General features: G+C 34.1%; 5 protein-coding genes across 12 annotated transcripts; 2 read left to right on the forward strand and 3 right to left on the reverse strand.

Moving 5' to 3' along the window:
• Positions 1-8,624: 8,624 nt before the first annotated feature.
• Positions 8,625-23,469, forward strand: LOC108344417 (uncharacterized; the record flags this gene model as incomplete). Its single annotated transcript, XM_017582862.2, has 9 exons — positions 8,625-9,002; positions 10,381-10,427; positions 10,522-10,624; positions 10,838-10,924; positions 17,825-17,908; positions 20,446-20,499; positions 21,571-21,651; positions 22,602-22,647; positions 23,242-23,469. Coding segments are annotated over 9 exons (951 nt in total), but the record flags the coding sequence as incomplete, so codon positions are not given.
• Positions 23,470-24,281: 812 nt separating this feature from the next.
• Positions 24,282-28,827, reverse strand: LOC108344796 (uncharacterized). 2 transcript variants are annotated; one of them, XM_017583295.2, is made up of 5 exons: positions 28,227-28,825; positions 28,107-28,151; positions 27,719-28,015; positions 27,455-27,606; positions 24,282-24,537 (listed from the first exon to the last, which is right to left on the reverse strand). In XM_017583295.2, the coding sequence occupies exons 1-5, from the start codon at positions 28,456-28,458 to the stop codon at positions 24,343-24,345; spliced, it is 921 nt and encodes a 306-aa protein (XP_017438784.1). In that variant the 5' UTR covers positions 28,459-28,825; the 3' UTR covers positions 24,282-24,342. The 2 variants fall into 2 exon arrangements, with proteins under 2 accessions (XP_017438784.1, XP_017438785.1); XM_017583296.2 differs by having other exon boundaries at positions 24,453-24,592; positions 28,227-28,827.
• Positions 28,828-32,491: 3,664 nt separating this feature from the next.
• LOC108345691 (uncharacterized) lies at positions 32,492-52,943 on the reverse strand. Of its 4 annotated transcripts, XM_017584373.2 has the most exons (8): positions 51,886-52,942; positions 49,319-49,615; positions 44,625-44,750; positions 37,174-37,254; positions 33,402-33,461; positions 33,250-33,325; positions 33,044-33,100; positions 32,492-32,883 (listed from the first exon to the last, which is right to left on the reverse strand). In XM_017584373.2, exons 1-5 carry the CDS (start codon positions 52,745-52,747, stop codon positions 33,433-33,435), a joined length of 1,395 nt encoding a protein of 464 aa, XP_017439862.1. In that variant the 5' UTR covers positions 52,748-52,942; the 3' UTR covers positions 32,492-32,883; positions 33,044-33,100; positions 33,250-33,325; positions 33,402-33,432. The 4 variants fall into 4 exon arrangements, with proteins under 4 accessions (XP_017439862.1, XP_052723609.1, XP_052723608.1 ...); XM_052867649.1 differs by lacking the exon at positions 37,174-37,254; XM_052867648.1 differs by lacking the exons at positions 32,492-32,883; positions 33,044-33,100; positions 33,250-33,325; positions 33,402-33,461 and adding an exon at positions 36,529-36,687 and having other exon boundaries at positions 51,886-52,943.
• LOC108345692 (retrovirus-related Pol polyprotein from transposon RE1) lies at positions 37,822-43,963 on the forward strand. 4 transcript variants are annotated; one of them, XM_052867646.1, is made up of 3 exons: positions 37,822-40,454; positions 40,551-40,643; positions 40,808-40,946. In XM_052867646.1, exons 1-3 carry the CDS (start codon positions 39,428-39,430, stop codon positions 40,840-40,842), a joined length of 1,155 nt encoding a protein of 384 aa, XP_052723606.1. In that variant the 5' UTR covers positions 37,822-39,427; the 3' UTR covers positions 40,843-40,946. The 4 variants fall into 4 exon arrangements, with proteins under 4 accessions (XP_052723606.1, XP_052723607.1, XP_017439864.2 ...); XM_052867647.1 differs by lacking the exon at positions 40,551-40,643 and having other exon boundaries at positions 40,808-40,930; XM_017584375.2 differs by lacking the exon at positions 40,551-40,643 and having other exon boundaries at positions 37,835-40,490; positions 40,808-41,115.
• A 4,589-nt stretch (positions 52,944-57,532) lies between the features above and the next one.
• Positions 57,533-58,874, reverse strand: LOC108344735 (allene oxide cyclase, chloroplastic-like). Its single transcript, XM_017583212.2, has 3 exons — positions 58,516-58,874; positions 58,288-58,409; positions 57,533-58,198 (listed from the first exon to the last, which is right to left on the reverse strand). Exons 1-3 carry the CDS (start codon positions 58,754-58,756, stop codon positions 57,797-57,799), a joined length of 765 nt encoding a protein of 254 aa, XP_017438701.1. The 5' UTR covers positions 58,757-58,874; the 3' UTR covers positions 57,533-57,796.
• Between the last annotated feature and the right edge of the window lie 4,635 nt (positions 58,875-63,509).

Raw genomic sequence — 63,509 nt, forward strand, 5'->3', positions numbered from 1 at the left:
TTTTCTGCACCTAGAACTCCTCAACAAAATGGAGTTGTAGAAAGAAAGAATAGATCCTTAGAGGAACTTGCTAGAACTATGTTAAATGAATATAGTGTTCCTAAACAATTTTGGGCTGATGCTGTGAGTACTGCATGTTATGTATTGAATAGAATGCTTATTAGACCAATTTTGAAATGTACTCCTTATGAACTTTTTAAAGGTAGAAAACCAAATGTTTCACATTTAAGAATTTTTGGATGCAAATGTTTTGTCTTAAATAATGGAAAACAAAATTTAGGAAAATTTGATTCCAAATCCGATGAAGCTATTTTTCTAGGATATTCTCTAACTAGCAAAGCTTATAGAGTTTTTAATCGGAAAACACTTGACATAGAAGAATCTGTGCATGTTGTCTTTGATGAAATTGTGGACCTTGAGGTAAAACCTCTTGAGTCAGATGAATCAGATGCAGGTGAAAATGAAGACTTGCAAAAGACAACAAATGAAGAGAAAATGAATAATCCTCAAGATGATGAAGATCTAAACAAAATATGGCAACAACCTAGAGGATTATCATTGGACAACATCATTGGCGACATATCAAAAGGGGTAAACACTAGAAGAAATTTAGTAAATTTTTGTATGAATGTAGCTTTTATGTCGCAAATAGAACCTAAGAACATTAAGGAAGCTCTTCAAGATGAACAATGGTGTATAGCAATGCAAGAAGAACTCAACCAGTTTGAAAGAAATCAAGTTTGGGAATTGATTCCTAGAGAAGATACTCATCAAGTAATTGGAACAAAATGGGTATTCAGAAACAAACTGGATGAAGATGGAAACATCACCAAGAATAAAGCTAGGCTTGTGGCTCAAGGATATAGTCAAGAAGAAGGTATAGATTATGATGAGACATATGCTCCAGTTGCCAGGTTAGAGGCAATACGCCTACTTCTTGCTTATGCATCTATAATGAAATTTAAATTATTTCAAATGGATGTTAAAAGTGCATTTCTAAATGGCTTTATAAAAGAAGATGTGTATGTTGAACAACCACCCGGTTTTGAAGATTTTAAATTTCCAAATCACATCTATAAGTTAAAGAAAGCACTTTATGGTTTAAAACAAGCACCTAGATCTTGGTATGAAAGACTTAGCAATTTTCTTTTAGAAAATGATTTCAATAGAGGAAAAGTTGATTCCACTTTGTTTATTAAGAGAGTCGGAAAACATATTTTGATTATTCAAGTATATGTTGATGATATTATTTTTGGATCAACTAATAAATCTCTTTGTGAGGAATTTGCTAAGACTATGCAGGGTGAATTTGAAATGTCTATGATGGGAGAATTAACATTCTTCCTTGGTCTTCAAATTAAGCAAATGAAAGAAGGTACGTTCATTTCTCAAACTAAGTATTGTAGAGAAATTCTTAAGAAGTTTGAAATGGACAAAGCAAAGGAAGCATCTACTCCTATGGGAACCTCTTGCTATCTTGACAAAGATGAGTCAGGTAAAGAGGTAAATCAAACTAAATATAGATGTATGATAGGTTCTTTGCTATATCTCACTGCTAGTAGACCAGATATTATGCAAAGTGTTTGTGTGTGTGCTAGGTATCAATCTAGTCCTAGAGAATCTCACCTTACTGCAGTTAAAAGAATATTGAAATATCTTAAGGGAACTGCATCCTTTGGTTTATGGTATCCATCTGGAACGGAACCTAGTCTTGTAGGATTTTCAGATGCTGATTATGGAGGTTGTAAGATAGATAGAAAAAGCACTAGTGGAACATGTCATCTTCTAGGTAGTTCCTTAGTTTCTTGGCATTCTAAGAAACAAGCCTGTGTAGCCTTATCTACCACTGAGGCTGAATATATTGCTGCGGGAAATTGCTGTGCACAAATTTTATGGATGAAACAGCAATTAGAAGATTATGACATTCACTTAGATCATATACCACTTAAGTGTGATAATACAAGTGCAATAAACCTTACAAAGAATCCCATAATGCACTCTAGAACCAAGCACATTGAGATTAGGCATCACTTTCTTAGAGATCATGTGCAAAAAGGAGATTGTGAAATAGAATATATTGATACCCAACATCAATTAGCTGATATTTTTACCAAAGCATTGCCTAAAGATAGATTCTATGAGCTTAGAAGAGACTTAGGAATATTAAAAATATCTTAAAATTGGACAAAGGGACAAATTTGCTGATTTTCGGAAATCAGCGTCTGTTAATCGATTAACACGTCCTGTTAATCGATTAACGTTAATCGATTAACACACCCTGTTAATCGATTAACAACGGTTACCTGCAGTAAATTCTGCAGAATCTAGCCGTTATTAACGGCTATAAACGGTCATTTTCTTAATTTTGAACGTTGGGGGGTCCTTTGTTGGCCTATTTAAACCCATTCTATCCATCATTTTTACCCACTCACTTTACCCATCCTTCTCCAACTCAATTTCACTTCTTTTCTTCACTCAAATTCCATTCTGTTGCTGTCCAAACCTTCTTTCACACTCTCATGGCTGAACCATCCAGAAGAAGAAGAAGAAGAAGTTATGGATCGGAAAGCACACCTCTTGCACGTGGTCCAAACATTCATGGGTGGATTTCCGATGATGGAAAGCATGAAGAATATCTACAAATGTGGAAAGAACGTAAGATTCTTCGTCAAAAATTTGTAAATCTAAACTGGTTTACTACACAAGAATGTTGCTGGCCCATCCCATCCTCCACAAGAATATAGTCTAGAAAGTATATCTAGACAAATTGAAGAGATGGCTTCTATGCAACAAAGAAGGATGGATGATATGATGGCTTATCAAACTCTTCGCTATGATGAAATTAATAATCATCTTAAGGAGATTGATGACAAACTTGCAAAACTCTATGTTCCTGATAGTGATGATGAGTCTTAGGCAATTTATGTTTTCATGATTTTCTTAGTATGTGAACTTTATATTTCCTTGTATGCTTGTTTATTTGAATTCAATAAAAAGTATGTTGTTTTTCTTATTATTTCTATGCATATATGATTTTATTACGGGGGAGTATAATTTCTAATACCTTTAGGGGGAGAAATTATACATCACTTTTTAATTATGATCAAAAATGGGGAGAAATATTTAAAGCCTTCAATTTATTGCAAATATTTCTAAGTTCACTAATTATTGAATATTTCTAAGTTCACTAACAATTATTTCTTCCTTAAGTTATGTTTTAGAAATACAGATTATTACCACCAAAAGCTTTAAATCAAGAAGGTTTTGATCATCATCAAAAAGGGGGAGATTGTTAGCAAAATGATGAAGATGAAATTTTGATGATGCCCAAATCAAGTCAAGAACAACCATGAATCATGAAGAATGATCTTTGAAGACTTGTAACCTTTTGTAATAATTGTATGAACATAGGAAAATTAATAGTTTCATGTATGTATTCAAAAGTGATGTAAAAAAAATAAACCAGAAGCAAAAATAGTGCAGTGCTAATCGATTAACAAGAGGTGCTAATCGATTAGCGTTAATCGATTAACAGAGGGTGTTAATCGATTGTTCCAGAGAGCCATAAAGAAGCAAGACAGTGCAGTGTTAATCGATTAACAGAGGGTGTTAATCGATTAACGTTAATCGATTAACAAGGGCTGTTAATCGATTAACAAGGTGAACGTTTGAAAAACTAGTCGTTTTTAGAGCCGTTGAAGTATCCGTTGGGTTGTTAATCGATTAACCACTGTAGCTAATCGATTAACACAGTCAGAAAGTCTAAAAGCGAAAATGGAGGAGCCTTTGGATGAGTCTATAAATAGACTCTCATTTTCTCTCAAAAAAGACTCTTCCCTTGTGCTCAAATACTCTGAAACTCTTGAGAATTGTGTGCTCTTGCTCAGCTAAGGAAACTCTGTCTGTAGAGTTGGTGAAATACTGCTACGGTGATAGAGGAATAGCTGGTTCATTCTTAGTGCATCTAAGGAAGTGTTTGGAAGAGGAATTCATCCTTCGTGAAGTATTCGGAGGAAGTGTTTCATCCTTTGTGAAGATTCAAAGGAGGTGTTGTTTCATCTCTTGTGGCTTCAAGAGAGGTGTTTTCTAAACTTTTACAAATTGTATCTGTGTGATTGTAGTTTGTAATAGTTTTGTGATTAGTGAAGTGTTTATCTTGTTTTGAGATAAGCGACTGGACGTAGGATTGGTAAGATCCGAACCAGGATAAAATCATCTGTGCAAATTTCTCTCAACCTTACTCTACTTTATTGTCTTTATTATCTGCTAAGTAAGTCTAATTGAGTAGAAATTTTTAAGGAACACGTTTTTAGTAAGAACCAATTCACCCCCCCTCTTGGTTTGTTATTCCACGCTAACCATTCCGCTGCAGCCGCTCTGACACAAGTTACAATCCAGGTTATAGATTGGGTAACAACAAAACATATGAATTTATATCCAAAATCAAACAAAGTCTTTTCTCAAAAATAAAAGTAAACTTCAGTAACTTAAGAAGGGAAGATTAATGGTAATGGACCAAATTATGAAAACCCCTTAATAAACCATTTTGAAAACTTTAGGGAGATTCCTCTTCTAAACCATATGAAGGAGGAATAAAGTTTCTTCTCATGCAAACTTTTAATTTCTACTTTTAAATAATTCATAAGGAGTAATTTTCAAATTTGGCCTAATGAGATTCTATTTAACACATAATATGCAGTACTTAGGAAAGCAACTCAATCATACTTAGGAACATTGTATTCATTTAACATAGTTCCAACAAGTTCTTCTAAAGACCTATTTTTTCTTTCTACAACTCTATTTTTTTAGGAGTCCTAGGTGTAGAAGAATTGTTGTGGATGCAGGAGAGCCCAATAGGTCGGCCTATAAGCTCGACAAGTCGGCTTAAAAACTCTGCCAGAAAAAGAAGAACTCGGTTGGAGTAAGGAGAACTCAATCGGTAACAAATAAAGGTCGACATAAAACTTGGTCAATAAATACAAAGTTCAAAAATACAAAACCAAAAGAATGTACAAGAAAACCTATCCAACATTATTTTATTTGTATATTTAGAAACAAGAAAGCTAAAGTTAGTCCTAGCCATTGACCTATATGTTGTAAGCCCTTAGGGTGATTGTTATCGTTCCCTCTCTCTTGAAAGGATTTGTTCTTAGCTCAAAAAGGATGTCTTAGGACCCACAACTTTAAATGTTTATTATCTCCTGAATCAAATATTTGTCTATAGTAATCATAAAAAATAATTTAAATTAATTTTAGTACCATAAGACAATTATATCTAAAGAGAACAACACTAGAAGGCCTTCTTGTAGTTTGGATAACATTTTCATGAAAAATTAGAAAATCCATGTGTTGGTGTCCACTTTGAGTTAATTGTAACCTAGATAACGTTAACTCAAAGTGTGACTTTGAGAAATCTAATGAGGAGTTTAAAATAATGAAGGATGAAGGTGAAATTGAAACATTTTCAAAGGAAAAGTTCGGAACAAAGAATGAAGACTTAATAATAAATGGAGAAAAGTTCAAGAATTGAAAAACTCCCTTAATCACCTTTGTTTCAATTAATATTCAGGGAGTGGAAGATAGTTGTAGTAACATTCCTCCTTTAACAAGATTTTGTTTCCTCTCTTTCTCTTCTCTAATATACTTTTTTTTCTCACATTCTCTTCTCTTTTTTATTCATTATGTTTCTTTCCTCCTTCTCTTTCTTTCTTCTATCTTGCACCTCTTTCTTTTTACTCTAGTCTTCCTTTCTCTTTCTTTCATATTCAACTCTCTTAGCTCCTTTCTCTTTCTTTTATATTCAACTCTCTTACCTCCTTCCTCTTTTTCTTTCTTTTTAAACTCTCTTAATTGCTCATCCCTCCTTTCTTTTATTTCTCTTCTTCTTTCTACACTTAAGAACTTTTTCACTTTTTCTTCAAACTCATCTTTTCTACAAAAAAGCCCATACACATTTTTAATGAATGATTTTCCTCATTTAAAGAGTTCTCTCATCTCACATATTAGTTCTTGGTTTCTCTCAAATGAAGGAGAAACAAATTTTCTTCTCATGCATGGTCTTAAATCATACTAATCTCTAATTGGGGATTTTCTACCTTTCTCAACACTAGATTCCCTATGACTCCACCATTCACTTGCATGTCCTACAAACCTAGAAATGCATAAATTAAGTATATGATATTTACTAACAAAGAATGGATGAAGCTCGTCAGTTTTTCTCTCCCCATAGTTAAGTATGATAATGCACTTATGTCCTCACCAAAGGAATATCACTCTTAACCTTATCCTTGCCATAAGAGTAAAGAAAATATTCACGAAGTCGGTAAAGGATAAAGAAAACTTGCCCAAAGTTGGCAGCAAGATGGAAACATCAAAACTGAAGCCTACTCGAAGTCGACAAAGTGAAACTTGTCCGAAGTCATCAGTGTCAAAACAAAGCCTACCTAAAGAGGACAACACTAAGTAGAAATTGTCTAAAGTCGACAAAGGACTATTCTAAAGTAGTAACTTAATGAGCACAACTAAATGGCCAGGCCTCGAGGCCAATCTACTAAGGAGCTCCGCCAAATGGCCTACTTACTTAAAGAGCATGACCAAAGGACCAGGCCTTGAGGCCAATTTACTAAAGAGCTCGGTTGAATGACCTACTTCCTTAAAGAGAATGATAAAATGGTCAGGCGTTGAGGCCAATATACAAAAAGCTCGGTTGAATGAGTTATGTAGTTAAGAGTTCGGTCAAATGACCTATATAACTTAAAAGCTTGGCCACATGGTTAGGCCTCAAGGCTAATTTACTAAAGAGCTTGGTCGGATGGCCTATATACTTAAGAGCATGGCTGAATGGTTAGGCCTCGAGGCCAATTTACTAAAGAACTCGACCGAATGGCCTACGTATTTGTGAGCTTGGTCGAATGCCTTATATACTTAATAAAGATCACCCACGAGGCCAAATTATTTAAAAAGTTTAGCTAGATGAACCGTTTAAAGAGTCCGATTGGATTAGCCATTTAAAGAGCTCACCCTCAAAGCCAATCCACTTGCAAACTCGAACAAATGACCAAATGATGTAAGAACTTGGCCTCGAGGCCAATCCACTTGCAAACGTCGTCGAATAGCCAAATCAATTATGAGTTCGACCAATGTCCAATCCACACAAGTCAGCTCAAACTTGACTAAAGACCTGATATAACTTCATACACATACACCAAACCAAACTCTCCAATGTACATACCCAGTTCAAATAAGTTAAGGGACATATCCTATCAAAAGTCCGTTATTACAATCTCGATAGTTTTGTTATATTTAAAATAATCATTAAATGTGACTTTTAATAGTCTATCTCCACACATATATATTCCGAGATCCATGCTTATTCATTCGAAAGAGACAATGAAACTTATACTTACCATTTTATCCATACAAATATTATTCTCTTATTGATTTAAATGTTAAGGAATTTTTTTAGGTGAATTTCTCTTACTTCTCGATATTCGAGTACACACATCCAAATTCTTTCAATTCAATCACACGTTGCTATGTGTAAGAAAACTATTACCTAAATCTAATAAAAACGGCTCTAATTAACACACTGATAATGTTAGTTTGATAGCTATAATTTTAATAGTAGCTGATATTCTGTTACTTACTCCCTAACTAAGAATTAGGATATTGTCCTTCTTATTTAATCACATTAATCTACTACTTTTTGCCATTTATTTCCTTTTCTTATTTTTTTTAATAATACTCAGTTAAATAAGATAATATTATTTTTTGGAATTCTAAACATGGAAGAAAATCTGATAACTATTTTCGTGAAACTATTCTTCCTTTTCTATAAAAGAAATTATTTTAAACATTTTAGAGGACCTTGTAAGCGTTTCTAGATTTTGAAAATCTAGATTGAATAATTAAATTTAAGTTTACTAAGTTTGATTGCTTAAAATTATTATAAATATTTTTCTTCAAATTTTAAATTTTAAAAAATCAAAAATGTTATTCAAATCCAACAAGGTAAGAGTTGAATAAGTAAATTTCATTTATTATAGTTATTAAAAAAATTAAATTTTAAAAAATGTTAGAAATATTTTAAAAATATTTATAAATGCTTTTTTGTATTAAATTTTTACTTTAAAATTGTAGACTAGTTATTAAAAAGTTATTATAAATTCATTCTTAAAATATTACAAAATAATACAAATTCCTTTTTCAAATAGTTGGGGTTACCTAATTAAATTGAGCTTTACTACTTTTTTTTATCATTTAAAAACTGTTATAAATAAATTTTTTAAATATTAATAGGAATTGAATTAATAACTATAACTATTTATTATTAATTTGAAAATATGAAAATTCCAAAATTTGATTCTCATATTAACTATAGTTTAATTTAATAATATAAATTTGTTTATATATTATTCTATCCAGATTAAAAAACCAGTCTTTAAAAAATATCTCTATTTTTGCGCGGTTCAGAATATTTTTATTTTAGCACATATCCCGGATAAGCGAAAATCCTAAAATTATATTTATTTACTTATTGTAAAGGAAAAAAAAGTCACAAGGTTTTATCTGACCTTTTATATATATATATATATATATATATATATATATAATCTGAAAGATAACGAGGACACGTACCTCGAATTTTGGCGGTTGAGAAGCTTTTCTTTCATTTTTTACTTTCTTCTGTTTCTGCTGCTGCGAAACGAAGAAAGAGCGAAACACTTAAGCAAGCAAGAGTGCGTTGTGTGTTTGCGATGCCAGGTGGAGCCGCCGTCTGCTCTGGTCACCGTTTTCTGTGCCTTGTTGTTCCGCATTCAAGTCGTCCACGACTGAGCAACCCGACTCGCTTGCGGCCGGTTTCGGTTCAGCTCCGATCCATATTTGTGTCGAATGCCGATACCAAGCTCTTCGGTTCCAAACTGAGTCTCATTCCCAGAGCTGTTGATTCTTCTACGGCACAACCTTCCGTTGTTTCGGACGATGACTTCTCCGTTTCTAAGGTTGGTCTTTTCGTTCCTCGCTCGAACCCGGTTTTCTTTCTCTTATCTTAATCAGTGAACGGACCGAAGTAGACCGGTCTAGGTTTATGATGAGTTTGGAACAGCTTGTCTATTTACTGTTTATCTCCGCTAATTTTGTGATACAAGCCTATGCCCGGCAAATTGGACGAGTTTGTTCTACGTGTACATAAATAAAAAATGAATCTTTTTATAAGCCTAATTATGCAAGTTACATTTTTAAAAGTTTTACTTAAGATTTTTTTTCCTTGTTGAGTTATAAATTCACGGACAGACTAATTTCAAATTTTCTTTTTGTGAAAAAATAACTTATTCATAATTAAAATATTTAAGCAACTAGATCTTTTTTATTTATTGTTCATTATATAAATAACTTATTCAATTCTGTAAATGTTTAAAAGAACTTATATATAGAGGTAATGACATGTTCATAGACTATTTATTCCTCTTTACGACAAATTGACAAAATAACTTAAACTTATAACAAAAGAATTTAACCTTATTTCCTCATCACTTATAGAAATACTTCTGCGTAAGTGCTTACTTCAATGATAAGTACTTATTTAATAAGCACTTAATTAAGTTGTCTAATCAAATACACCCAAAATATGCCAAATTTAAGATTTTTTATCCTGTGACAAAAAAGTAATTACAAAAGTGTTTTGTTATTTTTACTTCCTTTCCTATTTTCAACGATTTATATGAATTAGGAAAGATGTATGGGAAAGTAATGAACAAAGTATAAATAGTGTGCCATAGTTGTAAGTATTTGTTAAAAACAAGAAAGAACAACAAAAAGGGATTTAATCAAGCCGATTAACATAAAGAATTTTCTCCCATTATGGATAAGGATTATGGGGTCCTCTAGTTACTCTACAAGTTGCTATTTGCTTTATCCAGCAATCTTCTCTTTTTGTCAGTTTAACTATACCAGATGCATAATAAATGAACTATACTTCATCTTGAGTGGGAATAAATACAATTAGTAGTACATAGTTCACGAGAGAAGTTCAGATCTCGGTATTTTTGGGCTTTACTTTTTACATGAGTACCTTTTGAAGCATTAACAGTAGTGTTTGGTTAGAGAATCAGAAAAAGAAGTATTGAGTTATTGGTGATGTATACTATTGTGTGAATTCAATGGATTTACACAAATTCCAAGTGTGATCTCCTCCTATCTGTCTAATGACAAATTATATATGGCAGTGAATTGGTTGTTTACTGTTGCTTGTTTTGGTCATGTCACTCACCTCAGGTTTCTCATTCACTGGTATATATGATTATTATTACCAGCAGCATAAAGTTTTATAACTAGTTGGGTAGGGTTATTTATTCTAAGGATACTGTTTAATTGTTGCAGGTTTCTTTTGGTGTGGTTGGTCTAGGTGTTGGACTCTCACTCTTGTCGTGAGTATTATTTTCTTTTTTCAACTTCTTCATTTATTTTATACAATACATTAAGTGTTTTTGTTTATTGTGCTGGCCTTTTTGTTACACGCAGCTATGGTTTTGGGGCATATTTTAATCTTTTCCCTGGATCTGAATGGTCAGCTATAATGTTAACATATGGCTTTCCTCTTGCAATTATTGGAATGGCGCTGAAGGTGAAGAAAGTTTTACCAATGTGAATAAATTTAGAACATGAATGTTCATAGTAATAAAGTTGTGCAAAAAGAGTCATGTTAGGAGTTCCCTTTCCTAACTTTCTTGTCATTACTTCATAGTTCTATTTGCATATTTGTGTTAGTGGATGCTCCCGTGATTTGCATACTCTTCATATTATTCATACTTTATCATTGGCCATCTCCCCTTTGCAGTATGCAGAACTCAAGCCAGTCCCATGCATCACATATTCAAATGCTCAAAGCTTGCAGGAAAAATGTGCAACTCCAATTCTTAAACAGGTGACATCATCCTATATTCATACCTACTACCCAACTTGTGAACCACATTTACGCAAGGACTGATTGAGGATCTTTAGGGTTAGAACCTTGAAGGAAATTTCAAAAAGTAATAAAAAAAAAATGGGATCAAAATTTTCAAAACATCAATATCTCATGATACAGAACTTCGATTGGGGTGTTTCCAAAACGACATGAAAGTTCAGGTTCTGAACTTCAAATTAGACTAAGAAACACTCAATTTGGACACTAGAACGGAAGTTATGCATAAGAGATAAAACTGGACAGAAACATGAAAGGAGGAAGGAAAGAATCACTCTTTCCAAAAAGGCAACACAAAAAGGATGTGACAGTCCTTTGATACAGCCAAAGATTCTTGAATCACTCAAGAATTTAGGAGAACCACTCTCACTAAGATAGAAGAGATAAAACCCTAATTTTTCTATATAAACTTCACTTGTATCTTTGATGAAAATGGTTAAGTTTGTAAGGGCTGGTGACTAAAATTCCCAATTGGACTCTTATTACAACTTGAAAATAAAACCAAACTAACGCCCATTAATTGATTAACTCAAAACATAATTTGGTCAGCCAACTTTACAAAGGATTGGGCCATTATTTAAACAAACTAATAACTTAAAAGGAAAAAACAACAGCCAAGTGGTTTTCAGTCTTCCTTAGCTGGGCCATGATACAATTAACCACCTTGGTCTTTTTTTCTTGAACCTTGGGCTTGTATTCCATTAATATGGACAACACTTGTTGAAGAGCTTCTTTTGTTTTTCTTGCTCTGGCCCTTGTCATAGGTCCTCCAAGTCCTTCAAGTGGATCCTTTCCCTTGCTCATGGTCACATCCCCATCATTCTCTCTCTTGAGAAGGATTTGTCATCAAATTTGATTCTCCATCTACTTCAAAAAGAGAAAGTCAGACACATTAAAGGTAGAACTAACATTATACTCACTGGGTAGATCAATTTTGTAGACATTGTCATTGATTCTTTTAAGAACTTGAAATGGACCATTTGAAGCTTTGATTTCCTTTGTTCCGGAAACTGTTCCTTTCTCATGTTCACCCAAACCAATCCCCAGGTTGGAAAACAACCTTTCTTCTACCTTTGTTAGCTTGCCTTGCATAGCTCTTATTTTTCTTTTCAATTTGAGCCTTCACTTGCTCATCCAACTTCTTCACATACTCAACTTTAGCCTGTGCTTCTTTATGCTTAAACATAGAAATGTTAGGCAAAGGCAGCAAATCAAGGGAAGTCAAAGGGTTAAATCCATACACAATCTCAAAAGGTGAAAAGTTAGTTGTGTTAGTATTGTGGAGCTTAATTTAGTCTCACATTGCTTAATACTGTGAGATGTTGTTCTCTCTTTAGCTATATAAGCAACCTTTGTAAAGCTTGAGACACACACCAAAATATAAATATACTTTCTAGTGTAGTCATGGACGTAGGCATTTGTACGGTGAACCAGGTTAAATTCTTGTTTCCTTTATTTTCTCTTTTCTCTTTTATTGTCTTGTTCCTAACAACTGGTATCAGGAGCCAATTTCTTAGTATGATCTGTGGTTGCAACTTTGTCTGATCTTCCACATTAGAAAATTTTTTGTTTTCTTTTTGTTTGGAATCTAGGTTTAGAGAAGTCGTGGGAGATTTTTTCAAAAGCAGCGGGAGCAATGGCAATGGAAGAAGGAAACTGACAACATTGCTACAACTACCTCCATCAATGATTACCAAGCATACATTACCATTAACTAAACATCTTGTATGAAAAATGTTCTCCCTTTGAAATGCATCCTTATCAATTATAATAATTAGTTTTAAATTATAATAATTAGTTTTTATTAGCTAGCTTTTGTATATCTGCTTTCCCTTTATTTAGGCTAACTGTTAGTGCTAAATTGGTGGAGTTTGTTCCCTTGACTCTTTCCAATTTACGTTATCAATTTGTATATTTATACTACTGTAACCCAATGATAAAATTAGTTCAAAACGTTTTTCCATATGGTATCAGACTAATACACGACCCTCTTCTTCCTTTTTTTTTCTTCTTCAACACAGGACGTTGCTCCTTCCTTTCTTTTTTCCTCCCATGGCCAACAACAACTCTTCATCTATTAGCAACCCTCATGAGCCATCAAAACCCTTCACTTGCATCACCCTCAGCAGTGTCACCAAGCTTCTTCCCTCCAATTACCTCACCTAGAAACTTCAAGTTGAAGCTCTCCTTGATGGCTATGATCTTCTCAAATATCCAGATGGATCCTTTCCTGCGCCGGCGACAACGGTCTCCACTACCATTGAATCTCCGGTGACAACTCCGAATCCTGCTTATCAAACCTGGCGTCGACATGACCGTCTTATATACGGTGCTCTCCTCGCCACTCTCTCCCCTGAAGTGGCATCCCTAGTGTCTCAAACAACGATATCACATGATCTCTGGACTCTTCTCCAGCGAACCTATGCCAAGGCATCCCGCAGCCACCTCAAGCAGTTAAAGGAGCGTATCCACACAGCGTCCAGAGGTACCCAATCCATCACCACCTACATGCATTCTCTGAAGCAAACTGCAGATCTCCTTACCTCACTTGGCCCTCCTGTCTCCGTTGAAGACATGACCGGCCATGTCTTGCGTGGCCTCGACGACGACTACAGAGCTGTCATTGACGGCGTCAATGCAAGGGATGCTGCAATTCTTTTTGATGACCTCCTCGAGAAGCTTCTCATTCAAGAACTCTCCCTTGTTGCTGCTCAACGGCAGGCCAGAGATAGAGTCCATCCACACATGAGCCGTTATGGGTTGTTTGACCCGTTTGCAAGGTTTTGAATTTGAAGCTTCTCAAGGAGGTCATCAAAAAGAATTGCAGTGTCCCTTGCATTGACGCCGTCAATGACAACTCTGTAGCCGTCGTCGAGGCCATGCAAGACATGGTCAGTCATGTCTTCAATGGAGACAGGAGAGCCAAGTGAGGCAAGGAGATCTGCAGTTTGCTTCAGAGAATGCATGTAGGTGGTGATGGATGGGTACCTTTGGACGCCGAGACGCTCCTTTAATTGCTTGAGGTGGCTGCGGGATGCCTTGGCCTAGGTGAGAAGAGTCCTGAGATCATGTGATGTCGTTGTTTGAGACACCAGGGGTGCCACTTCAGGGGAGAGAGTGGTGAGGAGAGCACTGTATATAAGACGGTCTTGTCGACGCCAGGTTTGATAAGTAGGATTCGGAGTTGTCACCGGAGGTTGAACGGTGGTGAAGACCGTCGTCGCCGGTTGCACCGGCGAACCCATCTGGATATTTGAGAAGATCATAGCCATCAAGGAGAGCTTCAACTTGAAGTTTCCAGGTGAGGTAATTGGAGGGAAGAAGCTTGGTGACATTGTAAGGGTGATGCAAGTGAAGGGTTTTGATGGCTCATGAGGGTTGCTAATAGATGAAGAGTTGTCGTTGGCCATGGGAGGCAAAAAGAAAGGAAGGAGCGGCGTCTTGTGTTGAAGAAGAAAAAGAAAAGGAAGAAGAGGATCGTGTATTAGTCTGATACCATATGTGAAAACGTTTTGAATTAATTTTATCAATTATAATAATTGATAATCCTTAGCCTTCACTTGACTTCCCAACATCCTCCTAATCATGTACAACTCTCCTTCATTAGCTTTCACTTCTTCATCACTATCCTCTTCCTCTCCACGACTATCATCAAATTGGCTTGTGTACTCCCCATTATCCTTAAGAAGAATGATCTTCTTGGTAAGACACTCATAGGCATAATGTCCTATTCCCAAACATTTCACTTCTCTAGTCCTCTTTGGTGGATGTTTAGGTTTCTTTTGAGGTGTTTTTCCTTGGTTAGATAGCGCTGTATTACTAGAGGAGGCAATACCATCTTTCTTTACTCTATCTCTCCAGTTTGAAGAATTAAAATTGGTAGAACTCTTTCTTATTTATACTTTTTTGTTTAATTTGTTCTACCTGTATGGCCTTATGCAAAAGATCCTCCATCTCCACAAACTTTTGCAACTCAACAACATCTCTAATATCATGATTTAATCCATTAAGGAAATGAGCCATAGTTACCTTAGGATCTTCTTCAATTTTGGCTTGGATGATAAGAATCTCCATCACCTTATAATATTCCTCCACTCCCTTGCTTCCTGAGATAATATCTGAAGTTTCAATTTTAAGTCCTTATGGAAGCTAGAAGGTACATACCGCTTCCTCATGACCCTTTTCATTTTAGCCCAAGTGTCACCATAGGTTCCTCATCTCTAATCCTCTCTCTCTACAACTTGCTCCAGTAAATTAAAGCATATTCAGAAAATTCAGTCGTTGCAAGCCTTACCTTTTGCTCCTCACTATAATTATTACAAGAAAATATATGCTCGATTTTGAGCTCTCACTCTAAGTAAGATTCATGATCACTCCTACCCTTGAAAGGTGGTACATTCAATTTTACTCCTTCTATTCTTCCCTCGTTCCTATTTGGCCTTCCTCCTCCTGGTGGAGTTTTATTCTCTAGTTGATCCAACCTATCATGGAACTCATCTTGTTGCTTCATCAACCTCTCCAAATGTTGATATAATGTACCAATTTGCATCTGAATATCATTCCTTTCTACCATGATTAACAAACAGATCAAGGTAACAAGAGCAAAATATATATATGTGGTGTTTGAAAATTTTCTCACCCACTTAAGTGTTTGCACTCAACAGATTGGCTTTTACTATGATGAAACTCTCTTGCCTTTTACCATCAAATTCTCTTTGGGTTCTTTGGAAATTCAAGAGATTATGGCCACAGCAAAGAACAATCCTCCAATACGTGCACGATAAAGCTAAGTCAACAAAGAAGAAGACAAGGTTAACACAAAAGACAAAAGAAATGATGTGAACCACATTTACAAAAGAACTGATTGAGGATCTTTAGGGTTAGAACTTTGAAGGAAATTTCAAAAATTAGTAAAGAAAAATGGGGATTAGAATTTTCAAAATGTCAATATCTCGAGCTACAAAATTTTGATTGGGGTGTTTCCAAAACGTTGTGAAAATTCACGTTCTGAACTTCAAATTAGGCTCAAGAACACTCAATTTGGACACATAGAATGAAAGTTATGGATAAGAGATAAAACTGGAAAGCAACATGAAAGGAGGAAGGAGGGAAAGAATCACTCTTTTCAAAAAGGCAACACATAAAGGATGTGAAAGTCCTTTGATACAATCAAAGATTCTTGAATCACTCAAGAACTTAGGAGAATCTAATAGAATTATGAAGGTTTATGTTGGAAAAAACATAGAAGTTAATAAGAGGTGGTTAGGGTAGTTAGGAGGAGTTTTAATTAGCAGTTAGGCGGTTTTATCTTTTACGGGGGGGCTTGTCTAGGAGGGGGTTGCTGAGTGTTTTGTCGCAGAACTGGGTCTATCTTGTGTAGAAGGGAATGTCTTCCCTTGGAAGTTGTTGATTGTTTTCTGTATTTTCAATTCAACAAAACGCTGCCTTACTTTGAGGAGTCATATCTATGTCCGTTTTTGCTTAATCTGATATAGAATTTAGGTTTCTTGTTACTAAGAAACCTAATAGAATCACTCTTACTAAGATAGAAGAGATAAAATCCTAATTTTTCTGCATAAACTTCACTTGTATCTTTGATGAAAATGGTTAAGTTTATAAGGGCTGATGACTAAAAAAATTGCTAATTGGATCCTTATTACAACTTGAAAATAAAACCAAACTAAAGCCCATTAATTGATTAATCCAAAACATAATTTGGTCAGCTAATTTTACGAAGGATTGGGCCATTATTTAAACAAACTAATAACTTAAAAGAAAAAATCAGCAACCAAGTGGTTTTTAGTCTTCCTTCACTTAACCACCTTGGTCTTTTTTCCTTGAACCTTGGGCTGTATTCCATTAATATGGACAACACTCGTTAAGAGCTTCCTTTGCTTTCTTTGTTTTGGCCCTTGTCAGAGGTCTTCCAAGTCCTTCAAGTGGATCCTTTCCCTTGCTCATGGTCACGTCCCATCAATCCTACATTCATACTTACTACCCAACTTGGTGTTAAATCCACAATGCCTAACACCTTTCTTTTAAACTAGTTATCTGAGAGAAATCAAGATTAGGCAATCAAAGGAAGCACATTATGTCTTGTCCAGGTTTTAGTAATTTATATCAAGGATTAAAATTGTCAATTATGGTATTTTTCTTTGTTCCATTTTGTAATTGCTCAGGTGAAATAGTCATTTTTTATGTAAAATTATAGGCACTATAATTAATTGGTTGACATGCACAAGTGAAGTGATTTATAACCATTAAGCTGGCATAAGTAAAGTGTGGATTAATTTGATGTTGCAAGATTTAAACCAAATTGTCCTATGGTTTTGGCCACTTCTAAACTTGTGTGAATTAAATAACTCCTTCAAGATTTGTAATTTTGTGAAGTTAGGCAAACAAAGTTCTACTATGATAATCCGACAATCCTTCATATTGACTCCAATCTAGTGTTTTATGAGAGAACCAAACTATATTCTCATTTTGTTAGGAAGAGATTCTTGTTCAATAAACTTAGTACTAAATTCGTTAGCTCCAATAATTAGCTTGCAAACATTCTAACCATTTCTTTGAGAGGACTTAGAATTCAATTTTATGTTCCAGTTTGAGGGACTTTTATATGATTGTTATTATTTGTACAACTTTAATAAAGTTGCTTCGTGGCTGTATTTAGCTTAAGCGTTAAGGGTCATAGGCTATGGCTTCTTTCCTTTGATTGTTCTTGTTCCCACCTTTTCTATACCTGCACATATTTATAAATGGAATACATCAGCTGAGGCAATACTCACTGATTTTTGCCATTCTTTAAATTGAAATGTTTTAAATACTTGACGTAGCATGTGACTTCTTGGGCTTTCACAGGTGAAGAGTGATGTCACCAGGTATCGCTATGGAGATGAGCAACATTTGGACGAGGCATTGAAACGGATATTCCAGTACGGCCAAGTATGTTATTTGGATGAGCAACATTTGTATATTTTCGATTTCTCTGTTTTCTTATTTTGAGGAGTTAAATGAAACATAAAAGTCACACTTTTCCTCTTCTCTACTTGTGTTTGAAATGAGAACCCACTTCCAAGCCTTATGTGGAAAAACCCAAGTCCCACATTATTAGGAAAAAAGAAACTGTGAATCGAATGCCTTTTACAAGTGATGAGGTTTGTTTACAGTAACAATATATACTACATAAGCTCATCAAACAAATGAAAACATATATAATGTGGAATAACGAGTTAGTATAATGCTGACTAATTTTACCCCTAAATTCAGGGGAGATATATTTCCTGTAACAGTTGTGACTAAAAAGAACTAATTTTACTCCTAAAACTCAGGAGACATATTTCCTATAATGCATGATTTTGATTATCCAAGATAATCAACACTCCCCATCAATCTGCATGATAGATATCTGTCACATCCAGATTGGATCTCAGACTTTCGTAGGTGTGCCTTGGAAAAGCTTTAGTTAGGATTTTGTAGTTTGGCTGCATGATGTATTTAATCAATCTTTATGATACTATGATTAATCTTTTCCTATATGAAGTGTCGAAAAATTTCCACTTGCTTTCTTCTATCATGGTGGATTGGGTATTTGGAAATGCTAGTGGCAGCCTTGTTGTCACATGGTTTAGTCTCATCGTGTAATATGTGGGAATCTTGCAAACATGATTCACACTATATTTTTCATCACAGCAAAAACATAGTTACCTCATTTTTGAAGCTTTGATTGCATCAACCTTTTAAAGTTGTCTCTGTTGTGGCCGTCATAGTTACCTCATTATTGCACTTGTTGGTACCAAATTGGGAAAAAGATTTTGTTTCTGCCAATAAATTGTGTGGTGCTGAATACTTGCTGCCATTGGTCTTGGAGCTGCGGTTATCCATTCCTTTTTTCCTCTTTGAATAAGAAAACTCCTACTCCCTCCTGTGTCTCTAATCCCTATTGTATCCTTTATTGCTGCATAATCCTCTTGTGTGACTAAGTTTGTGAATTCTGGCTTGGAAACTGGGGACAGATCCCAGACTGCTGGAGAATTGCAGAATGTCCATTCTGCATACAAATTAAATGGAAAATATTATATTAAATGGTCTCAACTCATTAAAACCATTCTGAAAGAAAGGTAAGGTCTGTCACTTGACTAATTATGCACCAACTCCCACTTCCATCGAGAAAACGATCTGTATGCGACCCTTTGCACTCTAATTCTTTGAAAAACACATGGAACACCTCATTCATTTTCACATAGGCCTGCAGCAGGGTACTGTTACTTAGCTCATGAGAGGACTTGTCAAATTGTACAGCATATGCAGCAAGTAGCCACCCTCTTAATGCATCTTCACCTATAGCATCTTGCTCTAATACCATATCAATGCACCTATTATCACCATTTGTAGCATTTCACTACTAATCTCAAAGTGTTTTTTACGTGGGGTGAGCACCTCTATTTATTACCAAATAACCCTAGAGGTGTCTCACAAAAGTAGAAGCAAAATCCTAAAAACCTCAACTTTGCTAACTTGGATAAGAAGGCTAAAATCCTTTCCATTAGAAGAAGGACATGTAACCACTACTATGGAAAACTCCTCTCCATTAGTAGGACATATGGCCACTACTCTCCCCAAAGGAAGAAGACCAACACCCTTAGCTTGTCTCCCAAGGTGGTCTGGGTGGATGTCGACTAAAAGTCAACTTACAAGAGGCGCTACATATGGGTCAACATGAGAGTTGACTTGTATTGACCCATGTTGACCTAAACCCTACACTACTTGGCCTATAATACAAGGTCCAAAAAGGAAATCCTCTACTACTTGGTCCATGATACAAGGCTAAAAACATTCCTACTTTACTAGGTGTGCTCCAAAATGGCCCAAGAAAATAAGAGTTTGGCCTCACCTTTCAAAGATTACTCTATCTCTTCTTAAATGTGCTTCGCCATGCTTCTCGTGATTGGTTCCTTGGCTAGGGGTTTGCCATCACTTCTAACCTAAACCACTGATGGTTTATAAGAAAATGTTATCTGAATGTTGTGTCAAATGTAGAAATTTACAAAATCAAATACAATAAATTATTGTGTAATAAGACGGAATCAATGATCCTAATTGGGTAATGACTGACAAATCTGTAACAGCTAATGACTAATTAATTCTAACATAAAGTAATCTACAATGACATCAAATTATAATTCTATTTTGCTTTTAGTAATGTCCAAGAAAAATGTTTCTTAATTTGGATTTGCAGAATGCTTTCATATATTATGTTTTATGAATTTTTATAATATTTTGATATGTATCTCACACATATCTTTTCTTATATATTTTAGAATAATTGTATCACTTAGTAAATACATATTGTACCTGATACATGTATCAAATTCATGCATCAAATAAGCCTTTATTGCATGTGGGACTTGATCTTTCTTCTTCTGCAGCCTGTAATATGTTCTTCAGTTCCAAGATATAATTTTATCTGCTTTTTGTTCCAGGGAGGAGGAATACCAAGGAGAAGTGCTCCTGTTCTACAGTTGATTCGAGAAGAAGTATGCATGTCAATTTTACATTTATTCAGCAATCAGTACTATTATTTAAGTCTTGTTATTAACATTTTTGTTCATATTACATACAACATCCTTTGCAAATGCAGGAAAAGTAAATAATAGCATATATCTCATTTTACTTCGAAAGAATTTTGTAGAACGTGTTAACTTATAGTACTAGTTCAGTTCTCTTACTCTTACACATTCACTACTGTCCATACCTCTATATTTTATGAACTGTTTTAAATACAGCATGTTTCCTAGTTTTATCATTCTATATTTATCTAATTTTAAGTTTCATTTATATTCTTTTGTCTTCCTTGACTTCATTTGTTCTATCATTCTCTTTGTATATCATGGAGTCTTTTTTGCATCTTAAGCCGTTAACCTCCATCCTCATTCCCCTACCCACATGGCCACCTCAGCACTCTGAGTACCCTTTCCTAAGATTCATTTTGATTAAACTCAAGCACCCTTACCATGAGATTCAACTAAATTTCTGTGTCTCAGTATTTTTGTTTGTTGGGAGTATAAAAGCTACAGGTAATTCTTTCATTAGTTCACTTCTAGCTATGTGCATTTGGATTGGCCTTGAAAGTATATTTTATACCACTTGAAATTTAGTAACTTAAAGCCAAAATGGGATTTTTTGAATTCTTTTCATTTGTACACATTTGGTGCTTGTGCTATCTTTTTTATTAACTGCTCCATCTTTTATTGAACGTATTTATTATTTTAAATGTTCAAGAACTTTCTGTGAACGAGTACTGCCAATAGACAAGCTCTACCCTCCAGCAGCTATTCTTTGTTCCGAGATTGGGTCCCGTCAATATTTTTTTTTCATTTAAGTAGAATGGCCTACCTAAGCCACTTTGGTTGCTCAAGCTTTCATCATTAGTAAAAAACCTTCTAGTCTAATATTCTTTAATATTTGGGGATTCCGAAAGGAATTTTAGTTGCTCAAGCTTTCTGTATTATTATTAGCGCAGCAAGCTTACTATTTACAGGATCCTTTTTTTCATTAGACTCTCGTTTCCCTTATTAATTCTGTCTCGTGATGTGGTTATATCTTAGGTCACACAAGATGGTAAATACTGTCTGGTTTTGGTTTTTGAGGCCAAGACTCTCCAGTTGTCAGATTTTGAAAAAAGACAGGTATTCCGTTATGTTTCCTGGAGTTATATTTTAATTATATAAATAGTGTATTAATTTTTTCGCATGTTTGTGAAGATGATGGGACTCTTTGGATCTTGGAGAGAGCATAAGTTCTAGAATTAGATAACTCGTGTGGTCTTTTCCTTGTAATTTATTTGTCAGGGAGGTCGGATAGTTTGAAAACACTCAGAAGAGAAAATAGAAATAGAAGAATCAAAGAACAGAAATCCCAGAACCTAAATCTCACTGCCCCAAATTAATTTGACGTGTGGGATTTAGAATTATACTTGTGATCTTCTTGAGAGCTAGTGTCCTGCATTCTCTTAAAATTTATATATTTTAATACGTATTAACAATGGAACTTATAATATTTTGCATATATTGATATTATTTGTTGCGTTATATTAGATATATACTATGTAAGCACCGTCGAGCCAGTTCAAATAAATGACCCTGTCAATTTATAGTTGCATAGTAAGAAAAACTGATCCCAATCTGAGATACGGACCAGTGGGAAATATTGGGTAAACCAGAAGATTTGGCTAGAGACAGATATAGTGATGGCTAGTTAAACATTCTATAATACGAAGAATAGTTATGAACCCTATAGACCATTTTGCATGAGGTGATGAAGAGAGGGATCCAATTGATAAAATATAAAAAAGGAAACCTCAACTCCTTGGGGTTTATGCTGCACTTAAGTCCAAAATTGCATGGAAGTTAAAGCAATTTTCAAGAGATAAAATGTACTTTTCATTGCAGGTTATCCCTGTGCTATTCATAATCATACCATATTATAGACTGACAAAATGCTGTAATTTAACTTTGGCGTACTACTGCTGTTGGAATTTAATTAATCCAATTCATATTCTCTGCAATTCTTAAATCCTCTAGGGTTTTGATATCAAAAGATATTGGTGCTAACTATTTCTCAATCTTCAATTGTTTAGGCCAAATTTGCTTCCTTCTTTGGGCCAGGAATTATAGCTGAAATTGGTGAGTGTGAAAATTCAAACTTTGCTTGTGTGCTAAATTGCCGGTACTTAAAATTAGTCTCCAAATGAGACTATAATGTGCTAGTATTTAAAATTGCTAAACTGCTTGTATGCTAATCTTCATTTGGTCGCTACAGTGGATGCATTTTAATTTCTAGTCTCTAAATGAGAAAATTGTAAATTTTAGTCCCTGCACATGCATAGAGATTAGGTTTTAGTCCAAGTCATTGACATTGTTATTAATGAGGCTGACAATGTTTGCGTACACTGCTACAAAACATTATTGGATTGTAAAACTGCTATAAAAATTCAGACTGTATAAACTTGCTACAGATAGTTTTCTATGTTTTCTATACCTTTTCAGAAAATTTTGTAACAGTGTTAGTAGCAGAAACAGCATTTAACCGTGGTAACAATAGGGACCAAAATTTCTATTCATGTGTAGGTTCCAAAACATAATATTCTTGTATAAAGACGAAAACTTAAAATGAGGAAAACTATAGAAACTTAGTTAATTGTTTAATCTATTAAAATACAAAGTGAGTGACAATGTGTAGAAAGACTAAATGCATTCTGACATAATAACTGGGTGCAGGTAAGGGCGAAAAAGACTTATATGAGGTTCGACTTATCTCCGATACAGACCCCAATGCTTTACCTTCATGATGTTCTGAACCATTTGATTCTCTTCCTTGTCTCATGGTTTTAGTCAATTACAGGACTTAGGTCCTGTACAATATGTAAAAATGTTATGTTCAAGAGTACTGAGTTATTATTGTATCAAGTGTAAATTTTGACGTTTAAATAAAATAGCAATTTGAAAGTGCCTGGTCAGTGAATATCACATTATTTATGCTGGCAATTTGGTAATGGCATTTTCTTCTCGCAATCAGTAATTTTTTCTCTCGCCCTATTATACCGATGTATTTCTGTAATAGCTAAAATAAACTATTAGTTAGAGAGGATGGGTTGAATAGGTTTAAATATAACTTCTGAAAAATTTATGCAATTATGTCTATATTAGATGTTGATAGAGCATTGTGTAATGGCTTTATAAAGGAGTTTACAAATCATTTCAAAAAAGTGTTTTATGAGGGTTAAAAACATAAGTACTCATGAAATAGAAAGAGAAAACGAATAATTTATTTTTACATTTGTTTACCTTTTAACTTTGAGTTATGTATACTTCTCTAAATGACAAAGAAGTTATAATAAATTTACTATTTTATATATATATATATATATATATATATATATATATATATATATATATATATATATATATATATATATATATATATATAATAGTTGAATATACCATATCTTTTTTCTTTCATATTCAAAATTCTTGTAAGTTTGAATATATCCATATGCAAAAGTTGTACAGGTCTATTTGAAACACGATTTTGAATTCAAAAGAACTTTTTAATTGTTTTCCCTTCAGACATACTTGAAAAAAAATATGGGTTTTCTTTTTTTTTAAGAAAGATTAACAATTCTATAACGAGATTTTTCTTTCAAGGTTTTGAAATATATTTTAACTTTAAATTCCCTAAATTTGTGTCATATTTAATAAAGGCTGCAAAATTGATGAAGAGATTAAATGAGACAGAAATTTGGAAAAGAACAACACCATGAATCGATCTATCTCTCTCCATTATATAACTGTAGTAATAGTTTATCTTTTTTTTTTTCTCTAGCAAAGTTTGAAGTGAGTGAAAAAGATGTTATCCTTTGTTTGGCTCTCTTTCTCTCTCTGAGTTTTCTTCCTTAACCATGAAAAGCACCCTCGACCTTGCTGGCAAACTTTGTCTTCTTCATCTTTCTTCACATTCTCATTCACTTCTCTCACAGTGTCCCATTTTTCCTCTTTATCCTTCTTCTCTTCCATCTGCATCCACGTGCATTTGCATCTCACGTCATTTTCAATGTTTCTATCTTTATTCCTTTCAATATTTCATCAATCATTTTTATCTGAGTAATGGTATCATGACATATTTTTACATTTATTTCACACAAAACACAAAAATGAAATGATCATAAAAATGTAAATTTTTATATTTTTTCAGAAAAGAAAAAAGTAAGAGTAGTACCAAATGAATATAAAAAATTGAAGTATATAAAAAATTCATTTTTCTTTTTATTTTCAAATCTACAACCCACACCATTATATTTTTAATATATGTCAATATATTTTTACTATCATGGATGCGTAAGGATGTCAATATAATATATTTCAAATTAGTGGAAAACTATAAAGGGAAAATGATAGCTAGAAGATTTAGCAAAATTTCAAATTATTGTAATGTAATTTCGTGGTGATAATTTGTTTATGATGAAAAGTTGGAAAAGCTGTATAAAATGTTTTAGGTGGCAGAAATGGTGACCAGAAAAGTTATACAAAGTATGGCCAACGTACTTCAGAGAAGGACACTTTGGGAACCACCACATACATTATCCTTAATTAAGGTACATACTACCCTACCAATTTGGAACTTATCTCACAAAAGTACTCTCTACCTGAACTGTACATAAAATTAGTTTTTCTCTTTAATTTACATATTTACTTTATATTTTAATTAAAGTATACTCGTTTTTCTTCTTATTTTATTTCATTCAATATTTTTTTTTAATTTTTCTTTAAATTCTCACATAGTTTAAGATTGAGATGCCAGTGTATATATATATTATTCCTTAATTAATTAAAAGACTTTATAAAGATAAAGTTGGGACAAAATTGAATCAAACTCCAAATATATAATATCTCAAATGCTGTGATATTTCTATACATCCAAAAACAAGATATCGCATAATATTTCAGACTGAAAAATATTATCTACATATTTCCTTTAATTTCATAAGAATGTCTTTTAAGTCATATTCGAACCCCAATCAAGATAACATTTTAAATATAATAATCTTAAGAATGACTAACGATTTAAATAAATTTACACAAAAAGATTAGTTGTGTATGAGAAATTATTTTATGTATTTTTTTTTCTAAAAATAATTATAGTAAATATTGGAACAAATGAATATATTGTATAAAATATGTTATGTGTGCTATAATTGTCAAAAAGGGATTATTTGATACACTTATATCCATTTTATCCACCTATTGGTCGATTGAGTTTGACTCACTTCATATTTAATAATTATTAGATCTTAAACAACTAATACAACATTTTTTGGAAGTTCAATTCTTCATATTTACTTTTTGGGTCCACCTAATCCCCATGCATTTAAAAGAGATAAAAAAAATCGAAAGAGGTAAGAAAATGAAGTACATTTAGTTCCCCAATCAAACTCAAAACCCCGGTTTTACACTATACAAGAGAAAAAGAAGTAAGAAACAAAAGAGATTTAAATTAAGAATATATATATATATATATTTCTCTGCTTATTAATTAATAAAAAAAGAAAAATTCGTATATTAAATGCCATTTATGGCTTTATAATATAGTAAAATATTTTTTTACTATGGTAAGAGCCCCACTATCTCTTAGATTTTGACACAGTTGATAAAAGATCCTTCTAATACCATTTTTAATGTGTGATATTAGAATAATTTTCTATAATGTAAAGAAGTTTTAAAAATTATATAAATATTTTTTCTAATTTATCAGAATTTAGTTTTTCCTAATTTACTTTCGGTTATTAACTGTAGTCCTTCTTACATGCTTAATATATTAATAATTTTAAGAGAAAGGGTTCTGTAAATAAGAGAGAAGTAGAAGTTTAGGTATAGAGAGAGGAAAGAAGAATGAAGGGAGGAAAAGTTGAGTGGCATGTAGTCATGAAGCAGAAAGAGGGACCAATCTCTATGTACTATATTGCCCCCACATTTCCCATTGGAAGATTGTAATCTTCTCTTATCTTCAAAATCCCACCCTTGTTGGCCTACCTTTCTCCTTCCTAATTTATTCTCTTCCATTTTTATTTCTAACTTTTCAAATTCCTCATAACTACTCCACCTTTAATCAATGTTGCAATAAATCTATTATAGGCTTCAGATGAATATGATTAACTTCTTATCAATGATTATTTACTTTATATTTACTCATGGGCTTAATTTGAGAATGAAGCAAAAGTTGCAACACTATCAATATTAGAGTCTTCAAATGTTTAATAATAAAATTATTAGATCGCATTAATTATTCTTGAAATTGTACAAATAATTTTTACTTTTTTACTATTTGCAATATTCTTTTTACTTAGGCTGTGAAAATGTTATAACTGATTAATGTAACTTTGTTAAGAAAAAATATACCTTTTATATTATCTTATCACATTTCTTCAAGTCTATGTCCATGAAAATGAGCTAATACTATATATATATATATATATATATATATATATATATATATATATATATATAGCATTTATAGGACGAAAGTATACACAGTTTAAGCCAACAATTTATGAAATTCACAGCGAAGATTTAAGATTTGTAAGAAAAAGGAAACAATTTTACTAAAAAAAAAGATTACTATAAACAAGGACATGAAACATATATTTTAAAATTTTCACCTTTTGAATGTTGGTATTTTTGTTTCCAATCAAGGGCATTTATTAAATGTTAAGAGTCATAACTGAAATATACGAGATTCCGACCAACTCTCAGAGAAGTAAAGAGTTAGAAAAAGGAGATGATATTTGAACAATTTTTTTAATAATTTTTTTATAATAAATTATGTTATTATTTTATTAGTATTTATATTTAAAATGCATCAATCACAAATTATCATATTATAAAAGAAAAAATTGTTAAAAAAACATTTTTTTTAGAAAAAAAATGCAGCACGTACCTGTTTCTCAGTAACAGTTTTGGTACTTGAATTTAGTGAGTTGTGAGATAACTTTGTGATGGATGGAGTAATATCAGTGATGGGGTTGGTTGAACTAAGATAAGGTGTACTTTGAGTAGCTGCATCTCTTGTCATTCCCTCTTTTCCCTTTTCTGAACAAAGACATAGCAAGAATAATTTTTTGTGTTAAAACTGTCATGAAGTAAACTGCAAAAGGAAACAACAGAGAACAGAAGAAGATGGTTAATTGAAGTGTATGTGAACCTGGAATGTGAAATTGAAGAGCTACTTCTTCTTGTATGCAATTGTTGAAAGTTGATGATGGCTTTGTCTGCATGTGTCTTGAGGAATAGACTAGTGGAGCAGACATGGTGGTTCTGTTTGTTGCTGAGTTTCTGAATGATCTTCCACTGAGAGTTTTAGCAGATAAACACTCCATTGGTACCTCCCCTGAAAAGGGGTTGCATATGTATTTTTCTGCTTCATTCCACTTTGAATTCAAGGCAAAACCTTCTGGTGACAGGCACTCCCAACTTTTATAGGCTGATCTTGCTTGCAATGCTGCAGTGGATCACCATGCAATCGGTTGAAAATATTCAACTAATATTATAAACCCTCTATTTGATAAGCATGAATTCAGATTCTCTGGTACCTTTTAGAGCAGTGGTGAAAGAGTAGGTTGAAGGGTCTATTTCATCTGTGAAAAAAATTAGGAGAAATGAACAAGATATTTCATGAAGTGATATTGAATAGGAGTAAACAAGAAATGTACCTTTGAAAGGGTATCCAGGTGAAGAAGCAGTGCTAGAAATGGTTATGTTTGATCTAAAAGATCTTGTGTCTTCTCTAAAGCTTCTTATATATGATGCTGAGTACCTTCTGGATTTGCTGTTCTCTCTGCTGATTCTAGCTTTTGCTCCCCATTCTGTGAAATTGAAATCTGAATCATCATCGTCTTGCTTCTTGGAACTATAAGATGGCTGCATTTCCACAGTGGAGGCCATGAATGAGTGAGGATTGTTCTAAAGTTAATTCAAAAGTGGATGCAGATATATGACATGACTATAAAAAGAGCTTGAGAGTTCAGAAGATGGTTGCATGTGGCTTTTGTACTTGATCTGTCTCCAGCACAATTTGCTCTTTCTTTCACCTTTAGAATCTGAAATCTACAACTACATGGCTCAAATGTATTTCAGTGTTACAACTCTATGTTTACTTTTATCTTTTTTTGGTGTCTGCATTAAATTCCTAGTACTACTGCAACAGTAACTTCCTTATTCTTTGACCCAACTGGTACAGGGTGAGGTTCTTTTAATCTTCCTACTTTATCAATGTACACAAAAAACACCATTGGATTCATACGCTTCTCTGTTCAGGAAAGACAAAGTATAAATTTGTCTACATTTTCCTTCTACTTCCATTAAATAGGTTGCTGCAATAGTTCATCTTACAAAATTCCATCACTTTAGACAATTTTAGAACAAAAGTTTATCGTTTCTTGTAGCCAGGGGTAACAAGGTTGGGTGGACTAACTCTTGTAACAATTTCAAGTTAAAAGTTTTTTTTTTTTAGTTTTTAAAATCTTATATTTGAATATAATAATTAAAGAAAATGTAAAGATTAATGATATATTATTTATTAGTTATTATAAGTAAATAAGAAAGTATATTATTAAAAAGATATTAAAATGAACCCTAAAATATAATTAATGTGTAATATATGATATTGATAGAATCATGACTGATAATATTTAGTTATATTTAACAGAACCAACATTGTACAAGAGTAAAAGATTAAAAAGAATTAATGAAAATTACATAATGAAATTGAGATTGCCACACTTTGAACATTGTCTATTGGAAGTTATGTCGGTTGAGCCTATGAGAGTTAAATATTTAGTTTGTCTCTCACTCTTTTTATGACAGACCCTATAATTTCGTTCATATGTCTCGTCACAAATTATAATCATTCCTGTCATGTGGACATATATATTATGTGATTCTTTTTCTCTATACACATTTCTATTTTAATCTCTTCAATAAATAAATTTTTTAAATTAAAATTATTATTTACCAATTTTAAATTTTTAAGCGAATTTTTCTATTTGACCAATTCTTTTTAAATTTAGTCGTTTTTTTAATTTGATTTTTCTCTAAAATTAAAATAAATATTTATAATAAAAATTATTTATAAAATAAATAAAAATTATCTACAATAAAAATTATTAATATTTGCTTTTATAATTATAATTTTATTATTTTAAGTTGTCATAAAAAATTAAAATACATATATACATAACCAATGTGTTCTCACTAGTACTTCAGTATATAATTTAATATAAAATAATAAGATTTATTATATATTTTGACGTAGCAATGGATTTATACTTAATTTACCAACTTAACATAAGTATATTTTAATTTTTTTCTTAAATATAAAATACGATTTATTAAATATATTGTGTATATTTTAATATTGACCATTACTAATATAGTCAATTTTCTTTTACTTATGAAAAAACTAATTGAGTATTTCTTGATTATTCATATTAAACATATTAAAGTCATATTTCTTGATTATCCAGTATGGTTTCTTAACCTCCCTTTTGTCACTGTTATATTTGATCTTGTTTTACCATGATAAAGATAACTTTTGTTAGTTTATTTATAATCATGATGACTTTTCAACAATGACATTTTTATGCACTGGATGTCAATCTTCAACAATGATCTCTTTATCTACTAGATGTCAACCATGTATTCCTCAATGTCAATATGCAAAAAAAAAATTGTTGCTCAGGGGAGTCTTCTAGATTAGTATTTCATCTTTTATATCATCTTCACAAATTGTTAATAATTTGATGTCACTCAAATGTAGGAGTAGACTAAGTATTTATTGATTATATTAATAACAAGTTTGGTACGTACGATTTGCATGCATCAACTTAAGCAAGAGTATTATATATATTATTTTTATCTTCATTTTTTTCTCTTAGTTAATTTATTATTATTTTTTATTTATATTTTGAGCTTAACTCATATTTCTTATATTATAAATAGAGTATTATATATATATATATATATATATATATATATATATATATATATATATATATTTAACACGAGATATTAAACTCATACCTAGTTTTCCTTATATTCAACACATTATAATGTTTTTTCACAGTTAACCCATAATAAGTCAATTTTTTTTTAAAAATACTTATTACACAAAAATACCGAAAATAATTATTTACTTTATTATGAATGCACTCACTTGAAGATGAAGCACATTCTTTTGTAGATATTTCGAACTTATTGTACAATCCCATATAATTTGGGTCGGTCCATCATGATTTTCCAAAACAATAATCTTGGTTGTAATATGGTTATCAATTTCTGGCAATTGGATAGAGAAAGGTTGACATATGTGGGTTCCCCTTTAAATTGTTTTGCACTTAAAAAAAAGCCAACATCCATTACTTTGTGGCATTTATTCAAAAGAATGTCATACCATCTCACAAATTCATTAATTTTTGTTTGATGAGACACAAACTCATGATACCCAATTCAGGAAACTTCTCCTTTAGCAGCAATCAGATATGTTAGATCATTATTAATGATAAGCATAATCTGAAAAACTCACAAACAAGCTTCCAGGGTGGTTTAAACCAAAGGGAACATAGAAGAAATGACTCGAATCTTTCTAGAAAATTTGAACGCTTGATGAAAAAACTTGTTTCTGATTTTAAAGTTGTGGACATCTCCTTTATGCCATAATGTTTTGTAAAATACAAATTTAACAGTCAGTTAATTCTGATATTATCTTAGTGATTATGCATGTTTCCGTACTTCGACAGATTAGGTTCCCAGATGGAAAGTTATCAAATGATGTAATTATGCCTGAAGAAATTATAAACCGTTGTTAATTTTGTGAAAAAAGATGCTTAAAAACAAAAGTTGGCTCCATCACTTTTGTCAAAAACTGAGATACCTACGGAAAGCCCAATGAAGGGAGAATCCCTCTGCATTATTACTGTTTTGCAAGTTGGGAGTTGGGAAAGGGATAACATGCATGATCAGTAAACACTGTTGGGTACCTTTCAGTATGGGCTGTGAAGTGACTGTCAAAGTGAATGTCACCTGTCAGTAGAGTGGAGAGATTGAAGCAAGAAAGGGTTTGTGGTTGTGCATGTGCAGGCCACATGCTTCTAAAATCCTGCAAAATTTAATGAGGCAGGGTCCTTACACAATGGGAGCAGAGGGGCCCCACCTGGACCTCTTCATAGTCATCACTTTTTGTCTGATGTGTACGCCAAGTAGGTATCAAGCAAGAAAGGTTCTGTTAGTTGGGTCCATACACTTCATTTATTTTCCTCGTTTTCTAAGGAGATTTTCATCCTCACTTTCACTCCAATGTCTTATCTTTTCAGTGCCCCCAACACCTGTGCAACACGATTTTGATTGATACCATATCCAATTATTAAACACCCCTTTGCTTGATCATTGCCTTCCATTGTTCAGTATAACAATTAAAACAGATGAATATTAAAAGATGAGAAAACACCAATATGCTTTACCATTCACTTATTTACTTCTCTGCCTTTCTTCATTTCTTTTCTATTTTCTTCAACTAAACATCTTTAATTTTCATTCCTCACCTATTTCCATTTATTCACTTTTAACTTTGTTACGGTTAGAAATATTCTTTACTGAAAACAATCTCCTCAAACCAGGCTGGACCAAAACATTAAAAGATATTATGATGATGAAAATGCGAAAGCAAGATGGATAATGGGAAAAATGATTCACGACCTCAAATTATTCTACTCTATTAAAAGCTGTATGATGATTCATGGTCCAAGAAAGAATCTAATATATGACTTCGATCTTCTTCAAAGTGTTTTGTCATGATTAGATGATGTCATCATTTACCTTGCATTGAAACAAGCTTTCCCCTCATAACATCTATTGAATCCAAATGTAGCTATGTAGTTACGTCGCAATTTTAGGTAAAACGGCATCAAAGAAATCGAGATGGTTAAGAGAGCAAAACATGACAGGCTATAAAGTTAACGTAGCATAAATAACAAGACAAGCCTCCAACTCCACAAACTCGCATAGTAGTAAACCATAGACGTAACTAGAATGAGAAAATTGAAATCCAGTAAACACTTTTCTAACAAACGGAGAAAACACAATTGCCAAGATCATGCCTTTTATATCGAACCTTGCTAAGTTCTCTGGCAGAAAACCATGTTTTCAACCAACTCCAAGAGATGAGCATCAAGCAAGTTGGATGAAGAGCCAACATCTTTGTAGGACGTATGTCCTCCGGCAGTTAACTGGCAGGTTTTGCGGGACAGGCAGCTTTAAGATCTTGAAAACCTCAGCCCCAAAAACAGAAACTCCATAATGACGCTTGCTGCCAATCTAAACAAGAAATAAAAAGGCATTCCCTTGTCAGGACATGTTATTCATAACTTGGTTAACAATCAAGAACCTGTATATATTATCCCTAGCAATCACATATACAACAAAATTTGAAGAGCAGGTGTGAACCCAAAAGGGTTGCAGCAAAAAATTTATATACCTTTCATGGTCTCCAGTATCATAGGGATGCGCTATAAGGAGAGGGCAACCAGAGCACCTGACTCAAGAATTATGAATATGCCAACCATGTTATTCACATAATTTGTAATGGAGAAGAAAAAAATTCAAGAGGAAAATATTACTTCGTGTTCTGCAACATCTCACTGTTTGGGTAACAATGTATTTGTAACAACTGATACAACTTACCACGAGAGAGATGATTTATCGATGAACCACACAAGTATACTTTAGAAACATCAAGGGTGCCAGATATATTGATTTCCTACAAAAAAAATGCTTACATCAAACTTTGTAGCTGGTAGGTCAGTAAGTTAAGAAAGAATGAGGCAAATTCTTACCACTGAAAAAGATTAAAAACTCAAAGCAGCTTCAGGAAATTGCATATGCATATAAGCTTCCTGTTGAGCAGGCAAAGTTTTTACATGGTGAAGACGGAGAAAACAGAATATATCAAGCCAGGAACTTCACAAGAGGAGTAATAAAAAACATTATTATGCAATAATTTATATAATGGAACTACAACTGAACTAACAGGGCAATACTTCCACCATTATCGGATCCTGCTGTCTTGGTAAGGGGTAGATGAAAGCAACCTTAGGCCCATGAAAATAATGTTGGAAACTAATGCACAACAGCCCATAGCAGGTTTGAAATTTTAAATATGATATACAGTCCAAAATAAAAAAAATTTACATTGATGATACTAAAAGATGCAAATGACAATTTAACAAAGGCTTTATACTGACATGCAATGTAGTATCATACAATTCAACCCCTCTGCGATTCAAATCGTGAGATATATCGTTTTTACTCCCGAATCGTACGATACAATTGGAAATCACACGATTCATGATTCGATTCATGATACAAATTTACCCTCCAATTTGAAACCCTATATTTCCCCTACAGATGTTTCTGGGCAAGGAGGGTGTTTTTCATTTGTGGTTACCCATTTGTTGAACTTCAAACATGATGATAGTATACCCTTTATCCATAGCCAAGCACATTCAAGAAGTGTTGAAGTCAACCTGGTAATGAACTTACTCTCATTACTATTTTTATATGATTTATAATTTTTAATTACATTATATTATAATTCAACACTTCTTTGTTTTGATAGCTCTTTGGTGGGAGAGTAATGGAGAAGGTAAAGAGTTACAAAAGATAGCCATGAAAATTTTGAGCCTCACATGTAGAGCAAGAGGGTGTGAAAGGTGTTAAATATATTGTGTTTTATGTTAATTAGGAAAACATAGACTTTTGTTATTGTTTGATATTGGTAGATATTGTTGATATTGTTTTAAACAATATCTTCTATTTACCATATTTATGTTTGGTTGCCATATATACTTGTATCATTTTTCATTATAAATATATTACCTTATGTGTATTTTAGATACAAGGGAGATTAATCTTATACCTAGTTTTACTATATTCGATAAAAGGAATAGGAGCACATTTGACCAAGTCCATACTAAGAGAAGAAATAGATCGAAACAATGAAGATTAGAGTTGAGACAAAAGAGTAGAGAAGAGAAGGGGAAAACTTATGATCTCGTATGTTTGTCCGATATTGAATCGGATGATGAATGGATTACTGAAAAAGAAAATCCTTGCTTGCCTATTGATTCTTCATGGATGGATGTACATGAGTGTTTTTGATGTTTAAGAGGTGATTATTATTTACAATTTGTGGAAGTTAAAATTTGAATGTTCAACAAACTAGAACTAAACTTTATTTCTTTTTGTTTTGCTAATATAGGTCCTAGAAACTTAAATGCCAAGACCAATAAAAAAGGAAAATCCATAGTAGGAGATGAGGAAGACTTTGAAGACATTAATGAAGGGGAAAAACTTTCAATAGATGATGAAGATGACTTGATTGATGTAGATCTTGGAGATGATGATGATGATGAAATATGAATAATTTAGAATAGAATGTTTGTTTTTGAGGTTGTTTAGGATACAAGCAACAACCGTAAATATGTTTGTATCTAGTAATTATACAAATTGCAGTGATAGGTTGAAGGGGAAGGTTTATACTAGAAGGAATAGAAACTGACAGATATTTATAACTTTCTGAGGGGTAGTTTTGTTGTCTCAGACTTTTCTAAAGTCTGCATGGGCAGTTGTTTAGCAGTTTTTATCTTTGTATTGGAAATTCTGTAAATATAGGGAAGTGGAGAGTCTGGTTCTTTCCAATAACCAGAAGTTGTCTGTGTGTTCCAGTTTCTCCATTTGGAGGAAACCTAGCGTATTGTTGGAATAAAGATCTACAGTTCTCAAGGTTGTTTTGCATAAGGGGTTTCCTGCTTTGCTTTTCACCTTGAGGACAAAGTGAAACTTCATGGAGGGGTATTGATAGGTTCAAGGGGAAGGTTTATACCAGAAGGAATAAAAACTGACAGACAATTATAACTGTCTGGGGTAGTTTTGTTGTCTCAGACTTTTATAAAGTCTGCATGGGCAGTTGTTTAGCAGTTTTTATCTTTGTTTTGGAAGTTCTGTAAATCTAGGGAAGTGGAGAGTCTGGTTCTCTCGAATAACTAGAAGTTGTATGTGTGATTCAGTTTCTCCATTTGGAGGAAACCTAGTGTATTGTTGGAATAAAGATATACGGTTCTCAAAGGTTGTTTCACATAGGTCTGAATACCTGTAACAGTAGCAGCAGCAACAACCCTTATTTTTGGGATGGCTATAATGCAGAATTTGTTTAGTAGCATATAGCCATATTAAAAGAATATTATGCAGTAACCACACTGTTTTTGGAAGGATGTGTTGCTGAAATTGTGAAACTATGTGGTATATATACATACATACAACCACTCTATTTGAGGTTGTTTTGTTATTAATTGTCTCTTTGCATATTTATGTATCTTATATATTTAAATATTGTTACATTTTTTTAATGTTTATGAATAGTACAATTCACGATTCAAAATTTAAACTCTCCGATAGACAATAGATTCACAATTCAACTACCATGGTGACATGCCAAAAGTACTTACTGTTAGCAATAAGCTGATGCAAAGTTTAAAATGATTTTGATAATGAAGTGCACAAAGACTTGAAGAAAAAATTATTATATGCTTGGATGAATGTCTATTAAAGCTTTTGTTTTATTTAAGGTTGTAATAGTTAAGTCATTAGAGTAGTGAACTCAAAATGCTCTATTTTCATAACACTCACTGGAATAATTGATTATCACTTGAGATAATCAATTATCCCAGAAAACATAAGAAACATTTTGATTGGTAGATAATCAATTATCACAAGTGATAATCCATTATCCTCAAAAAAACATGATTTGCTATGATTCGCAAATAGTCAATTATTACTTGGGATAATAGATTATCCCAGGGAGAAACACTTTTATAATTTTCTAGAATAATCGATTATCATTTGGGATAATCGATTATCTCATACAATTAGAAGTTAACTCTTAAGCTTCTGACCCTTTTTCAAACCTTGGCCTATAAATACCTTGTATCTGAGCTCTTTTAAAACTTACTTAAATTGTTTGAGGTGCATTGTCTGAAATAATCTGTGTTTAAATGAGCTTCAGTACTTGGTGCTTGAAGAAGGAAGTGTTTTTTCTTAGTGTGTCTAAGTGGTGAAGCATATCTGCAAAGCAAAGTCAAGTTGTGTTCGTTTTTTGTTGGTCAAAAGGAAGTGTTGTTCATCTCTTATATGTTAAGAGAAGTGTTTTCTGAACTTACACTTTACTCCATTATTGTAACTTGCTTGTTTATTTTAGTTGATAAGTTAATCCCTCTTACCAGTATAAAAATTATTTGTGCAAGCTTCTCTTCCTTATCCACCTTTGTTTAATTTCTATTATTAAAAGTAATTTTTCTGACTTGTTAAACAAATTTTTAAAAAGTGAAAACTTGTTAAAAAGGAGCAATTTTAACATAAAACCAATTGACCTCCCTCTTGGTTGCTATCATTCTTTTAAACATTCCACTGTGCGTTTTCAACACTTATTTTTCTTTGCTTTATCTTTATTATTATGGTTTGTCAAAAGAAGGAGGCAGAAGAAGTAAAAATGTCCTTGGCATAGAATTTAACAAATAGTCAAAGGTAAAAACAAAATTAAATATATTTTACCTTGTCCAAGAATCAGAACGGAATTTGCAGATAGAGAAATGATGTCTTGGATCTTCTCACTAGAGAAAAGAACTCGTACAACTGAATTAGAAAGCAAAAGTTACTTAGACTATGCATAACAAGTGAAGAGAAGGAAACTCAGAAGGCGGTGTTCTATAATCCTTATATAAAATTATAGTCAATGAATTCGTTACAAAAGCTCAAATATTAATACAAAATAAAATGATATTATTACCAAATTACTTATATATGAAAATGTCACTAAGCTTTACTTATACAACAATCCCACCATCATTCTCTTTTTCTTAATCCTTGCACAGCTACTATCTGAAATCTAGGATTGAGCTAGTCTCCTCTTTCAGATCTATTGTCACCTCAACAAGCAGTTACCATAAATTCTCCATTCAGCTTTTTTCATGGGCATGCAGCTTCAATTCCTTCCACCCTCACATTCATTTTCTTTGCGTGGAATCCAGGAGTCAGGTCCAGTCTCCATTCCTTTTATCAGCTACATTCTTTTAGATGTATTAGGATATTTATCTTATTTTATCATCATTATATTCTGTCAAGGGTTACCCTATTTATCATGATTATATTGTGTCTAGGGTTACCCTATTTATCATAATTATATTGTTTCTAGGGTTACCCTATTTATCATGTACTCTTGTATTAATTTATTCTTATAAATACAAGATTATGAGAGGGATCAATTAAGCCCTCTAGAATTATTTTACAATTTAATTCTAAAGTTGGTATCAGAGCGGGTCGATCCCACTTTGGGAGACTGGTTGGAAAACTGATTTATCTTACTATTACAAGGCCAGATCTATCCTTTGTAGTTGGAGTGGTTAGTCAGTTCATGTAGCTTCATGTGTTGACCATTGGAATGCTCTCATTTGCATTCTAAGGTATGTCAAAAAGGCGCCTGGACAAGGATTGTTATATGAAGATAAAGGAAGTATTCAGGTCTCTGTGTATTGTGATGCAGATTGGGCAGGTTCGCCTATTGATAGACAGTCTACTACAGGATATTGTGTTTTTCTGGGAGGAAACATTATTTCATGGAAAAGTAAGAAACAAAATGTAGTAGCTCGATCAACCGCTAAAGCCAAGTATAGGACAATGGCATCACTAACATGTGAACTTATATGGGTGAAACAATTCCTTCAAGAGCTTAAATTCTATGACATCCATACTATGAAGATGTATTGCGACAATCAAGTTGCTCTCCACATTGCATCAAATCCAGTGTTTCACAAGAGGACTAAACATATAGAAATTGATTGTCATTTTGTTCGTGAAAAATTGTTGACTAAAGAAATATGTACTGAGTTTATTGGGTCAAACGATCAACTCGCATATGTATTGACCAAGTCATTAAAGGGCCCTCGGATTGAGTTTATTTGTTCCAAGCTTGGTACATACAATTTGTATGCTCCAACTTGAGGGGGAGTGTTAGGATATTTATCCTATTTTATCATCATTATATTGTGTCAAGGGTTACCCTATTTATCATGATTATATTGTGTCTACTGGTTGGAAAACTGATTTATCTTACTATTACAAGGCCAGATCTATCCTTTGTAGTTGGAGTGGTTAGTCAGTTCATGTAGCTTCATGTGTTGACCATTGGAATGCTCTCATTTGCATTCTAAGGTATGTCAAAAAGGCGCCTGGGCAAGGATTGTTATATGAAGATAAAGGAAGTATTCAGGTCTCTGGGTATTGTGATGCAGATTGGGCAGGTTCGCCTATTGATAGACGGTCTACTACAAGATATTGTGTTTTTCTGGGAGGAAACATTATTTCATGGAAAAGTAAGAAACTGTTGTAATTAGAGAAAACCTTACTAAGTATTTTTCTATAATTATTTAGGTATGAGGTGCCTAACCTAGGGGTGCCTAACATAGGAGGTGCCTAACTTAGAGGTGCCTAACTTTTACTCCTATAAATACATTAGTATGTTGTAATAATATGTATTGAAATAAATATAGTTCTACATGTTTCTCAAGATGGTATCAGAGCTCCCGATCTTGGGAGCTCTGTTTCCGCTGCACTGATAAGCTACCAGCCACCAGCAACAGCAGCTGTCCAGGCCGCGTTTGTCGCTGTCCAGACACCGTTTGGCGCTGTCCAGGCACCGTTTGGCGCTGTCCAGGCGCCGTTTGCCGCTGTCTGGCGCCGTTTGCCGCTGTCCGGCACCGTTTTCCGCTGTTTCGTCAGCAGATAGGGTCCCCAGATTGCATTCCCAAGAATGTCTGAGGTAAAATTTATTCCTTTGGGTCCTAATGATCTTCCAAATATGATAGGTGCCTATCGGTTGGATGGGCGGAATTTCTTACAATGGAGCCAGTACATTCGAAGGATTCTCAAGGGTCGTTCAAGACTAGACCACATAGATGGTGGAGGACCAGAACCAGAGGACTCAAACTTCCTAATGTGGGACAATGAAGATTCACTAATTATGACTTGGATGTGGCATTCCATGGTTCCTGAGATAAGTCGAAATTACATGTTTCATTCTTCTGCCAAGGAGATATGGGATGATTTACAAAATACTTTTTCATTAAAAAAGGATTTTGCTGCATGTTATGACATTGAGAGCAGGATATTTAATACAAAACAGGGCTCACATTCTATATCAGAATATCATGGAATTTTGAATGGTCTTTGGATTGAATTAGATCAATACCAAACAATAAAGATGTGTAAGACAGATGCTGCCGCACATGCTGAAGTCGTGGAAAGAGGAAGAATCTTTAAATTTCTCCATGGCCTAAATCAAGAGTATGACCCAATTAGGGTACAGATCTTAGGAAGAGAAAAATTATCTTCCTTATCAGAAGTTTTTTTTATGGCAAGAGGAGAAGAAACTCGAAGAGCTGTCATGCTTGATGGGGGGATCTCCAACATAGGCTCTGCCATGACAACCGGAAAGGGATTCCACAAAGGAACGAGCACTGGAGGAAACTCATTTGAAAGAGGAAATCGTGGAGATTATTATACTGGAGGAAAGTCATTTGAAACAGGAAATCGTGGAGATTATTGTTCATTTTGTAGAAGATCTGGACATACCAAAGAAACATGCTTCAGACTCCATGGGAAAAGTAATGTTCTAGAGCGTATGAGGAATAACAAAGGGCCTACTAAAAAATGGGTAAATCACACTACCTCAGAACAGGAAGCCACCAATCAATCTAATGTTTCTCCACCACCAGATCTTGACATGAAAGCTTATAAGGAAGAACTCGACCGCTTGAAAGCAATGGTTGAATCAATGAGTAAGCCCTCTGGATCATGTACTCTGTCCATGAAAGGTAAGATTTGTCTCAATACTGTTGGTAATATGACTCAAGGTATTTGGATTCTTGATTCAGGAGCAACTGATCATATGACACCTTGTCGTGTGTCTTTCAACTCATATGATGAAAGCAGTAAAGAACAACTTATTACTGTTGCGAATGGTCAGGGTATACCTATATGTGGCTCTGGGAATATAGTTTTGGAATCATCCATTATATTAAAGGGCGTTTTACATGTTCCACAATTAGCCAATAATCTTATCTCTGTGCAAAAACTCACAAAGGATTTAAATTGTTCAGTAATATTTTTCTCCACTCATTGTGTTTTTCAGGATCTTGCCACGGGGAAGACGATTTTAACTGCTAAGGAGCAAAGTGGGTTGTATCTATTAGAGACTAATGACCAAAGCACAACAAATATTTTGAGTCTACAAGCTACATCTGAGACGTGGGCAAACTCTCAAATATGGCTTCATCATAAAAGGCTTGGACATCCTTCATTTAACGTTATCAAGTCTTTATTTCCCCATTTGTTTACCAATGAGTCTGTTGAGTCTTTTAATTGTGATATTTGTCAATTATCAAAACATCATCGTGCATCTTATCCTATTAGTAATAAAAAGAGTACTTCTCCTTTTGATTTAATTCACACTGATGTTTGGGGACCAGTTGTCGCATCTATTTCTGGAGCAAAATGGTTTGTTACCTTTATTGACGATTGCACTCGTGTCACATGGACATACCTTATGAGCAATAAATCTGAAGTTTTCCAAATCTTTGTTAAATTTTTTCATCTTGTCCAAAATCAATTTGGAAGAAATATCAAAAGAATTCGGTCTGATAATGGTACTGAATATGTTCATCATGAATTCCTCAATTTTTTCTCTCATAATGGTATTGTTCATGAACTTACATGTGTAAACACTCCTCAACAAAATGGGATTGCGGAGAGAAAGAATCGTCATCTCCTTGAAGTAACTAGAGCTCTTCTTTTTCAAATGTCTGTTCCAAAAATTTACTGGGGGGAAGCAGTGTTAACTGCCACATATCTCATCAATAGGTTACCTACCCGTGTCTTAAACGGCATTAGTCCTATAGAGTCTTTATTGTCTTTTGTTCCTTCTTCCCCTTTAATATCAAGTCTGCCTAGTAGAATTTTTGGATGTATTGCTTTTGTTCACTCTCATCACCCTAATCGTAGCAAATTAGATCCAAAAGCCCTTAAATGTATCTTTATAGGGTATCCTTCTAATAAAAAAGGGTACAAATGTTATCATCCTCAGAGTCGTCGCATCTTTATCAGCATGGATGTCACATTTCATGAAACACAGTCCTTTTAAGTCAGTTCACCACTTCAAGGGGAGAAAACACTTGAAATGGATGAACTCTCCTTCTTGTCATTACCATGTCAGTCTTCGCAGGATGCCCAAGACCTGAGCAATGAAACTATCAGGATCCATAATAAGGATGAAGAAGAAGACAAATTTTTTGGTCAAAAATATGAAAGAAGAAAACAACCCACTTCGACTCTAGAGCAAGAAAAATTGTCTAATTCGGAGGTGAGAATCCCTGAAGACAACATCGAAGAGGTAAGTATTACTGATGACTTGCCCATTGCATTGAGAAAAGAAAGGAGATCATGTGCTAAATATCCCATTTCTCAACATGTTTGCACTAACAATCTCTCTGATAAGCATAGAAGTTTTATTGCTGCCATTGATGCAACAAAAATTCCTACCTCAATCCAAGAAGCCATGAAACTTGAACATTGGACTCAAGCCATGAAAGAAGAGATGAATGCATTAGAAAGAAATTCAACTTGGGAAATTGTTGACAAGCCAAGAGACAAGAAGGCAGTAGGATGTAGATGGCTATTCACAGTGAAACATAAGGCGGATGGAACAATAGAAAGATATAAAGCGAGACTGGTGGCAAAAGGCTATACTCAAACCTATGGGATTGACTATGAGGAGACATTTGCTCCTGTGGCAAAGATGAATACAGTTCGAGTTATTCTTGCTTTGGCGGCTCATTTTAGATGGGACTTACACCAGTTGGATGTAAAGAATGCCTTTCTTCACGGAGATCTGGAAGAGGAAGTTTACATGGATATTCCCCCAGGGTTTGAAGTGAAAAATGAACGAAACAAGGTTTGTCTCCTAAAGAAAGCATTGTATGGTCTTAAGCAATCCCCTAGAGCATGGTTTGGAAGATTTACAAAAGCAATGATTTCCTTGGGATACAGACAAAGCCAAGGAGACCACACTCTGTTCATAAAACATTCATCTACAGGTAAACTTACCCTATTGCTTGTCTATGTGGATGACATGATTATTGCAGGAGATGACGAAGCAGAAAAGTTGGCATTAAAAGAAAAACTGGCAGCTCAATTTGAAATAAAAGACCTAGGAAAACTTAAATACTTTCTTGGAATAGAGGTTGCTTACTCCAAGGAAGGAATATTCATCTCCCAAAGGAAATATGTACTTGATCTCCTCAAAGAAACGGGAAAACTGGGATGTCGAACTTCAACAATTCCTATAGAACAGAATCATAGAATTGGAAGTGAAGAAAGTGCTCCTGTAGAGAAGACCCAGTATCAAAGATTAGTAGGAAAACTAATCTATCTATCACACACAAGACCAGACATTGCCTATGCAGTTAGTGTAGTAAGCCAATTCATGCATGATCCAAGAAATAGACACATGCAAGCAGTTGATAAAATTCTCCAGTACTTGAAGTCAAGTCCAGGGAAGGGATTGTTGTTTAAAAGGGAAGACACATTAGGTATGAAAATATATACTGATGCTGATTATGCAGGGTCTATTACTGATAGAAAATCTACTTCTGGGTATTGTATGTTTCTTGGAAATAGTCTGGTAACATGGAGGAGCAAAAAGCAAGACAGAGTATCTCGCTCTAGTGCAGAAGCTGAATTTCGAGCCCTTGCTCAAGGAATGTGTGAAGGACTTTGGATGAAAATCATTTTGGATGATCTTAAAATTAAGATAGACAGTCCTGTGCAACTATACTGTGACAATAAGTCTGCCATAAGCATTGCTCATAATCCAGTACAACATGACAGGACAAAGCACATTGAGATTGACAGACACTTTATAAAAGATAATCTAGACAGAGGCTTTATGATTACAACTCATGTTCCAACAGGTCTTCAGCTAGCAGATATTTTTACAAAAGGGCTACCTCACGGAAGATTTCAAGATCTTGTAAGCAAGTTGGGAATGATTGATATTCATTTACCAACTTGAGGGGGAGTGTTGTAATTAGAGAAAACCTTACTAAGTATTTTTCTATAATTATTTAGGTATGAGGTGCCTAACTTAGGGGTGCCTAACATAGGAGGTGCCTAACTTAGAGGTGCCTAACTTAAGGAGGTGCCTAACTTTTACTCCTATAAATACATTAGTATGTTGTAATAATATGTATTGAAATAAATATAGTTCTACATGTTTCTCAAGAGAAACAAAATGTAGTAGCTCGATCAACCGCTAAAGCCAAGTATAGGACAATGGCATCACTAACATGTGAACTTATATGGGTGAAACAATTCCTTCAAGAGCTTAAATTCTATGACATCCATACTATGAAGATGTATTGCGACAATCAAGTTGCTCTCCACATTGCATCAAATCTAGTGTTTCACAAGAGGACTAAACATATAGAAATTGATTGTCATTTTGTTCGTGAAAAGTTGTTGACTAAAGAAATATGTACTGAGTTTATTGGGTCAAACGATCAACTCGCAGATGTATTGACCAAGTCATTAAGGGGCCCTCGGATTGAGTTTATTTGTTCCAAGCTTGGTACATACAATTTGTATGCTCCAACTTGAGGGGGAGTGTTAAGATATTTATCCTATTTTATCATGATTATGGTTACCCTATTTATCATGATTATATTGTGTCTAGGGTTACCCTATATATCATGTATTCTTGTATCAATTTATTCTGATAAATAGAAGATTATGAGAGGGATCAATTAAGCCCTCTAGATACGTGATTAAGTATATTCCTAAATATTTTAGTTCAATTGGTGCTGGCTACTCGTAGTAGAAGATAATTACAGCAATTTACAGATTTATGAAACAATAACTAATTAAATCAACAAAGGAAATGAAAGTTTGTGAACCTGGGAGACGTAAAAGCTTTTCATTGGAATCATTTCCGTCCGTTTCATTTAAAGCATTTTCTATGTCCATTGCAGTGAACATGTGCACAGAATGGCATCCATCTGATATCCAGATAGTCTGAGACACTGCAAAATAAAGAGTAGTTTTAGTTGCAGTGAGAACAAAATACAATATATTTGATGCATTATATCTAATAACTATTTGAAGAACCATACCATAATTTTAAACATCCTACTGTTAACAAAGTGCTATTGACATTCTGAAGCAACTAAGGGAGTCTATTATAAATTTAAAATGCTTCACTCTTTTCACATTGTTATCTGAACCAAAGGTCATGCACACAGTATGTAGACTAGCAACCAGGGCAACCTTTCCAGTCACACATAGCTGATCCTTAAAACTCTTCTTGTTTATCCAGAGAAATCCAATGGTAGACATATCTCGAAAACATGAATACAAAATGAAACTACTAAGCATTGACTAACACGAGAAAGGCATAGCAATGATTAACTCATCCTATACCCATTGTATTCCAACAAAAACTACAAAACATCTTATAAGAACAAGTGGATTTGAGTGAACAATAGCAAATTCATACTTAATTATACTACAATGTGATGGTATGTTTATGAAACCTAAAGGACTAACCGTTTTATACTTTTATCATATTCAGTGTTATCTATATCGGAAAAAGGAAAATACCAGAGACCTAAAAATGAAGATATATCGGAAGCCATAACTGGTTATTGCAGACCACTGCAGAAAAATATGTGTGTGTATGTATATATAATATAGAAAATGCAAAATATAGATATTGAAATTTTCAAGTTCAAAATTTAAAATATAACAAAACATAATGTAGGAGCTGCTGGTTTAATGTGGCTAGGGTGGAGATGCAGTGGCGTCAATGGAAGTGGCGGCTGCACTAGTAACAGAAGCAGTGGTGGCAGTGACAGCAGAAGTGGCAGCGTCAGCAGAAGTGGCAGCGTCAGCAGAAGTGGCAGCAATGGTGTGATCAGCAGTGGCAGCTGCAGCAGTGGGACTGCACAACAGTGAAGGACAGGATGTGGGTTCAAGGTGGGTAGGGTATCCTAAATCAATATTCTATTGTAATGTTAGGTTTGGGCAGCACTTGTTTGGACCAATTCCTTTTTTAAAAGAAAACAATTGGGCTGACTCCTGGTGGAAAAAAAAAAGAAAGAAAACGGATAATTAGGGTTTTCACTTCTCAGGTCCGGTCCACAGCCTTTTGTCTTTCAGTTTCCCACCATAGTCTCTATTATTCCCTTCTTTGTCACAAATGATGTTGCTGCTACTCCATCGTGCCACTCCGCAACTTCCACCATGTCCATTCTGCAACACCACTACATGACACCCAAAGCAGCCGCAATGGGCCACCATGAAAAACCCACATCGCCACCCCATGATGTTGGGGCAAGGCATAACTCCGCCACTGATTTTCACCATGGCACCGCCATAGTAGATTTTTTATAATCACAATTAAATAAGAATATTCAGTACAGGTACCAGTCACAAAAGATAATGGGAAATATAAAGTAATTCTAAAGGGGAAAAAATGTAAGATATAATAAGATACTTTCATATATTCTAATAATGAAGACACGTCAAAATTTATTACTATTTTATTTCACGAATTTTCAAGTAATTAGTCTCTCAAGTTTATTTCATTAAATTTATTTATAGTCTATTGGGTTAGAAAGCACAAATACATTTCAAATGATTCCAAAGAATATTTGTTCACTTAATAACCCTGATAAAGGTATTAGCACAATAAGGCTTATTATTGTTTTAATTTGATTATCCTTCAAGGCTACAAACACAAATAAGAAAAAAAAACAAATAAATCCAACTCTAAACAATTTTAGTTAATACATTTTTACATCAATGTTTGTACTATTTGGAATCCAAGTGAGTCTAAGTCTCACATTGAGTAGAAATGAGAAAGTAGAGCACCGTATAAAGATTTTGGATTGAGAATGATGTCAATCTCTTATGTGATTAAGCTCAGATCTCATTGGTGTAATATCTCCCCAGTAAACCTTCCCCTTGATAAACCTAACAAGTACTTCATCCAATCTCAAGTCCCAACCACAACAAGTTGTGTGTGAGTACGGGTAACAAATGGTTCCAAGAGTCCCTCAATAAGAGCTTTATATTAAGCACCTCCCCAATCTTAATTTTTGTAAATATAGGCAACCAGGTAAAATTAGAGCTGTCAAAACGGGTAACTCGGCCCGACCCGACCCGACCCACCACGGATTGGTGGGTTAAACGGGTTGGCTCATTGGCTCACTTAGTTAACTTTTTTTCACCCTCTTCTTAGATAATTATAATATGTTACTTTGATCGATCAAATTGAAACAGTAATAATTGGACTAATTGATATAAAAGAAAATGAAACAAAAGAAATATATTGTTATATATATTCTAAGCTATCAAGCATAAAATTTTGCCAAATTTAGTTTAATGAGATATAGATAACCGTTTGACCAAGAAACTACATATAGCCGTTAACAAAAATATATAGCACAAGATAAAACTGTTATGCTTGTAGATAGGTCTAAAAACAAGATAAAGCAAATGATATATTCCTGAATTATCCAATTTATAATATTATCCATCTATTAAATTGGAGTCTTGAATGGATAAATCCATAGTATTATGCTCTCTTGAAGCATCTTCTTCTTTATCTCCATCTATAATATTATCCAATTTATAATCTCAGGGTTTTATTTGCAGATGGAAACTTTTGGAAAGACAGCAGCGCGAAAGACTTTATTGCTAAGTAAAGGTTGTGCATTTTGAATAATTAATTAATTAATTTGATTTCAATAAAAAGAAATAGGATTTAAATAATTAATTTAATTTAATTAAAAAAAATAGGTGGGTTGGTGAGCCGGGTCAAAATTGGCTCGCATAAAAAGTTTTGTATATTTTTCCAACCCAACCCGGCTCAAACCCGTGGTGAGTCGGGTTGGCTCACGGGTTTCAACCCATTTTCACGGCACTAGGTAAAATACAATAATGTAACCTAACTCAAAAAGTTTGAGTACTTTCAACAAGTTTGGATATATCAAACAATGTCATCTTCCTTTCTATCTACCTAACTCAAAAAGTCTAGAAATAGAATGTAAATTTTGTATGGATGGATACATCTTAGAAAATGAATTTAGGCATGACTCGACCTTAGAAAACTTGCTTCTAAGGTGAATTTTATACTCACTTATATACTATAATTTAGTTATATCTCTAATCAATGTGAAATCTCTAACCGTGTGAGACTAGATACTTATAAGTAGTCCGATAGAGACCAAATAATAGGTAGAACAATAAGTCAACGAACTTTGTTAGGTTTGTAAGATGAAGTTTATACTCTCACTTATATCCTATAATTTAGTCATAATTTTAATTGATGTGGAAGCTCTAACCAGTGTTGTCAAATTTTGGCTATGGCGGGGCCATGGCGAAAACCGATAGCGTTTTCCAACCTGCTGCCACAACAAGGTGCTTTTTGTATAGCGGCTGGCGGTGGTGGAACAGAAATGACGGAAAAAGCAGGGTGAAGAAGAAAGAGGACAGCTGCATGGAGAAAACAGACAGCAAAGTGGAAGAAGAGAGGGGCAGTAGCGCACACGTATGATAGTAAACCCTAATTGCAGGGCACCAACCTTATTTGTTTTGTGTTTAAAACGCAGTTAAAAATTGGGTCAGGCCCAATAAAAATTTCAAACCCTAATAATCAACTTTAAAACACTTTTCTCTTATTCTTTTCAGCCGCTACCCTAACTTACTGCCACCAACAGCCACCGCTGCCTTCACTGCTTGGTGGTCGCCACTGCCGGCCAAGCCTTCTCCACTTTCACTATAATTATTTTTCAAAAAAATACCTATTTTCAATATAATATCATTACTTTTGCATTACAATTATATATGGTGGTATTATATTTCCTTTGACAGTAATGTTTCCGCCATAACACGTTACTATTCCCATTATAACTTTATAAAAGATTTTTGGGTGTCCGATATTTTCTGTCATCGGATATCAATGACACTAGCTCTGACATAACTAAAGCAACAAAATCAAAATGTATAATATGTCACCTCAGTTTGCAAAAGTAAGTCTCCCAATGTCCATATCTTTCAATCTGATACTAATGACTGAGGACCAGTTTGTTTGTGCTTTTCTTTCAAATCAGTGCTTATTCAATAAAATATGCAGATTTCTGCCTCTTCTCTGTGTTTGTCTAGTCTTATTATTTTCTACATAAACAGTTTTCAGATTAAATAAGAAGGTCCTATCTGCTTCTTAAATAAGTGATTTTTTTAAATTGCTTATTTCAAAAACACTTATTTTAAGTTTAAACAAACTTGCCCAAAAATCACAGATAGAAAAGAGAACTAAGTCTCCCCCACCCGCCACTGCCTGCCTTATATTTATGGATGAAAGAGGATGATTGGGATATTTTGTCTTTTGGATGTACACACCAATCCAATATTTAGTATGCAATTATGATCAATCAACAAGCTAATTAGGAGCTATCAGCACAGACATGATTATTATCAACATATGTTTAGCAACTTTTGCCAACACCAACATAATATATTTCACTAAAACAGCAACCAAAAATTGAATTTTGAAAATGAAATATAAAATAAGGAAAGTGACACTTACTAGAAGATAGATCAGGAAGAACAGCAACACTTTTCACTTTCATTGTACGAGGCAGTTGCCTAACATTACCAGTGACATCTACTCCTATGCCAGAATTTGACAGGGATAGCAAATGTAAATCTCCATGAGAATCCAAGATCAGAAACATCCTCTGGGACACAGCCTGAATGGAAATAGCCTTTATAGACATGGATACCTCCGTAGCAGAATTTGTATTAACATTGTTTCCCTTCAACATTACAAAACATGAACCTCCATCTCTGTCATCGTGTTTTGATTTAACATTTATCTGCTTCACTGAAAGAAGGAAAACATAGATTAGGTGTACTGGGGAAATTTGGAACCAACTAAAAGTAAGGCATACAATAAAGTAATCATATCATGATATCTATGCAGATCTACTCTAAGAAAATATAGGAAGATAATGAAAGTATATTGCCAGTTTTCTAGATAGAGATTCCATTAGTATCACGAGAAATTCAAAATACAGCTTAATGTTAAAGATATGTTCTTAATATTTAATTATTTACCATTAAAACATCTTGAGATTAAACAAAGGATGGCACCCTGTATCGCACACATATCCTGGTCAACAAGAAATATCTACAAATAGTTAGCAGAAGTTAGATATAGAAACACAATTTGTTACATTTGACCAGGGTAGATATATGGCTAAAGCTACTGAAACTTGAAAGTAGGCTAAGAAACACCACGGTGTGATACACATAGGCTAGTATTATCAATCACTATTTTTAATTGATCACTGCTTTAAAATGACGGAGAAGGTAACAAGAACACAGATCAATACCCTTTAGTTCCCATGGTTTAGCAAATACCACATTCCAACTAGGTATTTGTTAAGTACTAAAACTTTATAGAGTCAGCAGTAAATTACTATCAATTAGTGCTTAAAATTAAACTCAATCGGCTCAAGCTGGTCAAAGAGAAATAGTCCAGTGCAAATGAAGGAACTATCAGCAATCAATACTTTAAAAAAATGGCTAACTACTGGAAACCCAACTTAAGCCTGAACCAATTGCACTCATTTTACAGTGAGTTTCAGACAAATGTACCTCTCACATAAGAAATTTTATAAGTAGAAGTTTTGAGTTTGAATAGAGTATAAAATGTTTTTTACCCATTTCTTACAAAGTTGTCAGCAAAGGGCGTTATTTTTTTTATAGGTTTCTTATGAAGCCAACCACAAGCTCCATGAAGAGGGAAGAGGAAGACAGAAAGACAGAAAGACAAAAGTTGAAGGACAGAACAGGCTGGCAAAGAGCGAACAGAGGCCACCACATAAACATCAGAACAGGGGCCACAAACTGAAGTGTTGACCATGGCCAGAAAAGGGACATTCTAGGCTGGATAAAGCACGGCCAGCAACAGGTTGAGGAAGAGACAGTAAACACGTTGGCTAAAAATTGAAAGAGATGGGCTACTGGGTTATAGTAAAGGTACAAATTTTCTAATTCAAATACTCATGACTCTGAAGGAGAAAATATCTGCCATCACAACCCTAAAAAATGGCTTACTGATTAAAGGAAAAAAAGGAGGCAGAATCAGGTTTCCACAGGTAATTGGTAGTACTATCCTCAGGAACTTCGCACCAATTTTGGCTGCTATCCACACAGCATTATGAATTCCCTGTAGCAGACAACAAGCATTATATTCTGCAACAGTCTGAGTGGCACTATATGCTAACATTGACTACTCTTGTATCTTTCACAAACACACAGTATGTCATTTACTATTCCAAAACTAAATCAATAAAGCTCAGAGGTCCAGAGAATTGGAAATTGAATCAAATTCAACCGTTTCAAGGTTTAGATAAAGATGCTTGTTACGAAGGACATTGAGTACAACGGCCACAGAAGTTGAAATGCAACAAATAATGCAAAGACAGAATTTTGCTAAATCATTGAGGATTAAGACACTGAATAATGATGATTGAATTTCCTACACACTAGTAGTCTCTAGTGAAGTACTCTTATAAGTTATATTAACGTACAACCTAATTTTCATAAAAACAGACCAAATTCGAAAGCCAAAACCAATAAAATCAGCATTTTCTTTTCAAACTCTGCTGAAAAATTCAAGTTACAAATTTTCATGCATTGTCTGTGTAAATGTCAACCAAAGCAACTACAAACCACCCTATATATGACTTTTAAAACAAACATCAGAAGAAAAGCCAACAATGACATCAATATGACAATCCATGTTCTGATGACAGTGCCATTCTAATTACATTCGAACCACCGTAGAAATCACACTGTTAAACCTAAATACAACTTTTAAATTAACTCCTACAAAATTCAACCGTCTTATCACACATGATAATCTAGTATTAGTCGACAGTATGAATACATTCTAATTAAATCTAAAATCACCCTAGAAATCAAACTGCTAGCCCTATGTTCAATTTTTCAAGTAACTATTACACAATTCAACCTTCTTATCATACATGACAATCTAGTGTTAGTCAGCAATGTAAGCACATTCCACTTAAATTCAAAACAAAACACCCTAACGCAACTTTACAAAAAGTTCACTCATTCACCTACCAGCAAGAACTCTACGTCTTTCCATCTTGCCTTCCAAATCCCCATTGCAGTTCACCACCTCCAAACCCCCTCCTCGAACACCACCACCATTCCTCAGCTGCTTTGAATTCCCAAACCTCTTGTTCCCACCTTTTCCTTTCACGAGCCTCCTAAGACCAAAAACCCTAACCCCATTCTCCTCCCCGAGAATAAGAAACCCAAATGCAACACTCAAAGAAAAAACCGGCCGTGCGCAGTCAATCACCGCGCGCCTCATCAATCTCACACCACCACTGCCACTGGCGCTGCCACTGTCATCGTCGTCGTTACTATTGCTGCAGTCGTTTCCGCTACCATCATCGTCTTTGACGGCGAAAACCCATACCTTGTTGCTGGAGAGAGAGTAGAGCGTGAAGTAGTTGACCGAGGCAGCGAGTCTGACGGCGGCCCCGTGCTTGGCGTCGAGGAGGACACCGAGGCCGGGGTGAAAGCAGAGGTCTTTATGCAAACAGAGAACACGTGTGACGCGTTCGAAGGAGGAGTGGTCGCGGCGGCACAGGCGATAGAAGCGGAGGAGGATGCGGGAGCGGTAGGGGGAGGAGACAAGGAAGATGACGGCTGTGGCGGCGGATGGGTGTTGTTGGAGGAGAAGGAAGGTGGAAGAGGAGGAGGGGGAAGGGATGTTAAGGGTTTGGGTATGGGGTTGAGAGGGAGTGAGAGAAAGGGGAGAGAAAGAAGGGTATAAAGAAAGGGAGGCATCAGTGTGGGTAAGTGCAAGAGAGAGAGAAGAGGGTTCAAAGAGGATGGAGGTGTGAGGGTGGGGAGAGGAAGAGAGGGAGGAAGGGTTTGGGAGAGGGACTTTGGAACCTTGGACAACAACCATTACAAAACAAAGTCAAAGCAGCAGAGAGATTGCTCACTCACTTTCGTTGTTTTCTGGTTTTATATGGTCGGAGGAGTTGGAATAAGTGGGTAGCTGACGGAGGAGAAGAGGATACAAATGGTGTTGATTTGGGAAGAGGAGATCAAAGAAGGGAGCAAAGGCTGCATTACTTTCAATACTTCAACTTTATGTCTCTACCTCCTTTCTCGTCATTACGCAAGAAAGAAAAAGAAAATGTTTTTTTTTAATATAAGCAAATTTCATTATTAGTTTTTAAATATTCTATCTCTAGTTAAGATATGAATCTGTAAGATTTGGAAAACTTAATGTATTTAATTTTTTTTTATAATTTAATTCAATTTTTAATAATAGGATTGAGTTAAATATGTTTATTATTTTCAAATTACTTTTAAAATTGTGTTTTATCTTTAAATTAAATTATACATTTATTTTGTCTTTATAATTTATTTAAGTTATATAAAACATTTTTTCTAACAAATTATTATACGCAGAATGTTTTTAGCATACCCAACAGAGTTAGATAGTAGATATTATTAGTTATATTATGTATATCCGAAACTATCTAACATTCATTTAATAAAGGTATATCCAATATCATCTTGGTCTTCACATAATGAGAGTTTACTTAGTGTTATTTTATGACCTTGACAAGCTAAGTGCACATCAATATCATCTCAGTCTTAACAAGCATAGACATTAGCACATGTTCTTTTTCTTAGTATATCATATAAATCATGTAGGCCTAGTGACAATCGAGATCATGTTAGCCTGGTGATAATCGAGATCAGAAGTTGGACCCTCTAAGGTTGACATGGTTACAATGTTAGAGGCCCAAATAAAAATGCAACAAGAGTTTACAAAGTTTAAGAAAATAATTGCTAAGGAGAAAGATGCCTTAAGGAAAGAAAATGTCAGGCTAAGAAGAAAGGTAAAGTTGATGCCAATGGGAAGGAGAAGGAGAATCCAAACAACACAGTTTTTGTGCAAAAGCTCATACTGGTGATTGAGGAGGGAAGTACTAACAACAATACCAAAACATAAGGAACAATGAGTACCTCATTTGTGACAGTTCTTAAAACAACATTTGAGATTAAACATATTCATACCCATACTATTTGTATTGATGATATATGTCCACCCTTTGATGCATTATTTATTATTAAAAATGATTCTAAGTTCACTTTTGACAAAGTTGTAATGTTTGATGATTCCCTTATGCATGCTGACTTTGAATTTAGTGATTGCTTTGCATAATTAAACGAAGAAGAAGCTACATAAATTAAAGGCACAAATGAATTGTTGGTGGAGGCAGGATATGGTGTTAATGGTGCTCAAAGAACCTAAAACACACAAAATTAGTAGAAAATGCACGAGAACCTTTGGTTGTTGCAGCAAGGTGTTTTGAACATGCAGAATCAACAGTCAACCCTGAATGGAGAGCTGAGGTTACTTAAAAAAACAGTTGTTGTTGAAATTAATGTTTATGTCTCAATAAACACCAACAAATCCTAAGTTTCCCTACTAATGTAGTAAAAGGGAAAACCTCAGGATTAATCCAAGGACTCTATTCTTATTAAGTTTCGAAATGTAGAGTAAAATCCTAATATTTACCAACTATTAACTATGTGGGGAAAAACAAAATTAAAAAGGAAAGAAACTAACTATTAATGGTAAGATTCTAACTAAACTAATTATAAATTATGCATGTTTCCTAATTTAGAATGATGCATGAAAGTAAAAATATGATTTTGTTTTATGCTAAAGAAAATGGAATTATAATGAATGGTAATGTACAATTATTATTTCATATTAGTGCATGCAATGAATGATGATATGTGTTTATATGTATATAAAAGTAAAATAAAATACAATGCAAATGAAGGAATGAATAAAATCTCTTAAGTCTGAAACAGAACTTATAAATGTTATCTAATTCTAGTTTCTTGAATGCTCGTGTAAATGATATATGACACCTAAACTAAAATAATGCACAAATATAGTTAAAAAAACCTAACTTATTGAACATTTTTATTCATGAATTTCAATAACAAACCCTGAACCTACAAATGCTATGATTAAATGGTGCAAAGAAACAAGAAACTGAACCTAAACATATGAATGCCATGAAACACGTACTAAACCAATGAACATTAATCCTATGCATGTTCTGAAAATTAAAAATCTAATGCAATGAATTGTAATCTTCACATGAATAGAACCAAGTAACAAGGGAATAGGAAATCACAATTTAACTAAACAAACATATAATCAATTGTGCAGAAAACCAAAAATTAAAGGAATAAAATAAGAATATTGGTGAAAAGCAAAACTCAGAGATAAATGTGCATGCATTAGATTGGACAAAAGAGTCTCAATTACTGTTCAAAAAGACATTTTGTGAAAGAATAAGCCCACTTTGAGGTCTTTTAGTTCATGTTTCATAACTTGCAATGATAATTCCCGTTCAATTTCCAAATCAATGTAAATCTAAATCTAAAATGTACTTGAATGAATGATTATGGAAATTAAAATTCAATTATAGAAAGCAATGGCTAGAAAACTAAGTGATGGAAATAATCTAAAACTAAGAACATAAAGAAAATGCAAAGAACTAACAAAGAATAGAACCTAATCAAGAACAAGTGGAAACAATTATGTAAATTATATTCACTATTATCATAGTATCCAATCAAGACTAACAAAGGATAAAACCAAAAATTTAATCTTAATCTACTAAACATCATAAAACCTCCAAAAAGCAAACAAAATGGACATAATCAAAACCTATTATCTACAATGCACAACCAAAGTGAAATCATCAAATACCTAAACTGATTTCAACCAAACTAATAGAAATAAGCAAAGATTAAATATACAAATCAAAACATAAAGCAAAATCGTATTAGAAACACTCACGATCTATCAATTGCAATAAAAGAAATTAAAACACAAGTGAACTCTGAAATAAGTAAAACATTGCAGAAAATCAAGTAAAAGAAGAAATTGTAATCAAAACAAAAAAATCACAAAGGAATTGAAATTTCATTACACTCGAAGCAAAAGTAAAAGCAGAAATTGTAATCAAAGCAATAGTTTGTCTTGTTTTTGCAAACATTTTGTACATGACTAAGGTGGTTGCAAGACTTACATTTAACTCCGGTCTCGACCAATAGTAATTTTTTTGTATGACTTGTTTTTTTTACAATGAAAGCAATGTGAAAACTTCTCTTTCCAAACCCTTTTATTGTTGTTTTCTTTTTTTCACTACCTTAATTTCCATCAAAATGCCTTTTTTCATAACTATTTCTTCCTCAAAGTTTTTTTTTTTATTGTTAGCTACAAATGCATCTTCAACATTTTCTTCTATTATTAGTAGGGATGACAAGGAGTCGGGTTAGACACAAATAATGCCTACCATCTGACCAACAATAAAAAATTCACTCATTACCCATCGGATATCCATTTAAAAAATATCCACGAATATTTTAAAACATGCATGTATTTTAAAACCAACAAGTACTCGTAAATACCTATGAATATTTAAAAAATAATATTTTATAAAATTTTAGAATAAAATATAAATAAAATTAAAAAATAAATATAATATAATATAATTTAAAATTTAATTTTAATTAAAGTTAACCTAATAAAAAATATTTAATTTTAATTTTACTTAAATTTAACTTAATATAATATAAATTGAAATTTTATTTTAATTTTGTGTGGATAATAGATACTAGAAATTTCAACACTTTGTGGTTATTAAAATATCTACAGGCATATAATAAATATTCAAAAATAGTGGATTTTATTCACATATATCTACTGTGATATTTTTGTCGTCCTAAATTGATCTTCTTTGCTGAGTGGCTTATAAAGCATTCACAAGTTCAAGTAAAATCAAATAAAAGTCTTTATTTTCTTCTAATAATGCAACATTTTACTCAAACTTGGACAGAAGACACACCAAATTTTTTCCACTCTAAGCTCTTCACCTAGCAATCTAATTTGAGTAACCATTTTAGAAAGTATGTCGGGAAACTCTTTTATGTTTCACACTCCTTCGTTTTGATTGCTTCAAATTCTCTTCTCAAATTCAACTCTTTCATTGCCTTGGAATTCTTCCTCAAACTTCTCCCAGGCCTCTTTTGCTGTCTCAAGATCCAATGATAAAATAATCTTCATGTAAAACTGCATGTATAATGACAAGTTCTCTGCCTTCCTTTACCACTTATTCACTATGGAATCTTATTTGAGCCACTTTTGGGTTGTCTTGTAAAGGGGCTGGATTACTTCCATTTTCCACCACTTCCCATAGTGTTTGAGCTCTCAAATAAGTTCATAATTTTGCAGCCCACAAATCACAATTTTCTCCTAAAAAATAGGAGGTAGAGGTAAGGAACTACTGGTTGATGTCATCTTTTCGTGTGGGTATTTTTTCTGATTTGTATATGACTTTCTAACTAGTTTTCACTTCCTCACATACCCTTAAAATCAATGAGATCTTGATACCATGTTTGAATCTCAGAAAAACTATAATGGGTGCAAAGTCAGAAGGTACACAGAATAAAGTTTTGGTTGTAAAGATACACTGTGAAAGAAGGGAGACCAATACAGTGGGTTATATGCTACCAAATATTTCTCTCTAGTTAAAACCAAGAGATGTAAATCTATATAAAATAAATAGTACCATTAATTCTCACCAATCATACAATTAATTTTCTCACAAAACAAAGCCTGTAATTAATTTCAATCTGACAAAACTTAACAAGCACAACATAATATATAGTAAAATATCATTTTCTGACATCTACAGAGTAAAACAAAAGAATGTTGATTTTTTTACTGGTCTATTCTTCCCACACTCCAACAACACCAGCCACACATATCTCTTTCCATTACAAAAAATTGAATCCATGTTTATTCCTTTGATTACGAAAGAGTTAACCCAATCTAAAGTGAAATTTGAAATTAGTGTAGACTGAGATTGTTAGGGTAGTGAAAGAAACATAGGGTCTTGAATGGTGCTCAGTCTTGGAAACCAGAAATAACAGCATGTGGTTCACAGGCCTTGGCAGCGTCGCTGGGCTCAACAGCAGGCCCGGGCTGAACATACTCGGAAAGAAGCTCCTGAGGCAAGTCTTTGATGCCCTTAAGGTAGAAAGTGTAGAACAGTTTGAAGGGGAAGACAAGTTGTTGACACTTTACTTGACCATGCACCCCTTCAAAGATGCCAGTTCCACCAGTGACAGCAAGATATGAGTCCTGATAGGTCAGGTAAGAACCCTGCACTGAAATGTGACCGTAGTCCCCAAAGTAGAAGCTGTAGATTGCCTCGTACATGTCTCCTTTCTTCTCTGCTTTGTTTTGGATCAAAACACAGATTCCTGCTGTTATCCCCACCCTCTTTTGCAAGCATCCGGAGTACAACTGAATCATCCAAAAAAAATCTAAATCAATACCAAAGCTATGCAAAGATTTTGAACATTCAATCAAACAAAGACCAAACTGTAACATGCCTTGTTGCTGAAGGGGACTAGATCACCAAGAGAATTGGTAGTTTTCTGGCTCAATCTGAGGTAAGCAGGGCTTCCACGATCTCTCTCATTGATCTCATACACTCTTAGTTCTTGGACGTTGGCTGCAAGATCAAGCGAAAAAACCAAAAGGGTCAGCACAGAATCAAGCAAATCGTACAGATCTTCAATATTGAAAAAGTCGTAGGGGAAGGTGGCACATTTATGTACCTGAGTCAGATATTTGTTGAGCCTGGCTTCTACAAGTGAAACTCTTGTGGGGGAGTGAGAGGTGAGAGTGCTGGGAAGAGGTGTTGAGTTTGAGAGATTTTGAGAGAGATGAGTGTGAGGAAGTACAGTGTAAGAGGGATGTGGTGTTCGAAGTGGCGAGTGATGATGATCTTGTGAAGATAGTAGCAGGTTTCAAAGAATTAGGGGAGATGGTTCTGAAAGACAAGGTTGAAGCTGCCATGAATGGTGGGTGATGAAGATGCTAGCTTTTAGAATATGGTGAGAAAGGAAGAGGATTGCAATGGTGAGATAAGTTTTTGAGTGCTATGAAAGTGATGACTTTGTTAGTGGTGTATATATAAGGAAATGATGAGACAGAGCATAGATGAGGAAAAAACAATTAATATTACAAAGTTATGGGAGTTGTCGTGTGGGGGTAGGGAGAGAACGAGACATTGAGAGAGAAAAAGTGTGAAAATAATCAAATAAGAAAAATCATCATTTTACACGCCTAAATTTTTTAAATTATCCTTATTTACTTTACATTATTCTTTCGCGTAAAATATAAAAATTTATATTTTTATAACTATTTTATTATTATATTATATGTTAAATAATTGTATTATATTTTAAATAAATGTAAAAGTATGTGATGATATTATTATTCATTTCAAATAATAATAGAAATCAAGGTGTGGAATATGATAAAAGTAATAATACTATAATACACTTTAATATTCATTTGACATAAAAATAAAATAATTATAAAAATATAAATTTTTATATTTTAAAAAAAAGGTAAATAAGAATAGTTTTAAAATAAATATAAAAAATTAAATGTGTGAAAGAATATTTTTTCCATAAGAAGATAAAAAGTATAAAATATTGAAGTAAAACTAGGGATGGCAACGAGTCGGGTCGGGTACGGGTAGTGCCTACCCGCAACCCGACCCGCCGGATAAAATCGTACCCGCTACCCGACCCGCTATCCGCTGGGTACCCGTTTAAAAAATACTCGTCGGGTATTTTAAAACCCGTGGGTACCCGCGGGTACCCGCAAAAAATAAAAAAAAATATATTTAATACATTTAAAAATAAAATTTAAATAAAAATACAAATATATATATATATAATATAAATTAAATTAAATGTAAATTAAAATTTAATTTTAATTAAATTTAAACTAATAAAATATAATTTTATTTTATTTTTAATTAAATTTAATTAAAAAATATATAAATTATTTATTTTTTAATTTTTTATGGATAACGGGTACCCGCGGGGCGGGTAGTATACTACCTGTACCCGATCCGTTTAAAAGCGGGTATTAAAATATCCGCTACCCGTTATCCGCGGGTAGTAAATATTCGCGGATAGTTACTACCCGCCGCGGATTTTACCCGTGGGTACCCGTGCCCGCGGGTAAAATTGTCATCCCTAAGGGTCTGTTCACTTTAAGGTGATACACTGTTAAGGAGAGAAAGAGAGTGATGGATTAAAAATGCAGGGTGTTCACTTGCGTAGTATTGTGAGCGATGAATCGGAGGTAACAGCGAGATTCACGTACTGTAGCATCACTCTCTTAACTGGGATGATTTGCAAGGAAGAAGGGTGATTTGCCTAATCTGCCCTTTTGTGATTTGTTATTATTCTCATACAATAATAAAATTTCAAACCACCATAAAACTATGGACCGCGATATTCCAACAACCATTTCTTAACACTTTTTTGACAACGCCACGTGTCCTATTTTCATTGGTTTGGTTTAAAAAAAATATTTTATAAAAACCTTCAAAATGGAAGTCTGTAACCCTTCTTTTAACTGAAAATCCGAAAATACCCCTTTCTCTGTTTCATTGGAAACGAAGTTCCCGTCTCGTGAAGGTCCCGTCTCCTGAACGTGTTTCGTGCCTCTTGACTTAGCTTTGTATGTGATTGTTCTGTGTGCGTGGTGTTGTCTCCCTCCATTTTCGTAAAGGTGGTGTTTTTCGTACAAGTTATCGTGCTGAATGGCAAGGTCCGGTGACCATTGTCCGACGACGGAAATGAACAACCTTTGAAGACGTATGTTAGGGTTGGATCCCGAATGCGTTACAAGGGAAGAGCACTTAGGACTCCATACACCGGAACCGTAGTGCTTAGAATAAAAAATGAGTGATATGTGTATTTAGTTGATTAATGGAAAGTAAATGATCATTGTAATCATTGTAAATAGATTAAGAAAACAAAGTGTAATGTATCGGATTTATTTGAATGATATAAAATTTGAGTTTTTGTTTGAGTTGGTCTCATATTTTATTTTTTGAATACCATTGTTATTATGAGTTGTGGGTTTGTGGATTTCAGAAGGTAAAGTTTTGTGTTTGCTAAGTTGCAGGCTTGTTTGTAAGATGTTGGTGTTTGAGTGGTCATTATGGGTAACATGGGTGACTTATGAGAAAACCAGTTCATTTGAATCATAATTTGAGTGGGGGGTGATGTCTTGTGAGGCCAAGGAGTGTTGAGTGACCCCTCATGAGTGGGGAGAGCAATGTGTGCAAGGGATGAGTGAGGGTGTTGAAAAAAGGGTCTGGTAATCGTTTACACCATTCTTGTAAACGATTACCCGAGAGGAAATTGGATTTTGTACAGAAAGTCCAACACAGGTACTCAGTCAGGTGAACAGGGGTCACCATTAAAAAAAAAGGTGCCTTTTATGCAATTCTGCACCTGTCTGAGGCTGGTCCAGGTGTTTCAGTGCTGGGATAGGGTGGTTGATGATGTGAGGCCAAGGATTGTGGGGTGACCCCTCATCAGTTGGAGGAGCAAGGTGTGCAAGGGATGAGTGAGGGTGTTGAAAAAAGGGTCTGGTAATCGTTTACACCAACCCTGTAAACGATTACCCGAGAGAAAATTCGAATTTGTACAGAAAGTCCAACACAGGTACTCAGTCAGGTGAACAGGGGTCACCATTGGAAAAAGAAGTGACTTTTAGGCACTTTTGCACTTGTCTTAGGCTGTTCCTTGTGTTTCAGTGGAGGGAGAGGGAGGTTAGTGATGTGATTATGTCCCAATGATGGAGGAAAGTGATGTTTTGGCACCCCATGATGGAGGAAAGAAACAATGTTTATGAGATGAGCAACTTGGGTGAGATAACATGCTGTCAACTTTGACCTTTGCTTGCTATTTTACTGATAACTTTTCCCACCGACCTCCAAATGATGTGATTCTTTTTTTATTAGAAACTAGACTCAAAAATCTTTCCAATGACTACTAATTTGTAATTTTTGGACATCTGAGTTGGTACAGTTTATTGTTTCAAGTTAGCGTTTCATATATTTTTGCCAACTCTCACCTTTGCTTGTTCTTTTGCTCATAACTTTCTCCACCGAACTCCAAATGAGTTGATTCTTGTTTTGTTGGAATCTAGACTCAAAGACCTTTCAAATTATGCCTTGGAAATCAAGTTTACACCTTTTTTGACACTGTAATCGATTACAAGGACACTGTAAACGATTACCCAAGAGAAAATTGGAATTTGTACAGAAAGTCCAACACAGGTACTCAGTCAGGTGAACAGGGGTCACCATTGGAAAAAGAAGTGACTTTTAGGCACTTTTGCACTTGTCTTAGGCTATTCCTTGTGTTTCAGTGGTGGGAAGTGATGTTTTGGCACCCCATGATGGAGGAAAAAAACAATGTTTATGAGGTGAGCAACTTGGGTGAGATAACATGCTGTCAACTTTGACCTTTGCTGGCTATTTTACTGATAACTTTTCCCACCGACCTCCAAATGATGTGATTCTTTTTTTATTAGAAACTAGACTCAAAAATCTTTCCAATGACTACTAATTTGTAATTTTTGGACATCTGAGTTGGTACAGTTTATTGTTTCAAGTTAGCGTTTCATATATTTTTGCCAACTCTCACCTTTGCTTGTTATTTTGCTCATAACTTTCTCCACCGAACTCCAAATGAGTTGATTCTTGTTTTGTTGGAATCTAGACTCAAAGACCTTTCAAATTATGCCTTAGAAATCAAGTTTACACCTTCTTTGACACTGTAATCGATTACAAGGAAATTGTATACGATTACCATAGTGTTTTTTCTACAGATTGGCTCTGCACTTGTCCAACTTGGTCCCCTAAGTAATAGTGGCTTCTTCTCCACTTCTTAGGGTCACCTCCCATCACTTTCCACTCTCTACCTCGACTGAAACACCAACACCAAGTAAATACAAGTGGACTTGTGCCTGAAAGTAACAATTTTTGCCAATGATCACCCATGACACCACAGTTGACTACTTTAGTTCAACTTTCTGTACAAAACAGTGATTTCTCTCGTGTAATCGTTTACCAGGCCACTGTAAATGATTACAACAGTGTTTTAGTTTTACAGACAACTGCAATGTCATTAAGTGGTATTGGTTAGTGGTATTGGTGTTTTACTCACAACTGCAATGGTATTAAGTGTATCATAAATTGAACATTACATAATAAATGTTGAGAATTGAGAAACCAGTTTTAAAGTAAACAACTTCATTAAATTAAAGACTTGAAATTATCAAAGTAGGAACTGTGGTACATAGTTCTTTATAATGCAGAAAATAAAGCCTAAACAACCAATTTTAAGTCTGAGGATTGTTTTCAGAAGCACTTTGGAAGTGTTGCAGTTGTTTTTCAATGTTCCCAACGCGCGATTGCAACGCATCAAACCTTGTAGTGATGACCATGTCCATGTTTTCAAATCTTGTTTCAAGGGCAAGATGGAGGACAGAGCGACACACAAGATGAAGGGTTTCCTTGTGGACGACAGACCGACACAAAAGATCGAAGGGTTCAACGTCCGTACTACGGTAAAGATTGAACACACAGCCACACAGAATATCCAAGGTTTCAACGCACGTATTGAAGAAGGAGGAATGGAAGTTTCGAAGACGAACGAGAGAGCGAGAGAGCGAGAGAGCGAGAGAGCGAGAGAGCGAGAGAGCGAGAGAGCGAGAGAACGAGAGAGCG

The sequence above is a fragment of the Vigna angularis genome, chromosome 8 (assembly GCF_016808095.1).
Source record: "Vigna angularis cultivar LongXiaoDou No.4 chromosome 8, ASM1680809v1, whole genome shotgun sequence".
Lineage (NCBI taxonomy): Eukaryota > Viridiplantae > Streptophyta > Magnoliopsida > Fabales > Fabaceae > Vigna > Vigna angularis.

Excerpts from the sequence above, each read along its gene's own strand:
- LOC108344796 (XM_017583295.2), bottom strand. The coding sequence starts at position 28,458 with ATGGCCTCCACTGTGGAAATGCAGCCATCTTATAGTTCCAAGAAGCAA. Across the intron at positions 28,016-28,106 it reads TTTCACCACTGCTCTAAAAG|CATTGCAAGCAAGATCAGCC; the intron begins GTACCAGAGAAT and ends GATCCACTGCAG. Across the intron at positions 27,607-27,718 it reads TCTTCAATTTCACATTCCAG|AAAAGGGAAAAGAGGGAATG; the intron begins GTTCACATACAC and ends GTCTTTGTTCAG.
- LOC108345692 (XM_052867645.1), top strand. The coding sequence starts at position 39,428 with ATGTCTGAGGTAAAATTTATTCCTTTGGGTCCTAATGATCTTCCAAAT. Across the intron at positions 40,455-40,550 it reads AGCAATGGTTGAATCAATGA|GAGCAACTGATCATATGACA; the intron begins GTAAGCCCTCTG and ends TTCTTGATTCAG.
- LOC108345691 (XM_052867648.1), bottom strand. The coding sequence starts at position 52,747 with ATGGTTGTTGTCCAAGGTTCCAAAGTCCCTCTCCCAAACCCTTCCTCC. Across the intron at positions 44,751-49,318 it reads TCTTCCTGATCTATCTTCTA|TGTCTCAGACTATCTGGATA; the intron begins GTAAGTGTCACT and ends TTTATTTTGCAG. Across the intron at positions 36,688-37,173 it reads CGTTCTGATTCTTGGACAAG|ATATGCTTCACCACTTAGAC; the intron begins GTAAAATATATT and ends TTTGCTTTGCAG.
- LOC108344735 (XM_017583212.2), bottom strand. The coding sequence starts at position 58,756 with ATGGCAGCTTCAACCTTGTCTTTCAGAACCATCTCCCCTAATTCTTTG. Across the intron at positions 58,410-58,515 it reads TCAACAAATATCTGACTCAG|CCAACGTCCAAGAACTAAGA; the intron begins GTACATAAATGT and ends TTGATCTTGCAG. Across the intron at positions 58,199-58,287 it reads TAGTCCCCTTCAGCAACAAG|TTGTACTCCGGATGCTTGCA; the intron begins GCATGTTACAGT and ends TGGATGATTCAG.